Genomic DNA, 54,905 nt, shown 5'->3' with positions numbered 1-54,905 from the left:
CTCTGTTCTATGACAGCATTCTGGGGGGCAGACTGGACAGTCTCCTTGCCTCCGGCAGGGTTAACACCCTCAGCAGCCTATCCAAATTCCAGCTAAAACATGTATCATCTCAAATTCCACAACACGCAGTGAGTGCCAGGACACTGTCATTCATTGGCTGACCCCTGAGTCCCCAACCCTGACCCCTAACCTCTAACCCTTACTCCTTGGTCGCAGCAATTTATACAGGCTGCCAAACTGTACTTCTGAAAGTAGGGCTTAATATAAACCAGGAAATAACGAGAGCCTGTGAGAAGCACATACTCGTAAATATGGGTGATTTTAACATATCCATTGACTGAATTAATCACCTTGGCAAGGCGAACCATGAGGAAGGGTTCATCGAGTGTACGAGACTTTGTTTCCTACAGCAACATCTCAATGCAGCCAACCAGAATACTTGGTATAACGTAACGAGGAAGGGTTAATAAATATTCTTGTAGATAAGGATCCTCTTGGAAAGAGTGATCACAACGTGCTAGAGTTCCAGACTGAAAGAGTGAAGGCAGAGTGGTATACAGGAGTTTAGTGTTGGAAAAAGCAGGATAAAAACAGATACAGGCAGATCCAAAAGAAACCCACACACAGGATCGGACAAGACAGGTCACCACAGCCTCAGAGACACACAGACAAGGAAACACAGAAACCAAACATAATGGATACAGAGACACACAGAGAGGGAGGAATGTCCACTCGGAACCGGCTACCCAGCAACAAAGCACCCCCAAAGAGACCAGGAACACAACCCAACAAGAATGCTCAACACTGTGATAACAAGACCCCAAAAAAATCAGAGATTGGACCCTTACACCCATAATAGTCATGCAGACTCAAACCTTAGTAGGATTGACCACTGCCCCACTGGCCACGGGACACTGTCGGTGCGGAGCCTGCACATTCTCCCCGTGTCTGCGTGGGTTTCCTCCCACACTCAAAAAATGTGCAGGTTAGGGTGGATTGGCCGTGCTAAATTGCCCCTTAAGTCAGGGTGATTAGTAGGGTGAAGATGTGGGGTTATGGGGATATGGGGCTGGATGAGATTGTTGTTGGTGCAGACTCTATGGGCCAAATGGCTCCTGCTCTGTAGGGATTCTATGGGGCAACATACAGTTTCCCTGGGGCAAAATTTACAACAGCAACAAGAACCAAAAAGGCCCCACAGCAACAAAACAGCTACAAATACTCCTAAAAACAGCCCAATAAAATTCCCCAATGTCTGTATTTTACCAGTAGCCTTGAATTACAGCAGGGACCTCCTAAAGAGGAGGAAGCAGCCATACTAGAGATAAATAAATTCATAAATATAGAATCATAGGATCCCCACAGTGCAGGAGGAGGCCATTCAGCCCATTGAGTTTACATTAACCACAATCCCATCTAGGCCCTAGCCCCATAACCCCTTGCATTTACCCCAGCTAGTCCCCCGGACACTAAGAGGCAATTTAGCATGACCAATCCACCTAACCAGCACATCTGTGGACTGTGGAAGGAAACTGGAGCACCCGGAGGAAACCCATGCAGACACGGGGAGAATGTGCAGACTCCACACAGACAGTGACCCGAGGCTGGGAGTCGAACCCGGGCCCCTATCACTTTGTGCAAATAGTAAACTGTGTGGCCATCCAATCAAACAGCCACGTGTCCACAATGGACTTTGAGAGCCCAAACACAAAAACATTGAAAAAGAAAGGGGAATTGGGGCAGTAAGGAAAGTTTTCAGAAGGTTTTCCCAGGGAGACAGACCCGATGAGGTAATAATTTGATTACTGGTGCTGTGAGGCAGCAGTGCTAATCACTGTGCTGCCCACAAACACACAGGAGCCCATACCAACACTCAGCAATAAACTCTTTAGGGTGGAATGGAGTAACATACACTGGACAGAAACCACAACCCAACACATGGTCTCAAAATGGTCAATTACTTTAAACTGAAGTGCACAGAAGCCCAAATGGAAGAACATGCAACCAGGGATAACACATCCCCTCAGCAGACAACACAGTCATGACCCTGAGCACTATCTTCCAGCTGACAGAAACACAAAGACCTTAGAGAGGGACCTTTCCTACGTACCCACAGCAAACCTGCAACCCAGCCAAATGGAGGGAGGTCTCAGGCGTCGACAGAAAATTAAAACTGGTAGACTACTTTGAGGGGAAAGACTCGGAAAGGCTCCATTCACATCAAAATCCACATGGAACCCAACCCTCCTCAGATAGAAATCAGCATGGAGATACAAGGGTTTATTGCAGCAACCAGAGCGAAAACAGCAAGGGTCCCACAGTTGAACAACAAACCAAACCTCACTGAAAGAGAAATTCAGGCTATCAGGGAGAGCAGGGATATAATGATAAACCCAGCAGACAAAGGTAGAAATATTGTCATCATGGACAGACAGCAATATCTACTGGAGGCAGCTCCACAACTGAGCAGAAAGCAGAACAAGCAGAAAGGCCCATCTATCCAGAAACCAGGCAAATCATAGGGAACATCCTAGATTAACTATTAGCAGAAAAATACATCAATAAAAGACAAAAAAAAATCTAGCAGCCAGCACCCATGTCCAGGAGTATTCTACATACTCTCAAAAATACCCAAACATCCAGATACGTGGACAGTACCTGGACCCGTACCCATAGTATCGCACTGTGGCAATGAGTTTTATAATATAGCCAAATATATCTATTGTTTCCTGAACTCAATATCAAGGAAATATCTAAACTACATCAAAGACACCTAGCACTTTGTACAAACAGTAAACGCTCTGACAATCCACAACGGCCTCTTGTCCACAATGGAAGTTGAGAGACTATATACAAACATAGAGATAGATAGGGGCATTGGGGCAGTGAGGAAAACTTCCAGAACGTTCCCCCAGGAAGGCAGGTCCGATGAGGTAATAATTCGATTACTCACCTGGGACTGACTAGGAGTGGTTTTGAATTCGATGACATGTACAGGTCAAGGGAACAGCCATGGGTAAAAGATTTGCATCAGCATGGCAAACATCTACATGGCAGAATGGGAGAACAGTGCATTTAAGAAATGCCCCAATATTTGGCTATATTATAAAACTCACTGCCACAGTCTGATATTATGGATCTGCCTGCGGGTACAGTTCCAGGTACTGTCCATGTATCTGGATGTTTGTGTATTTTTGGGAGGATGTAGAAGACTCTGGGGCATCCTTAACATCACTACAGATACCTGGATGATATCTGAGGAGGGTGGACACATGCTGAGGCAGAAACGAAGGACTTCAACACATTAAACAACCACCACCTGCCAATTAGAATCAAAACCACTGTACATAAAGACCAAATAGGCTTCCTGGACTGTTTAAATCACCACACGATGATGCAAAAACCTGCAAACTGGCCACTAAAGCATTCTTCAAACCCACAGACACACATGCATTCCTACATACACACAGCCACCATCCACAGCAAACACTCAGGGGCTCAGTAAAATCACAACTATCCTACTTCTACTGCCGCAAACTAACAGACTTTGAAAAGGCAACAAAAACCCTTTTCCAAGCACTGGAAGGGAGAGGGTACACCAAAAGATTCCTGAGACACCTCAAATCAAACTTCCTCAGATCAAAAGGAGAGGCAGCAACAGGAGAAGGAAGGGAAACCCACTGTACCACACATCATCACATACACTCCACAAGGTAGAGAAATAAGTAGAACAGTGAAAAACTACTTTGAAAGCTTAAAAGAGAACAACAGAAACTTCGAGAACTACAGCTCATAAACAAAAATCTGAAGGACATGTTAGAAGCAGGATAAAACTGCCCAAGGAGGGAAAATGCAGAAGAATCAAGACCTGAGAACACCTAAAAGTTAAAGTTTATTTATTAGTCACAAGTAAGGCTTACATTAACACTGCAATGAAGTTATTGTGAAATTCACCTAGTCGACACAGTCTGGTGCCTGTTTGGGCTAATCCCCCCTAACCAGCACGTCTTTCGGACTGTGGGAGGAAACCAGAGCACCCGGAGGAAACCCACAGAGAGACGGGGAGAACGTGCAGACTCCACACAGACAGTGACCCTTGACAGTGACGGGTCAGTGATATAGAACATAGAACATAGAACATTACAGCGCAGAACAGGCCCTTCGGCCCACGATGTTGCGCCGACCAGTTAAAAAACAATGACCCTCTAACCTAAACCAATCCCTTTTCATCCATAAACCTATTCACGGATCTCTTAAACGCCCCCAAACTAGGCGCATTTACAACTGCAGCAGGCAGGGCATTCCAATCCCTCACCACCCTCTGGGTAAAGAACCTACCCCTGACATCCATCCTATAACTACCCCCCCTTAATTTAAAGCCATGCCCCCTCGTGCTAGCTTTCTCCATCCGAGGGAAAAGGCTATCACTGTCCACCCTATCTAAACCTCTAATCATCTTATATGTTTCAATAAGATCCCCTCTTAGCCACCTTCTTTCTAGCGAAAACAACCCCAAATCCCTCAGTCTCTCCTCATAGGACCTCCCCTCCATACCAGGCAACATCCTGGTAAACCTCCTCTGCACCCTCTCCAAAGCCTCCACATCCTTCCTATAATGTGGGGACATTATAATGATGGGTCCCTGGTGCTGTGAAGCAGCAGTGCTAACTACTGTGCTAATCTTCTGCCCCTCCTGGTAACACCAGAGGAGATAAAGAACCACCACACTAACACCACAGCAGCACTAAAATCAAAAATCGGATGTGACCAATGCAATATAGTGTATGCCATCCAATGTAAAATAGGTGAGATAACATACGTAGGAGAAATGGGCTATAGACTAAGGGAAAGATTTTCCAAACACCTCAGTGGGATTAGGATGGAAAAGGGAAACAAGGCCATAAACAGACAGAGTGTGTGTTTTGTGAGAGAGAGAGTGTACGTGTGTGTGTGTGTGTGTGTGTGTGCGCGTGCATGAGTACATGTGAGTGAGTGAATGTGTGTGTGTGTGCATGTGTGCACGTGTGAATGTGCATGAGAGTGTGTGTGAGTGTATGTGTCTGAGAGAGTGTCAGTGTGTGTGAGTATGTGGAAGCGTGTATGTGTGAATGTGTGTGTATGAGCGTGTGTGTGAGCATGAGTGTGTGCCTGTGTTGTGAGAGAGTGTGTGTGTGTGTGTGAGAGAGAGAGAATGTATGTGTGTGAGAGTGTGTGAATGTGAGAGAGTGTGTATGTGTTTGTGAGTGAGTGTGTGCATGTACATGAGTGTGTGTGTGTGTGTGTGTGAGAGTATCTGTGAGAGACTGTGTGAGAGTGTGTGAGGCAGAAAGTGTGTGTGTGTAAGAGAGAGTGTGAGAGAGAGTGTGAGAGAGTGTGAGTGAGAGAGTGTGTGTGAGAGAGAGAGAGAGTGTGAGAGAGAGTGTGTGAGTGTGTAGTGTTAGTGTGAGTGCATGCACATGCTGGTGAGCTGATAGATTGGTGGTACAGAGGGTGTGGAGTTTCTGGGAATCACTTACCACAGATATTACTGCACTCGACTGTGGAGAAAATGAGAAGTTGGTATCATTAATAAAGAATAATATTTCTTTGTTTCTCACAAGTCCCTCTCCCTCTCAGAGTAACCCACAGCCTCTCACAGCCAGTGACAGACTTTCCCTGAGAAAAACTGCCTTTGGTAATAGCAGAAACACAGCTGACCTATTGCAAAGACCATAATCCCACAAAAAAAACCCAAAATGCAGCAACTCTGACAGTGCGGCACTCCCTCAGCACTGACCCTCTGACAGTGCGGCGCTCCCTCAGTACTGACCCTCTGACAGTGCGGCACTCCCTCATCACTGACCCTCTGACAGTGCGGCACTCCCTCAGCACTGACCCTCTGACAGTGCGGCACTCCCTCAGCACTGACCCTCTGACAGTGCGGCACTCCCTCAGCACTGACCCTCTGACAGTGCGGCACTCCCTCAGCACTGACCCTCTGACAGTGCGGCACTCCCTCAGCACTGACCCTCTGACAGTGCGGCACTCCCTCAGCACTGACCCTCTGACAGTGCGGCACTCCCTCAGCACTGACCCTCTGACAGTGCGGCACTCCCTCAGCACTGGCCCTCTGACAGTGCGGCGCTCTCTCAGCACTGGCCCTCTGACAGTGCGGCACTCCCTCAGTACTGACCCTCTGACAATGCGGCACTCCCTCAGTACTGACCCTCTGACAGTGCGGCACTCCCTCATCACTGACCCTCTGACAGTGCGGCACTCCCTCAGCACTGACCCTCTGACAGTGCGGCGCTCCCTCATCACTGACCCTCTGACAGTGCGGCACTCCCTCAGTACTGACCCTCTGACAGTGCGGCGCTCCCTCAGTACTGGCCCTCTGACAGTGCGGCGCTCCCTCAGTACTGGCCCTCTGACAGTGCGGCACTCCCTCAGTACTGACCCTCTGACAGTGCGGCGCTCCCTCAGTACTGGCCCTCTGACAGTGCGGCGCTCCCTCAGTACTGACCCTCTGACAGTGCGGCGCTCCCTCAGCACTGACCCTCTGACAGTGCGGCACTCCCTCAGTACTGACCCTCTGACAGTGCGGCGCTCCCTCAGTACTGGCAGTGGGGTTGGAGAGTCGCCCTCCTTTGAGCGGAGAAGTTAAGGGAGAGATGTAACCCACAGCCGGAGCCGACCAACACCCGGATCCAAAGCTGGGCCCACCCCTGGACCTGGATTCACACCCGGACACGGACTCAGATCCGACACAGACCCAAATCCGACACGGACCCTTACCCAGTTCCAGGCTTGGGCCCATACCTGGACTCACACCCAGACCTGGACCCACACCTGGACCCACACCCAGATCCAGACTACACCCAGACCCAGACCCGGACCCACACCCAAATGATTTGGAGGAAAATGTAGCTGGTTTGATTAGTAAGTTTGTGGACGACACAAAGGCTGGTGATTTGTGGATAGCAATGAGAACCATCAGAGGATACAGCAGGATATAGATCAGTTGGAGACTTGGGCGGAGAGATGGCAGATGGAGTTTAATCCGGACAAATGTGAGGGAATACATTTTGGAAGGTCTAATACAAATAGGAAATAAACAGCAAATGGCAGAACCCTTAAGAGTATTGATAGGCAGTGGGATCTGGGTGTACAGGTAAACAGGTCACTGAAAGTGGCAATGCAGGTGGAGAAGGTAATCAAGAAGGCGTACGGCATGCTTGCCTTCATCGGCCAGGGCACTGAGTTTAAAAATTGGCAAGTCATGTTGCAGCTTTATAGAACCTGAGTTAGGCCACACTTGGAATATAGTGTTCAATTCTGGTCGCCACACTACCAGAAGGATGTGGAGGCTTTGGAGAGGGGACAGAAAAGATTTACCAGGATGTTGCCTGGTGTGGAGGGTATTAGCTATGAGGAGAGATTGGAGAAACTTGGTTTGTTCTCACTGGAGTGACGGAGGTTGAGGGGAGTCCTGATAGAAGTCTACAAGATTATGAGAGGCACGGACAGAGTGGATAGTCAGAAGCTTTTTCCCAGGGTGGAAGAGTCAATTACTCGGGGGCACAGGTTTAAGGTGTGAGGGACAAGGTTTAAAGGAGATGTACGAGGCAGATTTTTTACACAGAGGGTGGTGGGTGCCTGGAACTCGCTGCCGGGGGAGGGAGTGGAAGTGGATACGATAGTGAGTTTTAAGGGGCATCTGGACAAATCCATGAATAGGATGGGAATAGAGGGATATGGTCCCCGGAAGGGTAGGGGGGTTTAGTTCAGTCGGGGGCAGCATGGTCAGTGCAGGCTTGGAGGGGCCGAAGGGCCTGTTCCTGTGCTGGAATTTTCTTTGTTCTTTGTTCACACCTGGACCTGGACCCAAACCCAGAACTAGACCCGGACCCGGACCCACACCCGGACCCAGACCCGGACCCGGACCCACACCCGGACCCAGACCCGGACCTGGACCCGGACCCGGACCCACACCCGGACCCAGACCCGGACCCGGACCCACACCCGGACCCAGACCCGGACCCGGACCCGGACCCACACCCGGACCCAGACCCGGACCCAGACCCACACCTGGACCCAGACCCGGACCCGGACCCACACCCGGACCCACACCCGGACCCGGACCCACACCCGGACCCAGACCCACACCCGGACCCAGACCCACACCCGGACCCAGACCCACACCCGGACCCAGACCCACACCCGGACCCAGACCCACACCCGGACCCACACCCGGACCCGGACCCAGACCCACACCCGGACCCACACCCGGACCCGGACCCGGACCCGGACCCGGACCCGGACCCACACCCGGACCCGGACCCACACCCGGACCCACACCCACACCCGGACCCACACCCGGACCCGGACTCACACCCGGACCCGGACCCACACCCGGACCCAGACCCACACCCGGACCCGGACCCGGACCAGGACCCAGACCCGGACCCAGACCCGGACCAGGACCCGGACCCGGACCCGGACCCACACCCGGACCCGGACCCACACCCGGACCCAGACCCACACCCGGACCCGGACCCACACCTGGACCCGGACCCACACCCGGACCCGGACCCACACCCGGACCCAGACCCACACCCGGACCCGGACCAGGACCCACACCCGGACCCACACCCGGACCCGGACCCAGACCCGGACCCGGACCCGGACCCGGACCCGGACCCGGACCCGGACCCGGACCCGGACCAGGACCAGGACCCGGACCCGGACCAGGACCCGGACCCGGACCCGGACCCAGACCCGGACCCGGACCAGGACCCAGACCCACACCCGGACCCGGACCCAGACCCGGACCCGGACCAGGACCCAGACCCACACCCGGACCAGGACCAGGACCCGGACCCGGACCCAGACCCACACCCGGACCAGGACCAGGACCCGGACCCGGACCCGGACTCGGACCCGGACCCACACCTGGACCCGGACCCGGACCAGGACCCAGACCCGGACCCAGACTCACACCCGGACCCGGAACCAGACCCGGACCCGGACCCGGACCCAGACCCGGACCCGGACCCGGACCCAGACCCGGACCCACACCCGGACCCAGACCCGGACCCGGACCCACACCCGGACCCAGACCCGGACTCGGACCCACACCCGGACTCGGACCCGGACCCGGACCCACACCCGGACCAGGACCAGGACCCGGACCCGGACCCAGACCCACACCCGGACCAGGACCAGGACCCGGACCCGGACCCGGACTCGGACCCGGACCCACACCTGGACCCGGACCCGGACCAGGACCCAGACCCGGACCCAGACTCACACCCGGACCCGGAACCAGACCCGGACCCGGACCCGGACCCACACCCGGACCCACACCCGGACCCAGACCCGGACCCGGACCCACACCCGGACCCAGACCCGGACTCGGACCCACACCCGGACTCGGACCCGGACCCGGACCCACACCCGGACCCGGACCCACACCCGGACCCGGACCCACACCCGGACTCGGACCTGGACCCGGACCCACACCCGGACCCAGACCCGGACCCAGACCCACACCCGGACCCAGACCCACACCCGGACCCAGACCCGGACTCGGACCCGGACCCAGACCCGGACCCAGACCCACACCCGGACCCAGACCCACACCCGGACCCGGACCCAGACCCGGACCCAGACTCACACCCGGACCCGGACCCACACCCGGACCCAGACCCACACCCGGACCCAGACCCACACCCGGACCCGGACCAGGACCCAGACCCGGACCCGGACCCGGACCTACACACACACCCGGACCCAGACTCGGACCCGGACTCACACCCGGACCCGGACCCACACCCGGACCCAGACTCACACCCGGACCCACACCCGGACCCGGACCCAGACCCACACCCGGACCCACACCCGGACCCGGACCCACACCCGGACCCGGGCCCACACCCGGACCCACACCCACACCCGGACCCAGACCCGGACCCGGACCCGGACCCACACCCGGACCCAGACCCGGACCCAGACCCACACCTGGACCCAGACCCGGACCCGGACCCACACCCGGACCCACACCCGGACCCGGACCCACACCCGGACCCAGACCCACACCCGGACCCAGACCCACACCCGGACCCACACCCGGACCCAGACCCACACCCGGACCCACACCCGGACCCAGACCCACACCCGGACCCACACCCGGACCCAGACCCACACCCAGACCCACACCCGGACCCAGACCCACACCCGGACCCAGACCCACACCCGGACCCAGACCCGGACTCGGACCCACACCCGGACTCGGACCCGGACCCGGACCCACACCCGGACCCGGACCCACACCCGGACTCGGACCTGGACCCGGACCCACACCCGGACCCAGACCCGGACCCAGACCCACACCCGGACCCAGACCCACACCCGGACCCAGACCCGGACTCGGACCCGGACCCAGACCCGGACCCAGACTCACACCCGGACCCGGACCCACACCCGGACCCAGACCCACACCCGGACCCAGACCCACACCCGGACCCGGACCAGGACCCAGACCCGGACCCGGACCCGGACCCACACACACACCCGGACCCAGACTCGGACCCGGACTCACACCCGGACCCGGACCCACACCCGGACCCAGACCCGGACCCAGACTCACACCCGGACCCACACCCGGACCCGGACCCAGACCCACACCCGGACCCACACCCGGACCCGGACCCGGACCCGGACCCACACCCGGACCCGGACCCACACCCGGACCCACACCCACACCCGGACCCACACCCGGACCCGGACCCACACCCGGACCCAGACCCACACCCGGACCCGGACCAGGACCCAGACCCGGACCCAGACCCGGACCAGGACCCGGACCCGGACCCGGACCCACACCCGGACCCGGACCCACACCCGGACCCGGACCCACACCCGGACCCAGACCCACACCCGGACCCGGACCAGGACCCACACCCGGACCCACACCCGGACCCGGACCCGGACCCGGACCCGGACCCGGACCAAGACCCGGACCCGGACCCGGACCCGGACCCGGACCCGGACCAGGACCCGGACCCACACCCGGACCCGGACCCAGACCCGGACCCGGACCAGGACCCAGACCCACACCCGGACCAGGACCAGGACCCGGACCCGGACCCAGACCCACACCCGGACCAGGACCAGGACCCGGACCCGGACCCACACCTGGACCCGGACCCGGACCAGGACCCAGACCCGGACCCAGACTCACACCCGGACCCGGAACCAGACCCGGACCCGGACCCGGACCCAGACCCGGACCCGGACCCGGACCCAGACCCGGACCCACACCCGGACCCAGACCCGGACCCGGACCCACACCCGGACCCAGACCCGGACTCGGACCCACACCCGGACTCGGACCCGGACCCGGACCCACACCCGGACCCGGACCCACACCCGGACCCGGACCCACACCCAGACTCGGACCTGGACCCGGACCCACACCCGGACCCAGACCCGGACCCAGACCCACACCCGGACCCAGACCCACACCCGGACCCAGACCCGGACTCGGACCCGGACCCAGACCCGGACCCAGACCCACACCCGGACCCAGACCCACACCCGGACCCGGACCCAGACCCGGACCCAGACTCACACCCGGACCCGGACCCACACCCGGACCCAGACCCACACCCGGACCCAGACCCACACCCGGACCCGGACCAGGACCCAGACCCGGACCCGGACCCGGACCCACACACACACCCGGACCCAGACTCGGACCCGGACTCACACCCGGACCCGGACCCACACCCGGACCCAGACCCGGACCCAGACTCACACCCGGACCCACACCCGGACCCGGACCCAGACCCACACCCGGACCCACACCCGGACCCGGACCCAGACCCGGACCCAGACTCACACCCGGACCCACACCCGGACCCGGACCCAGACCCACACCCGGACCCACACCCGGACCCGGACCCGGACCCGGACCCGGACCCACACCCGGACCCGGGCCCACACCCGGACCCACACCCACACCCGGACCCAGACCCGGACCCGGACTCACACCCGGACCCGGACCCACACCCGGACCCAGACCCACACCCGGACCCAGACCCGGACCCAGACCCGGACCAGGACCCGGACCCGGACCCGGACCCACACCCGGACCCAGACCCACACCCGGACCCGGACCAGGACCCACACCCGGACCCGGACCCAGACCCGGACCCGGACCCGGACCCGGACCCGGACCAGGACCCGGACCCGGACCCAGACCCGGACCCGGACCCAGACCCGGACCAGGACCCGGACCTGGACCAGGACCTGGACCCGGACCTGGACCCGGACCCGGACCCGGACCCGGACCCAGACCCAGACCCGGACCAGGACCCGGACCCACACCCGGACCCGGACCCGGACCCGGACCCAGACCCGGACCCGGACCAGGACCCAGACCCACACCCGGACCAGGACCAGGACCCGGACCCGGACCCAGACCCACACCCGGACCAGGACCAGGACCCAGACCTGGACCCACACCTGGACCCGGACCCGGACCCGGACCCGGACTCGGACCCGGACCCACACCTGGACCCGGACCCGGACCAGGACCCAGACCCGGACCCAGACTCACACCCGGACCCAGACCCGGACCCGGACCCGGACCCGGACCCGGACCCGGACTCGGACCCGGACCCGGACCCACACCCGGACCCGGACCCACACTCAGACCCGGACCTGGACCCGGACCCGGACCCGGACCCAGACTCGGACCCGGACCCACACCCAGACCCGGACCCACACCCGGACCCAGACCCGGACCCGGACCCACACCCGGACCCAGACTCGGACCCGGACCCACACCTGGACCCGGACCCAGACTCGGACCCGGACCCACACCCGGACCCACACCCGGACCCGGACCCGGACCCGGACCCACACCCGGACCCACACCCGGACCCAGACCCGGACCTGGACCCACACCCGGACCCAGACCCGGACCCAGACCCACACCCGGACCCAGACCCGGACCCACACCCGGACCCAGACCCGGACCCGGACCCACACCCGGACCCGGACCCACACCCGGACCCGGACCCAGACCCGGACCCAGACCCGGACCCGGACCCAGGCTCGCACCCAGACCCAGACCCGGACCCGGACCCACACCCGGACCCAGGCTCACACCCGGACCCAGACCCACACCCGGACCCAGATTCACACCCAGACCCAGACCCAGTCCCAGATCCGGACCCAGACCCAGACCCGGACCCAGACACACACCCAGACCCAGACCCAGACCCAGACCCAGACTCACACCTGGACCCAGACCCACACCCGGACCCAGACCCACACCCAGACCCAGACTCACACCCGGACCCAGACCCACACCTGGACCCGGACTGGACCCAGACCCGGATCCACACCCGGAGCAGGACCCGAACATAGACTCAGACCCAGACCCACATCAGGACCCAGACTTGGACCCACTCCTGGACCCAGACTCGGACCCACACCCAGACCCGGACATGGAACCACACCTGGACTTAAGACTCACTCAAACCCCCTACAAAACTAGAAATGAGGCACTCAGGATGTTATCCTGCATTCGGGGCAGAACTGGGTGAACAACACTGAGTGTGCTGAATGCCACATGGATGAGCAATGGAAGGTAATTGGTTACATCTGCCATGCGTCTCGCTTGTGTGAAGTGACACATACTGTCCCTCACAGGGATCTACTCGCCACACAGGAACACTACATGAACGAGCGCTGTGACTACCGTCACTGACAACAGCTGAAATTTGGCTTCCTTATGGTGCAGCTTCAGTGACAGCCCTCCCCATATCACAGAGACACCCAGTGAGTGTGTGACCCCATGCACCTTACCGTGGTTGTTAAAGTGAGCAATGTGCCTCTCGATTGTCTTATAAGTCAGGATGACAAAGCTCGTAATGGCTGTGCTCAGGAAGTGGCCTGCAACAACACAAAAGGAGGAGAGTTGTCAAATAAACAGGAGGGGTTCAGCTCATCGGTTAGAGTTTTACAGCACAGAAAGAAGCTCTTCAGCCCATTGCCATCGAATACCTATCCCAAACCCACTGTCCAGTACTTGCTCCGTATTGGATACGATGGTGTTTCAAGTGCTCATCTAAACACTTCTTAATTGTTGTGAGAGTTCCTGCTTCTATCAACCTTTCAGGCAGCGAGCCTGACCTTAAATCTATGCCCTTGATTATTGACTCCTCTACTAAGGGGGAAAGATTCTTCCAATCTACCTTCCCCATTTCCCCCATCATCTTGTACACCTTGTTATGGCTCAGGTTAGAAACTCCAAAGTGGTTTATGGATCCTGCCTGGATCATAGATTTTGCATTTAGCTGGGATTAGCATGATGTATTTCACTTCAGGTACGATTCAAATGACCCTGTAGGGAGCATTTATCAAATAAAGTTTATTTAAGAATATAGTTAACATGTATAGTAAGAAAATTAGCAAGAACTTTTATCAATTACAAACAAAACAACCACTCTAATGTATAACCCTGAACAAAGGTATCTAACATGTTCCAATCAAACAAAAACCCTTACCATAGTCAAAAACTTTTAAACAGATTCAATACAATCAAGTCTACTGCTCACGTGATAATGGAAATGGAGTCCTTTGGTTGGAATCTGTAGTTTTTTGGATTCACTCTATACAGTTTGAAGAGGTGGCCATTACAGAGACGTGGCTGCAAGGTGACAGGGACTGGGAGCTGAATGTCCAGGGGTATCAAGTGTTTAGGAAGGATAGGCGGGAGGAAAAAGGGGGGGGCGTAGCTCTGCTGATTAAGGATAGCATCAGGGTGGTAGCAAGGGATGATATTGGAGCCAAGGAGCAGAAAGTGGAATCGTTGTGGGTAGAGATTAGGAACAGCAAAGGGAGGAAGACGCTGGTGGGTGTCGTCTATAGGCCCCCGAATAATGATCTGGAGGTGGGGCGGGCTGTTAATGCGCAAATAAGTGCGGCGTGCAGGAATGGGACGGCCATAGTTATGGGGGATTTCAATCTGCATATTGATTGGTCGACCCATGTTGGACGCGGTGGGCTCGAGGAGGAGTTCTTGGAATGCTGCCGGGATAGTTTCCTGGAACAGTGTGTGTCGGAGCCGACGAGGGAGCGAGCTATCTTGGATCTGGTGTTATGTAATGAGGCGGGTAGAATTAGGGACCTTGCGGTGAAGGATCCTCTTGGGGAGAGTGATCATTGTATGGTGGAGTTTCTGGTGCAGATGGAGGAGGAGAAAGTGGGTTCCCGGACGCGCGTCCTTTGTTTGAACAGAGGGGAGTACGGTAGGATGAGAGAAGAATTGGCGAATGTGGACTGGGGGAGCGCATTGGAAGGTAGGTCTCCTGAGGAGCAGTGGAGGATCTTTAAGGAGATCTTTCTTGGTGCTCAGCAGAAATTTATTCCGATGGTCAAAAAGGACAGTAGGAGGAGAGGTAATAAGCCGTGGATAACGAGGAGGTGAAGGAAAGTGTTAAATTAAAAGCGGAGGCGTTTAGAGTAGCTAAGAGTAGTGGGCAAGAAGAGGATTGGGAGAGGTTTAAATGTCAACAAAGATTGGCAAAGAAGTTGATAAAGAAGGGTAGGAGAAACTATGAAGCTAGGCTAGCGCTTAATATAAAAAAGGACAGCAAGAGTTTTTATAAATATATAAAAAGGAAGAGGCTGGCTAGGGTGAACGTTGGTCCCTTAGAGGATGAGAAGGGGGACTTAGTGGTAGGGGATGGGGATATGGCGGAGGTCTTGAATAACTTTTTTGTTTATGTCTTCACGGAGGAGGACGTGAATAATTTGCCGGGTGTTAGCGATGGAAAGGTGGTAGGACTGGAGGGTCTTAATGACATTACTGTTACTAGAGAGGCAGTGCTCAGCAGACTGGAGGGACTGATTGTGGACAAGTCCCCAGGACCGGATGGAATGCATCCGAGGGTCCTAAAAGAAATGGCGGAGGTGATAGTGGATGCCTTGGTGGTTATTTTCCAGACGTCGCTGGATTCCGGGGCAGTGCCGGAAGATTGGAAAACGGCTAATGTTACGCCGTTGTTTAAGAAGGGTGCCAGGCAAAAGGCAGGGAATTATAGGCCGGTTAGTTTAACGTCTGTTGTAGGTAAAATGTTAGAATCAGTCATCAAGGAGGAAATAGCGAGGCATCTTGAGGGGAATTGCTTGATAGAGCAGACGCAGCACGATTTCGTTAAAGGGAAGTCGTGTCTGACAAATTTACTGGAATTCTATGAGGATGTGTCTAGGGCGGTGGATAGAGGAGAGCCAGTGGATGTGGTCTTTCTTGATTTTCAGAAGGCGTTTGACAAGGTACCTCACAAGAGGTTATTGCAGAAGGTCAGGGGACATGGAGTTGGGGGTAGGGTGTTAGCGTGGCTAGAGGATTGGTTGTCAAATAGGAGGCAGAGAGTGGGGGTCAATGGGTGCTATTCGGATTGGTGGATGGTGACTAGTGGAGTGCCCCAGGGGTCGGTGCTGGGGCCTCAGCTTTTTACCATTTATATAGATGATCTGGAGGAGGGAACCGAGTGCAGGGTGTCGAAATTTGCTGATGACACCAAGATTGGTGGAATGGCAAATTGTGCGGAGGGTGTGGAGAGTCTGCAGAAGGATTTAGATAGGCTGGGCGAATGGGCCAGGAAATGGCAAATGGAATTTAATGTTGGCAAGTGTGAGGTGGTCCACTTTGGTAGGAATAATGGTAGGAAGGATTATTACTTACGTGGTGAAAAACTGCAGCAGGCGACGGTGCAGAGGGACCTGGGGGTCCTTGTGCATGAGTCGCAAAAACCCAGTCTGCAGGTGCAGCAGGTGGTCAGGAAGGCGAATGGGATGCTGGCCTTCATCGCGAGGGGGATTGAATATAAAAGTAGGGAGGTCTTGCTGCGGCTGTATAGGGCATTGGTGAGGCCGCAGCTGGAGTACTGTGTGCAGTTTTGGTCGCCGCACTTACGCAAGGATATTTTGGCCTTGGAGGGAGTGCAGAGGAGGTTTACTAGGCTGATGCCGGAGTTGAGGGGATTGAGCTATGAGGAGAGGCTGAATAAATTAGGCTTGTACTCGTTAGAGTTTAGAAGAATGAGGGGAGATCTCATTGAGACGTATAAGATGATGAATGGGATGGATAGGATAGAGGTGGAGAGACTCTTCCCGCTCAGAAAGGACAGTAGGACTAGGGGGCACAGCCTCAAGATAAAGGGGGGGCGGTTTAGAACGGAGTTGAGGAGGAACTTCTTCACTCAAAGGGTGGTGAATCTCTGGAATTCTCTGCCCGTTGAAGTGGTGGAGGCTGCCTCGCTAAATATTTTTAAGACGCGGGTTGATGGGTTTTTGATAAGAGAGGGGATTAAGGGTTATGGGGAGAGGGCGGGAAAGTGGAACTGAGCCACGACAGATCAGCCATGATCTTATTGAATGGCGGGGCAGGCTCGAAGGGCTAGATGGCCTACTCCTGCTCCTATTTCTTATGTTCTTATGTTCTTAAGACAAGGCAGCTTCCCAAAGCATCAGAGTCTGGTCCAGCCCCCAACAACGGCAGGCTTCCACCCTTCAGGAAAACATGAGGACATTCACCTTTATTAGCCGAGGCACAGAATATAAGAGCAGGGAGGTTATGATGGAGCTGTATGAAACGCTGGTTAGGCCACAGCTAACTAACAGAATTTTCAAAGCAACAGGGAGAGAGGGAAAACACTTCTTCTTACCTTGTTGTCCCTTCTAAAACTAAAACTGAGAATTAACTCCTGTCACCTGACCAGTCCACAATTATTTTCCTCCCCCCAACAATGACATCACCTAAGGCTGTGGGCATGTCACTGACTGTGAGAGCTGCAGAGATCATGATTAAAAAAAACACTTCTTAAAGGCACAGTAAGATTACCAGTTCAATCAGCTCCCCTGTCAGCCTTCTCTGTTCCAAGGAAAACAACGCCAGCCTAACTAGCCTCTCTCCATCGCTGAAATGCAGCTTCCTGGTGAATCTCCTCTGCACCCTCTCCAATGCAATCACATCCTTCCTCAAGTGTGGTGACCAGAACTGCACACAGTCCTCTAGCCTAACCAGTGTTTTATACAGCTCCATCATAACTCTGCTCTTATATTCTGTGCCTCAGCTAATAAAACAAATGTCCCCATGAACCTTCTTAACCACCGTATCTACCTGTCCTGTCTTCAGGGATCTCTGGACACACACCCCAAGCTCCCTCTGTCCTCTGTCCCAGAATTGTGTATTCCAATGCCTTGTTAGTCCTTCCAGGATCCACCAGCTCACACTTTCCAAGGTTAAATTCCATTGGCCACGGTCCTGCCTATCCAACCACTCCGATCCACATTTTCCTGTAACTAAAGACTTTCTTCCTTGCTGGTTACCACAGCACCCATTAACACGCCCCTCCAAGAGATTTCACTCCTGCAAGAAGCTTTCATCAATGGAGGCAAAACCCTCACTTACAGGCTGACAGGGACAGTGGAGTGGGGAAACATCGATGAATGCCAGTTACCCAGACTTGGAGATGGCATTTGAAGAAGTGCCTCATGAGAGGCTGTGCACTGGAGTTTAACACCATCCTTCACAACAACTTTCTAACGGCATTCAACGTGTCCACAAATAATTCATCTGAAAAAATATTCTGAGGGACATTTGACAGCCACAGACATGAGGGGGAGGCTGATATGATGCAGCAGTGAGACATCAGAACTGAGGTCATTATAGGTTTACTACTGTTGGTGACTCAATACAAACTAAATCTGGTCTCTGAGTAATTCACTCCCAGGAATTCGTCCAAATATAAACCACTCCATTAGATTCCAGTCTGTAACTCACTCCCGGGTATCTGTTATTCTGTATATAAACCACCCCGAACCCCTCGATTAGATTCCAGTCTGTAACTCACTCCCGGGTATCTGTTATTCTATATATAAACCACCCCGAACCCCTCGATTAGATTCCAGTCTGTAACTCACTCCCAGGTATCTGTTATTCTATATATAAACCACCCCGAACCCCTCGATTAGATTCCAGTCTGTAATTCACTCCCGGGTATCTGTTATTCTATATATAAACCACCCCGAACCCCTCGATTAGATTCCAGTCTGTAACTCACTCCCAGGTATCTGTCATTCTGTATATAAACCACCCCGGACCCCTCGATTAGATTCCAGTCTGTGACTCACTCCCGGGTATCTGTTATTCTGTATATAAACCACCCCAAACCCCTCGATTAGATTCCAGTCTGTAACTCACTCCCAGGTATCTGTTATTCTATATATAAACTAGTCTGAACCCCTCGATTAGATTCCAGTCTGTAACTCACTCCCGGGTATCTGTTATTCTATATATAAACCACCCCGAACCCCTCGATTAGATTCCAGTCTGTAACTCACTCCCGGGAATCTGTTACTCTGTATATAAACCACTCCGAACACCTCGATTAGATTCCAGTCTGTAACTCACTCCCGGGAATCTGTTACTCTGTATATAAACCACCCCGAACCCCTCGATTAGATTCCAGTCTGTAACTCATTCCCGGGTATCTGTTATTCTATATATAAACCACCCTGAACCCCTCGATTAGATTCCGGTCTGTAACTCACTCCCGGGTATCTGTTATTCTATATATAAACGATCCCGAACCCCTAGATTAGATTCCCGTCTGTAACTCACTCCCGGGTAACTGCTGCCTTGTGTAGAGTTTAAGAGGTTTACCCTTTAATTTCTGTTTGATGATGTTGGTGATTTCTCTCTTTATTTCGATCGTCACTTTATCCAGGATCGCCTGTGCTAGAAAAAATGTAAAGGCGGTCAAAACATCCAGAAATTTTGTACTTTGGACACAAAGAGTTAGAGGGAGGGAGTGTCACAGTTTGGGGACGGAGGGAGGGAGGGAGTGTCACAGTTTGGGGACGGAGGGAGGGAGGGAGTGTCACAGTTTGGGGACGGAGGGAGGGAGGGAGTGTCACAGTTTGGAGACAGAGGGAGGGAGGGAGTGTCACAGTTTGGGGACGGAGGGAGGGAGGGAGGGAGTGTCACAGTTTGGAGACAGAGGGAGGGAGGGAGTGTCACAGTTTGGAGACAGAGGGAGGGAGGGAGTGTCACAGTTTGGAGACGGAGGGAGGGAGGGAGTGTCACAGTTTGGGGACGGAGGGAGGGAGGGAGTGTCACAGTTTGGAGACGGAGGGAGGGAGGGAGTGTCACAGTTTGGAGACGGAGGGAGGGAGGGAGTGTCACAGTTTGGAGACGGAGGGAGGGAGGGTCACAGTTTGGGGACGGAGGGAGGGAGGGAGGGAGTGTCACAGTTTGGGGACGGAGGGAGGGAGGGAGTGTCACAGTTTGGAGACTGAGGGAAGAAGCCAGGCCTGATCTCTGAGGGGGAGGGGGTTTGTACCCATTAGACTGGATCTGCTAACGTGGACTATCAGATGCTTGATTTTGTTTTCTGCCTCTTGTCGATCGAGCCCCTTGCTGTGATCGGGGATGTAATCGAGCATCAGATCCTCCAGCAGCTCTGCCAGGGCAGTCGAGCATAGCAAGCAGCCTCCAGCCTGGCCAAGCAACAATAGGCAGCTTAGGCCCCACAGCGGCCTGGCCCTCACTGTCATCTCCAGATCACTGGTCTTGGGGGAAAAGCTGAGGGCAGGCTGGGGTGGGCAAGGGGAGGGGGAACTCTCACCACGAAGTCATAGAGGCCTCTGAGCTACTGATGGGAGGGGCAGGGCCTCCACACGCCCCGCCTCAGTGTGCTCACAAAGGGCAGACATCCAAATTCTATGCTTTGGTGAAGGGCCCAGGCCTCAGCTGCTAGTCCTGCCTGTGCCCAGGCCTCAGCTGCTGGGCCAGTTGGTGCTGGGTCTTCTCTCCTGAGACCTAGGACCGCTTTGAGAGAGCAAAGAGCCAAAAATCAAAACAATCAATAATGACGGAGTCAGGACATTGATTGGATTTTTTTTAATTGCAGTTGGAGCCATGAGACGCAGGAACCAAACAGAGCATTGGAATATATGGAATGTTGGGCAAAGTGCGTTTGCCTCATGTAAAGTACTGTTTAAATACAATGCTTAATGGAGTCCCAATGAGTACAAATACTGATACAAGATCACAGGTATACTGTTTACATACACACATAGAGAGAGAGAGTTACAACAACTAGCGACTGATGGAGACTCCGATTTCATTCAAAATGCAATGTCATCGTACAGAAAGAGCTTTACTCTGTATCTAACCCCGTGCTGTACCTGTCCTAGGAGTGTTTGATGGGGACAGTGTAGAGGGAGCTTTACTCTGTATCTAACCCCGTGCTGTACCTGTCCTGGGAGTGTTTGATGGGGGACAGTGTAGAGGGAGCTTTACTCTGTATCTAACCCCGTGCTGTACCTGTCCTGGGAGTGTTTGATGGGGGGACAGTGTAGAGGGAGCTTTACTCTGTATCTAACCCCGTGCTGTACCTGTCCTGGGAGTGTTTGATGGGGGGAGTGTTTGATGGGGACAGTGTAGAGGGAGCTTTACCCTGTATCTAACCCCGTGCTGTACCTGTCCTGGGAGTGTTTGATGGGGGACAGTGTAGAGGGAGCTTTACTCTGTATCTAACCCTGTGCTGTACCTGTCCTGGGAGTGTTTGATGGGGGACAGTGTAGAGGGAGCATTACTCTGTATCTAACCCTGTGCTGTACCTGTCCTGGGAGTGTTTGATGGGGGACAGTGTAGAGGAAGCTTTACTCTGTATCTAACCCTGTGCTGTACCTGTCCTGGGAGTGTTTGATGGGGGACAGTGTAGAGGAAGCTTTACTCTGTATCTAACCCTGTGCTGTACCTGTCCTGGGAGTGTTTGATGGGGACAGTGTAGAGGGAGCTTTACTCTGTATCTAACCTCGTGCTGTTCCTGTCCTGGGAGTGTTTGATGGGGACAGTGTAGAGGGAGCTTTACTCTGTATCTAACCCCGTGCTGTACCTGTCCTGGGAGTGTTTGATGGGGGACAGTGTAGAGGGAGCTTTACTCTGTATCTAACCCTGTGTTTTAGGAGTGTTTGGGCCATGTTACAGGGGCTGGGTTGGGGGTGTTTGGGTGTGTTACAGGGGCTGGATTGGAGGTGTTTGGGTGTGTTACAGGGGCTGGGTTGGAGGTGTTTGGGTGTGTTACAGGGGCTGGGTTGGGGGTGTTTGGGCATGTTACAGGGGCTGGGTTGGGGGTGTGTTCAGTGGTGCGGAGAACTGGGAGGGGAGAACTGGGAGGGGAGAACTGGGAGGGGAGAACTGGGAGGGGAGTATCTCAGGCTGTGGAAGGGATTGAAACGAACAGCTCACACCTCAGGCACCAACCAACACAGCAACGAAAAGACAGTCCTCCACCCAGTCGGGCGATGATTCTGCAGTCGAACAGACGAGTGGTCGGAAGCGCCATTCCCGCTGTCTCCTGAATCCACCCCCCCCAAACAATCAAGGACAGGCTGCCATCCAGTCCGATTTCAGGAGAAGGAATGGTGGATTGACAAGATTTGATCCGTGGATCTGATATTGTCGCTGCTCCTCCTCCTCCAGCTGATCACTTCTCCCCCACCTCCTTCTATTCCACATTCTCTCACTGTCCATCAGTGTCCGCCTGACGGGAGTCTCTCCCACTCCCCGGCAACCTCTCCCTGAAGAAACACGACAAAAGGTTATACAATGTCTGTCACAGTGAGGCTCAATCCCCCTGAACGCCACCAGAATGGAGACATCGTCGGAAACACCACCATAATGACCACTCTGCGCACACTCTCTCTCTCGCGCGCGCACACTCTCTCTCGCGCGCGCACACTCTCTCTCGCGCGCGCACACTCTCTCTCGCGCGCGCACACTCTCTCTCGCGCGCGCACACTCTCTTTTGCCCACTTGCTCGCACTCCCACTCTAATTCTTAGAGCTTCCCTTGGACACTATCGCAATTCTAGCTGAAGCCAGCAGAGGGGGAACAGGGTCTGTCAGGAGATTAACCCTCTCGCCCACCTCTCCCCCATTTACACTCAGACACCGGGCAGCCTGTTCCCCTATCGGAGGGAGGGAGGATTAACCCCCTCACCCACCTCTCCCCCATTTACACTCAGACACCGGGCAGCCTGTTCCCCTATCGGAGGGAGGGAGGGGGGATTAACCCTCTCACCCACCTCTCCCCCATTTACATTCAGACACCGGGCAGCCTGTTCCCCTATCGGAGGGAGGGGGGATTAACCTTCTCGCCCACCTCTCCCCCATTTACACTCAGACACCGGGCAGCCTGTTCCCCTATCGGAGGGAGGGAGGGGGGATTAACCCTCTCACCCACCTCTCCCCATTTACACTCAGACACCGGGCAGTCTGTTCCCCTATCGGAGGGAGGGAGGATTAACCCCCTCACCCACCTCTCCCCCATTTACATTCAGACACCGGGCAGCCTGTTCCCCTATCGGAGGGAGGGGGGATTAACCCTCTCACCCACCTCTCCCCCATTTACACTGAGACACTGGGCAGCCTGTTCCCCTATTGGAGGGAGGGGGGATTAACCCTCTCACCCACCTCTCCCCCATTTACACTCAGACACCGGGCAGCCTGTTCCCCTATCGGAGGGAGGGGGGATTAACCCCCTCACCCACCTCTCCCCCATTTACACTCAGACACCGGGCAGCCTGTTCCCCTATCGGAGGGAGGGGGGATTAACCCTCTCACCCACCTCTCCCCCATTTACACTGAGACACCGGGCAGCCTGTTCCCCTATCAGAGGGAGGGGGGATTAACCCCCTCACCCACCTCTCCCCCATTTACACTCAGACACCGGGCAGCCTGTTCCCCTATCGGAGGGAGGGGGGATTAACCCTCTCACCCACCTCTCCCCCATTTACACTCAGACACCGGGCAGCCTGTTCCCCTATCGGAGGGAGGGAGGATTAACCCTCTCACCCACCTCTCCCCCATTTACATTCAGACACCGGGCAGCCTGTTCCCCTATCGGAGGGAGGGGGGATTAACCCCCTCACCCACCTCTCCCCCATTTACACTCAGACACCGGGCAGCCTGTTCCCCTATCGGAGGGAGGGAGGGGGGATTAACCCCCTCACCCACCTCTCCCCCATATACACTCAGACACCGGGCAGCCTGTTCCCCTATCGGAGGGAGGGAGGATTAACCCTCTCACCCACCTCTCCCCCATTTACACTCAGACACCGGGCAGCCTGTTCCCCTATCGGAGGGAGGGAGGATTAACCCTCACGCCCACCCCTCCCCATATACACTCAGACACCGGGCAGCCTATCTGGCTCTCCCAGGCAGCTGAAGGCACAGCCACCAATGGTGGAGTGATGGGAATTAGGGGATCCTTCAGAGACCGTAATTGAAGGAGAACACAGATCTTGGAGGGTTGTAGAAGGTTACAGCGATAGGGGGGGAGGGAACGAGTGAGGGAGGGATTTGAACAGGAGGATGAGAATCGTAGGGGCTGGAGGAGGTTACAGAGATAGGGAGGGAGGGAGGGATTTGACCAGGAGGATGAGAATTAGGAATGAGGGGACCTCCTTGGTCTCTCTCTCTTTCTCCTTCAATCTCACTCCCCCTCAGTCCCTGGAATCTCTGATGATACTGATGTAAAAAGGGGTGAGATGGGGGGTGATTTGCAGAGACAGGGGCCGTGTTCCTCGACTGGTGAAGATGAAATGATAATCCATTTGATGTTCAGATGATGGAAAGATTTGATCGGGTCGATAGAGAGAAATTACTGCCTCTGGTGGGGGTTGGCTGGGGGTGGGGGGAAGAGTGGAGAACAAAGGGGGAGGGGGCAGAATCTTCCACTGTCAGGCAGGCCATTTGGGGGAAGAACATAAGAAATAGGAGCAGGAGTCGGCCACCTAGCCCTTCGAGCCTGCCCCGCCATTCAATAAGATCATGGCTGATCTGTCGTGGCTCAGTTCCACTTTCCTGCCCTCTCCCCATAACCCTTAATCCCCTCTCTTATCAAAAACCCATCAACCCGCATCTTAAAAATATTTAGCGAGGCAGCCTCCACCACTTCAACGGGCAGAGAATTCCAGAGATTCACCACCCTTTGAGTGAAGAAGTTCCTCCTCAACTCCGTTCTAAACCATCCCCCCTTTATCTTGAGGCTGTGCCCCCTAGTCCTATTGACCTTTCTGAGCGGGAAGAGTCTCTCCACCTCTATCCTATCCATCCCATTCATCATCTTATACGTCTCAATGAGATCTCCCCTCATTCTTCTAAACTCTAATGAGTACAAGCCTAATTTATTCAGCCTCTCCTCATAGCTCAACCCCCTCAACTCCGGCATCAGCCCAGTAAACCTCCTCTGCACTCCCTCCAAGGCCAAAATATCCTTGCGTAAGTGCGGCGACCAAAACTGCACACAGTACTCCAGCTGCGGCCTCACCAATGCCCTATACAGCTGCAGCAAGACCTCCCTACTTTTATATTCAATCCCCCTCGCGATGAAGGCCAGCATCCCATTCGCCTTCCTGACCACCTGCTGCACCTGCAGGCTGGGTTTTTGCGACTCATGCACAAGGACCCCGAGGTCCCTCTGCACTGTCGCCTGCTGCAGTTTTTTGCCACGTAAGTAATAGTCCTTCCTACCATTATTCCTACCAAAGTGGACCGCCTCGCACTTGCCAACATTAAATTCCATTTGCCATTTCCTGGCCCATTCACCCAGCCTATCTAGATCCTTCTGCAGACTCTCCACACCCTCCGCGCAATTTGCCGTTCCACCAATCTTGGTGTCATCAGCAAATTTCGACACCATACACTCGGTTCCCTCCTCCAGATCATCTGTATAAATGGTAAATAGCTGAGGCCCCAGCACCAACCCCTGGGACACTCCACTAGTCACCATCCGCCAATCCGAATAGCACCCATTGACCCCCACTCTCTGCCTCCTATTTGACAAACAATCCTCTATCCACGCTAACACCCTACCCCCAACTCCATGCCCTTCTGCAATAACCTCTTGTGAGGTACCTTGTCAAACGTCTTCTGAAAATCGGGTGTTAGTGATGGAAAGGTGGTAGGACTGGAGGGTCTTAATGACATTACTGTTACTAGAGAGGCGGTGCTCGACAGACTGGAGGGGCTGATTGTGCACAAGTCCCCAGGACCGGATGGAATGCATCCGAGGGTTCTGAAAGAAATGGCGGAGGTGATAGTGGATGCCTTGGTGGTTATTTTCCAGACATTGCTGGATTCCGGGGAAGTGCCGGAAGATTGGAAAACGGCTAATGTTACGCTGTTGTTTAAGAAGGGTGCCAGGCAAAAGGCAGGGAATTATAGGCCGGTTAGTTTAACGTCTGTGGTAGGTAAAATGTTAGAATCCGTCATTAAGGAGGAAATTGCGAGGCATCTTGAAGGGAATTGCTTGATAGAGCAGACGCAGCACGGTTTCATTAAAGGGAAGTCGTGTCTGACAAATTTACTGGAGTTCTATGAGGATGTGTCTAGGGCAGTGGATAGAGGAGAGCCGGTGGATGTGGTCTTTCTGGATTTTCAGAAGGCGTTTGACAAAGTACCTCACAAGAGGTTATTGCAGAAGGTCGAGGGACATGGAGTTGGGGGTAGGGTGTTAGCGTGGATAGAGGATTGGTTGTCAAATAGGAGGCAGAGAGTGGGGGTCAACGGGTGCTATTCGGATTGGTGGATGGTGACTAGTGGAGTGCCCCAGGGGTCGGTGCTGGGGCCTCAGCTTTTTACCATTTATATAGATGATCTGGAGGAGGAAACCGAGTGTATGGTGTCGAAATTTGCTGATGACACCAAGATTGGGGGAACGGCAAATTGTGCGGAGGGTGTGGAGAGTCTGCAGAAGGATCAAGATAGGCTGGGCAAATGGGCCAGGAAATGGCAAATGGAATTTAATGTTGGCAAGTGTGAGGTGGTCCACTTTGGTAGGAATAATGGTAGGGAGGACTATTACTTACATGGCGAAAAACTGCAGCAGGCAACGGTGCAGAGGGACCTCAGGGTCCTTGTGCATGAGTCGCAAAAACCCAGCTTGCAGGTGCAGCATGTGGTCAGGAAGGCGAATGGGATGCTGGCCTTCATAGCGAGGGGGATTGAATATAAAAGTAGGGAGGTCTTGCTGCAGCTGTATAGGGCATTGGTGAGGCCGCAGCTGGAGTACTGTGTGCAGTTTTGGGCGCCGCACCTGCGCAAAGATATTTTGGCCTTGGAGGGAGTGCAGAGGAGGTTTACTAGGCTGATACCGGAGTTGAGGGGGTTGAGCTATGAGGACAGGCTGAATAAACTAGGCTTGTACTCGTTAGAGTTTAGAAGAATGAGGGGAGATCTCATTGAGACGTATAAGATGATGAATGGGATGGATAGGATAGAGGTGGAGAGACTCTTCCCGCTCAAAAAAGACAGTAGGACTAGGGGGCACAGCCTCAGGATAAAGGGGGGGGGTGCGGTTTAGAACGGAGTTGAGGAGGAACTTCTTCACTCAAAGGGTGGTGAATCTCTGGAATTCTCTGCCCGTTGAAGTGGTGGAGGCTACCTCGCTAAATATTTTTAAGACGCGGGTTGATGGGTTTTTGATAAGAGAGGGGATTAAGGGTTATGGGGAGAGGGCGGGAAAGTGGAACTGAGCCACGACAGATCAGCCATGATCTTATTGAATGGCGGGGCAGGCTCGAAGGGCTAGATGGCCTACTCCTGCTCCTATTTCTTATGTTCTTATGTTCTTATCAAGAAAGACCACATCCACCGGCTCTCCTCTATCCACCGCCCGAGACACATCCTCATAGAACTCCAATAAATTTGTCAGACACGACTTCCCTTTAACGAAACCGTGCTACGTCTGCTCTTTCAAGCAATTCCCCTCAAGATGCCTTGCTATTTCCTCCTTGATGATGGATTCTAACATTTTACCTACAACAGATGTTAAACTGACCGGCCTATAATTCCCTGCCTTTTGCCTGGCACCCTTCTTAAACAACGGCGTAACATTAGCCGCTTTCCAATCTTCCGGCACTTCCCCGGAATCCAGTGACGTCTGGAAAATAACCACCAAGGCATCCACTATCACCTCCGCCATTTCTTTCAGAACCCTCGGATGCATTCCATCCGGTCCTGGGGACTTGTCCACAATCAGTCCCTCCAGTCTGTCGAGCACCGCCTCTCTAGTAACAATAATGTCATTGAGACCCTCCAGTCCTACCACCTTTCCATCTCGAACACCCGGCAAATTATTCACGTCCTCCTCTGTGAAGACAGAAACAAAAAAGTTATTCAAGACCTCAGCCATTTCCCCATCCCCTACCACTAAGACCCCCCTCTCATCCTCTAAGGGTCCAACGTTCACCCGAGTCAGCCTCTTCCTTTTTATATATTTATAAAAACTCTTGCTATCCTTTTTTATATTAAGTGCTAGCCCAGCTTCATAGTTTCTCCTACCCTTCTTTATCAACTTCTTTGTCAAACTTTGTTGACATTTAAACGTCTCCCAATCCTCTTCTCACCCACTACTCTCAGCTACTCTAAACGCCTCTGCTTTTAACACTTTACTTCACCTCCTTCGTTATCCACGGCTGATTATCTCTCCTCCTACTGTCCTTTTTAACCATTGGAATAAATTTCTGCTGAGCACCAAGAAAGATCTCCTGAAAGATCCTCCACTGCTCCTCAGCAGACCTACCTTCCAACACGCTCCCCCAGTCAACGGGGAACGTCAGGAAGCATTTCCTCACACAAAGGGGAATGGAATTCAGGAACTCTGTCCCTCTTCGCCCCCACAGGAGGTTCAATAGCAACATTTAAAAAGCATTTGGATAAGTACATGGCTGGGGAAAGATTCGAGGGATATGGGCCAAAAGCAGGCAATTGGGACTAGCTGGGAGGGCAGCATGGGTCAGCATGGTGGGGCCAAAGGGCCTGTTTGTGGGCCGTGTTGCCCTGTGACTCTAAAGGGGGAGTTGAAGCTGGGGTTAAAATAGAAAGTTCAGATCGGAGATAGATTTATGTTGTGGACAAGGAGATTAAGGTTTACAGAACTGAGATGGGTGGATGGACTTTAGATAGAGATCAGCTAGAATCTGATTGAATGGTGAACAGGATTGAGGGGCTGAGTGGCCTCTTCCTGTTTCTGTGTCAGAGACACAGGAGGCTTTTACACCATCTATCAACGACCTGCATCACCACAGATCGATTCCAGGCTGTAACTCACTCCGAGGTACTGTTATTCTATATATAAACCACCCCAAACGCCTCGATTAGATTCCAGTCTGTAACTCGCTCCCGGGTATCTGTTATTCTACATATAAACCACCCCGAACCCCTCGATTAGATTCCAGTCTGTAACTCGCTCCCGGGTATCTGTTATTCTATATATAAACCACCCCAAACGCCTCGATTAGATTTCAGTCTGTAACTTGCTCCCGGGTATCTGTTATTCTATATATAAACCACCCCGAACCCCTCGATTAGATTCCAGTCTGTAACTCACTCCCGGGTATCTGTTATTCTATATATAAACCACCCCAAAACCCTCGATTAGATTCCAGTCTGCAACTCACTCCCGGGTATCTGTTATTCTATATATAAACCACCCCAAACCCCTCGATTAGATTCCAGTCTGTAACTCACTCCCAGGTAACTGTTATTCTGTATATAAACCACCCCGAACCCCTCGATTAGATTCCAGTCTGTAACTCACTCCCAGGTATCTGTTATTCTGTATAGAAACCACCCCGAACCCCTCGATTAGATTCCAGTCTGTAACTCACTCCCGGGTATCTGTTATTCTATATATAAACCACCCCAAACCCCTCGATTAGATTCCAGTCTGTAACTCACTCCCGTGTATCTGTTATTCTATATATAAACCACCCCGAACCCCTCGATTAGATTCCAGTCTGTAACTCACTCCCGGGTATCTGTTATTCTATATATAAACCACCCCGAACCCCTCGATTAGATTCCAGTCTGTAACTCACTCCCGGGTATCTGTTATTCTATATATAAACCACCTCGAACCCCTCAATTAGATTCCAGTCTGTAACTCAATCCCAGGTATCTGTTATTCTATATATAAACCACACCAAACCCCTGGATTAGATTCCAGTCTGTAACTCACTCCGGGGTATCTGTTATTCTATACATAAACCACCCCGAACCCCTGGATTAGATTCCAGTCTGTAACTCACTCCCGGGTATCTGTTATTCTATATATAAACCACCCCGAACCCCTGGATTAGATTCCAGTCTGTAACTCACTCCCGGGTATCTGTTATTCTATATATAAACCACCCCGAACCCCTCGATTGGATTCCAGTCTGTCACTCACTCCCGGGTATCTGCTATTCTATATATAAACCACCCCGAACCCCTGGATTAGATTCCAGTCTGTCACTCACTCCCGGGTATCTGTTATTCCATATATAAACCGCCCCGAACCCCTCGATTAGAGTCGAGTGTGTAACTCACTCCCCGGTATCTGTTATTCTATATATAAACCACCCTGAACCCCTCGATGAGATTCCAGTCTGTAACTCACTCCAGGGTATCTGCTTTTCTATACATAAACCACCCCGAACCCTTCGATTAGATTCCAGTCTGTAACTTACTCCCGTGTATCTGTTATTCTATATATAAACCATCCCGAACCCCTCGATTAGATTCCAGTCTGCAACTCAATCCCAGGTATCTGTTATTCGATAGATAAACCACCCCAAACCTCTTGATTAGATTCCAGTCTGTATTTCACTCCCAGGTATCTGTTATTCTATATATAAACCACCCCGAACCCCTCGATTAGATTCCAGTCTGTAACTCACTCCCGGGTATCTGCTATTCTATATATAAACCACCCCGAACCCCTGGATTAGATTCCAGACTGTCACTCACTCCCGGGTATCTGTTATTCTATATATAAAGCGTCCCGAATCCCTCGATTAGATTCCAGTCAGTAACTCACTCCCAGGTATCTGTTATTGTATGTATAAACCACCCCGAACCTCTCGATTAGATTCCGGTCTGTAACTCACTCCTGTGATTCTGTTATTCTATATATAAACCGCCCTGAACCCCTCGATTAGAGTCCAGTCTGTAACTCACTCCCGGGTATCTGTTATTCTACATATAAACCACTCCGAACCCCTCGATTAGATTCTAGTCTGTAACTCACTCCCGGGTATCTGCTATTCTATATATAAACCACCCCAAACCCCTCGATTAGATTCCAGTCTGTATTTCGCTCCCAGGTATCTGTTATTCTATATATAAACCACCCTGAACCCCTCGATTAGATTCCAGTCTGTAACTCACTCCCGGGTATCTGTTATTCTGTATATAAACCATCCCGAACCCTTCGATTAGATTCCAGTCTGTAACTCACTCCCGGGTATCTGTTATTCTATACATAAGCCACGCCGAACCCTTCGATTAGATTCCAGTCTGTAACTCACTCCCAGGTATCTGTTATTCTATACATAAGCCACGCCGAACCCTTCGATTAGATTCCAGTCTGTAACTCAATCCCAGGTATCTGTTATTGTATGTATAAACCACCCCGAACCTCTCGATTAGATTCCGGTCTGTAACTCACTCCTGTGATTCTGTTAGTCTATATATAAACTGCCCCGAACCACTCGATGAGATTCCAGTGTGTAACTCACTCCCGGGTATCGGTAATTCGATATATAAACCACCCCAAACCTCTTGATTAGATTCCAGTCTGTCACTCACTCCCGGGTATCTGTTATTCTATATATAAACCACCCCAAACCCCTTGATTAGATTCCAGTGTGTAACTCACTCCCGGGTATCTGTTATTCTATATATAAACCATCCCGAACCCCTCGATTAGATTCCAGTCTGTAACTCACTCCCGGGTATCTGTCATTCTATATATAAACCATCCCGAACCCCTCGATTATATTCCAGTTTGTAACTCACTCCCAGACATCTGTTATTCTATATAAACCATCCCGAACCCCTCGATTAGATTCCAGTCTGTAACTCACTCCCGGACATATGTTATTCTATGTATAAACCACCCTGAACCCCTCGATTAGATTCCTGTCTGTTCCTCACTCCCGGATATCTGTTATTCTATATATAAACCACCCCGAACACCTCGATTAGATTCCAGTCTGTAACTCACTCCCGGGTATCTGATATTGTATATATAAACCACCCCGAACCCCTCGTTTAGATTCCAGTCTGTAACTCACTCCCGGGTATCTGTTATTCTATATATAAACCACCCCGAACCCCTCGATTAGATTCCAGTCTGTAACTCACTCCCGGGTATCTGTTATTCTATATATAAACCACCTCGAACCCCTCAATTAGATTCCAGTCTGTAACTCAATCCCAGGTATCTGTTATTCTATATATAAACCACACCAAACCCCTGGATTAGATTCCAGTCTGTAACTCACTCCGGGGTATCTGTTATTCTATACATAAACCACCCCGAACCCCTGGATTAGATTCCAGTCTGTAACTCACTCCCGGGTATCTGTTATTCTATATATAAACCACCCCGAACCCCTGGATTAGATTCCAGTCTGTAACTCACTCCCGGGTATCTGTTATTCTATATATAAACCACCCCGAACCCCTCGATTGGATTCCAGTCTGTCACTCACTCCCGGGTATCTGCTATTCTATATATAAACCACCCCGAACCCCTGGATTAGATTCCAGTCTGTCACTCACTCCCGGGTATCTGTTATTCCATATATAAACCGCCCCGAACCCCTCGATTAGAGTCGAGTGTGTAACTCACTCCCCGGTATCTGTTATTCTATATATAAACCACCCTGAACCCCTCGATGAGATTCCAGTCTGTAACTCACTCCAGGGTATCTGCTTTTCTATACATAAACCACCCCGAACCCTTCGATTAGATTCCAGTCTGTAACTTACTCCCGTGTATCTGTTATTCTATATATAAACCATCCCGAACCCCTCGATTAGATTCCAGTCTGCAACTCAATCCCAGGTATCTGTTATTCGATAGATAAACCACCCCAAACCTCTTGATTAGATTCCAGTCTGTATTTCACTCCCAGGTATCTGTTATTCTATATATAAACCACCCCGAACCCCTCGATTAGATTCCAGTCTGTAACTCACTCCCGGGTATCTGCTATTCTATATATAAACCACCCCGAACCCCTGGATTAGATTCCAGACTGTCACTCACTCCCGGGTATCTGTTATTCTATATATAAAGCGTCCCGAATCCCTCGATTAGATTCCAGTCAGTAACTCACTCCCAGGTATCTGTTATTGTATGTATAAACCACCCTGAACCCCTCGATTAGATTCCAGTCTGTAACTCACTCCCGGGTATCTGTTATTCTATATATAACCCCCCCCGAACCCCTCGATTAGATTCCAGTCTGTAACTCACTCCCGGATATCTGTTATTCTATATCTAAACCATCCTGAACCCCTCGATTAGATTCCAGTCTGTAACTCACTCCCGGGTATCTGTTATTGTACATATAAACCATCCCGAACCCCTCGATTAGATTCCAGTCTGTTCCTCACTCCCGGAATCTGTTATTCTATATATAAACCATCCTGAACCCCTCGATTAGATTCCAGTCTGTAACTCACTCCATGGTATCTGTTATTCTATATATAAACCACCCTGAACCCCTCGATTAGATTCCAGTCTGTAACTCACTCCCGGGTATCTGTTATTTTATATATAAACCACCCTGAACTCCTCGATTAGATTCCAGTCTGTAACTCACTCCCGGCTAACTTTCACTCTATATATCAACCACCCTGAACCCCTCGATTCGATTCCAGTCTGTAACTCACTCCCGGCTAACATTCACTCCATATATCAACCACCCTGAACCCTTCGATTAGATTCCAGTCTGTAACTCACCCCCGGGTATTTGTTATTTTATATATAAACCACCCCGAACCCCTCGATTAGATTCCAGTCTGTAACTCAGTCCGAGGTATCTGTTATTCTATATATAAACCACCCCGAACCCCTCGATTAGAATCCAGTCTGTAACTCACTCCCGGGTATCTGTTATTCTATATATAAACCATCCCGAACCCCTCAATTAGATTCCAGTCTGTAACTCACTCCCGGGTATCTGTTATTCTGTGTATAAACCACCCTGAACCCCTCGATTAGACTCCAGTCTGTTCCTCGCTCCCAGATATCTGTTATTCTATATATAAACCACCCAGAACCCCTCGATTAGATTCCAGTCTGTAACTCACTCCCAGGTATCTATTATTCTATATATAAACCACCCCGAACCCCTCGATTAGATTCCAGTCTGTAACTCGCTCCCGGGTATCTGTTATTCTATATATAAACCATCCTGAACCCCTCGATTAGATTCCAGTCTGTTCCTCACTCCCGGATATCTGTTATTCTATATATAAACCATCCTGAACCCCTTGATTAGATTCCAGTCTGTAACTCACTCCCGGGTATCTGTTATTCTATATATAAACCACCCCGAACCCCTCGATTAGATTCCAGTCTGTTCCTCACTCCCGGATATCTGTTATTCTATATATAAACCACCCTGAACCCCTCGATTAGATTCCAGTCTGTTCCTCACTCCCGGATATCTGTTATTCTATATATAAATCATCCTGAACCCCTCGATTAGATTCCAGTCTGTCACTCACTCCCGGGTACCTGTTATTGTACATATAAACCATCCCAAACCCCTCGATTAGATTCCAGTCTGTTGCTCACTCCCGGATATCTGTTATTCTATATATAAACCATACTGAACCCCTCGATTAGATTCCAGTCTCTTTCTCATTCCCGGGTATCTGTTATTCTATATATAAACCACCCCGAACCCCTCGATTAGATTCCAGTCTGTAACTCACTCCCGGGTACTGTTATTCTATATATAAACCACCCCGAACCCCTCGATTAGATTCCAGTCTGTAATTCCGTCCTAATTTGCCTTCAGATTTCTGCATTCCTGCTGCGGGTGTTTGATTTCTCCAGCATTTTAATCTGGTGTTGGACATTCTCTATCTACCCGTCTCTCTCTCTCTTTCATCGTCTCTCTCTGTCTGTCACTCTCCTTATATCTCTCTTTCACATTTTTTCTCTCTCTCTCTCACGTTCTTTCATTCTCTCTCTCTCCTTACATCTCTGTTTCACGCTCTCTTTCATTGTTCCTTTATATTTCTATTTCACCTCTTTCTCTGTCTCTCTTCTATATCTCTTTCACACTCTCTTTTTCATTGTCTCTGTGTCTTACTTTCACAGTCTGTGTCTCCCACTCTCTGTTTCTCTTTGTCTCCTTTTCACATTCCCTTTCTCTGTCCCCCCCTCTCTCTGTCTCTGTCTGTCCCTCCCTCTCTCTGTCTCTGTCTGTCCCTCCCTCTCTCTGTCTCTGTCTGTCCCCCCCTCTCTCTGTCTCTGTCTGTCCCCCTCCTCTCTGTCTCTGTCTGTCTCCCCCCTCTCCCTATCTGTTTGTCTCCCCCTCTCTCTGTCTGTTTACCCACCCTCCCGTCTACCCCCGCCTCTCTCTCTGTCTCCCCCCGCTCTCTCTCTCAGTCTCCCCCCGCTCTCTCTCTCAGTCTCCCCCCGCTCTCTCTCTCAGTCTCCCCCCGCTCTCTCTCTCAGTCTCCCCCCGCTCTCTCTCTCAGTCTCCCCCCGCTCTCTCTCTCAGTCTCCCCCCGCTCTCTCTCTCTCTGTCTCCCCCCGCTCTCTCTCTCTGTCTCCCCCCGCTCTCTCTCTCTCTGTCTCCCCCCGCTCTCTCTCTCTCTGTCTCCCCCCGCTCTCTCTCTCTCTGTCTCCCCCCGCTCTCTCTCTCTCTGTCTCCCCCCGCTCTCTCTCTCTGTCTCCCCCCGCTCTCTCTCTCTCTGTCTCCCCCCCGCTCTCTCTCCCCCCCTCTCTCTCTCCCCCCTCTCTCTCTCTCTCTGTCTCCCCCCGCTCTCTCTCTCTGTCTCCCCCCCGTCTCCCCCCCCCCCTCTCTGTTTCCCCCCTCCTCGCTCCGCCTTGCTGCCCACTCTCTCCATCGCCCTGGATTGTGGGGATGTGAGGTATTCCGCATTCTCACCTTTGTTTACACTGTGCCGCCTCCCGTGTCCCCTTCCGAGGGAAGTGATCGCTGCCTCTCCGCCTTTGGTCCAGTTGCTGTGCCGGACTTGCCTCCCACGTTGCCGGCGATGCCTGATCCAGGGGCCGAGGAGGGGCTGCGGGAGGCTGCCCCGCGTTGCCGGCCCTTCAGGTACTCCTTGTAGTTCTTGGTGAGCAGGGTGTAGAGGAAGGGGTTGACGCAGCTGTTGCCATAGGTCAGGCAGGTGACCAGGTCATTGATGCGGCTCTGGGTCCTGAAGGAGAGGCGGAAGGCGGGGGCGTACAGGGGGAAGAGCTGCCATACCCAGAATGGCAGGAAGCACGCCCAATAGGTCAGCACGATGGCAAAGACCAGGCCCACCACCTTGAGGCGGGGTGAGCGGCGAACGGGCGCCCGGGTCTGGGCCTGCCAGTAGGCCCGGGCCAGGCCTGCGTACAGGTAACCGATGAGCAGGCCAGGGCCTAAGAAGCTGGTGCCAAAGAGGAGGGTGAGGTAGAGACGGCTGTCCTCCTCACTCCAGCCGGGTGTGCACAGGCGCCTGGCCGGCCCGTCCTCCAGCACCCTCTCCTCCAGCTGGATAGTCACCATCATGGGCAGGGTGAGGGCCAGCGACGCCAGCCAGACCAGGGCTGCCAACAGCCTGCGGGGAGTCCGCGCCCGGCCCCGGGCAGACTGCAGGGGGCGGGTGACGGCCGCGTGGCGCTCACAGCTCATCAGGGCCAGGGTGAAGATACTGGCGTGCATGGTCAGCAGGTCGAGTGCCAGCAGGGCCCGGCAGCCCGCCTCACCAAAGGCCCAGTCCTTCACCAGGCTGTTATAGACAATGAAGGGCACGGTGGATAGGTAGAGGAGATCAGCCAGGGCCAGGTTCACCACGTGGACATACATGGAGGCACTTGGCCGCAGAACTCGACACATCAGCACCAGCGTGTAGATATTGCCCGCTGAGCCTGCCAGGCACATCAGGGATAGGACAGCGCCAATGAAGGCAGGCACCGCCAATCCCTCCCCGGGGGGTTCCAGGGGAAGCGACAGGTTCAGGAGGGAGCCCGAGGTGTTGGCGTCCTCCATGACTGAGCCAGTGCGAAGTAGATCACCTCCCGACGGGAAATGCCACAGCGTTGACTTGGAGCCCCTTCCTGGAGCGCTAACACATCACGCCGAATAAACCCCCCCACCCTGACTCTTTCCCTCTGTCTCTTTCCCTCTCCAAATATTGTCCCAGGTCGGACTCGGTGTGAGCGAGCTCACACTTGGCCAAGGATTTCTGTGCAGTCTTCTGATCCTACAACACTCCACTCTCTCTCTCTCTCGCGCTCGCACTCTGTTTCTCTACTCTGCTCTGTCCCACCACCATCCCAGACATTCCTGACTCCCCACTGATCTAGGCAGAGACCCAGCCGCTGATGTCAATACAGGAGATGGACAGGCACGCGCAGAGAGACAGAGAGAGAGAGAGAGAGAGAGTAAAAACACCTGCTAAACTACAGAGAAACTGGGGGAGAGAGGAACAGGGAGAGGAAGAAAGAAAGGGAGACAAAGACAGAGAGACAGAGAGAGACAGACAGAGAGAGAGAAAAACAGAGAGAGCGACCCTGACTCATCAGTCTGACCCCTGTGGAGTCAGAAAAAGAGAAAGAATGAGATAGAGAGAGAGAGAGAGAGAGAGTTAAAAACTCCTGCTCTATTGCAAAGAGAGAGGGGAAAGTAGGACAGGAACAGAGAGCGAGAACGAGAAATAGAGAGACAGAGAGGGGGAAAGCAAGAGAATAGAGATGGGCTGAAAGGCCTCTTCTTGTGCCGAAAAGCTTTATGATTGTATGATGGTGAGAGAGACAGAGAGAGACAGAGACACAGACAGACAGACAAAGAAAGAGAGAGGCAGAGAGAGACAGACACAGAGAGAGAGAGAGAGCGTGACACAGAGAGACAGAGATAGCAACAGGCAGAGGGGGAGACACAGGAGAGCATGAGACAGAGAGACAGAGAAACAGACACACATAGACAGAGACAATGAGAGAGAGAGAGAGAGACACACACACAGAGAGGGAGAGCAAGCGAGCGAGACAGAGGGGATCAGAGATGCAGGTAGATATTTAGCAAGGAATTGGAGGGCAGTAAGAGGATCGAGTCTTAGCGTCAATTCAATCAATACCTCAGTCATTACCCCACATCAACCTGTCTCCGATGGAAACTTGCAGGTGGTGGTATTCCCCATGTATCTGCTGTCACCCTAGCCCTCTTCCCCCCCCACACCCCTTGTCCTTCTAGGTGGTAGAGGTGGCGGGTTTGGAAGGTGCTGTGGAAGGAGCCTTGGTGAGTCACTGCAGTGCATCTTGTAGATGGTACACACGGCTGCCTCTGTGTGTCGGTGGTGGAGGGAGTGAATGTTGAGGGTGGGGGTTAGTGTGTCAATCGAGCGGGGCTGCTTTGTCCCGGATGGTGTCGAGCTTCTCGAGTGTTGTTGAGAGCCGCTCTCATCCAGGCAAGTGGAGAGTATTCCATCACACTCCTGACTTGTGTCCTTGTAGATGTGGACAGGCTTTGGGGGGAGTCAGGAGGTGAGTTACTCTCCGCAGGATTCCCAGCCTCTGACCTGCTGTGGGAGCCACAGTATTTATATGGCTGGGTCTGGTTCAGTTTTTCGTTGATGATATCATGGAATCATAGAATTCCTGCAGTGCCAAAGAGGCCATTTAGCCCATCGAGTGCGCACCAACTCTCTGATTAAGTATCTTACCCAGGCTCTCTCCCTAACACTTTCCCCACAACACTACACATTCACCTGTGGCTAATCCATCTAACCTTCATACCTTTGGACACTAAGGGACAATTTAGAACGGCCAATCCACCTAAACTGCACATCTTTGGAGTGTGGGAGGAAACCCGAGCAACCGGAAGAAACACACGCAGACATGGGAAACTCCACACAGTCACCCAGGGCCGGAATTGAATCCGGGACCCTGGCGCTGTGAGGCAGCAGCGCTGACCACTGTGCCACCCTAATAGGTTAGGGTTTTTCTCTTGAGAAAATAGAACTGATGGAGGGCTGTAAAATCATGAATCCCCAGGATATTACCATTGAATATCAGGGGGCAATGGTTAGGTCCTCCACTGTTGTAGATAGTCATTGCCTGGCACTTGTGAGGCATGAATCTACTCGAGGATTTGAGCTCCATAATCCAGGCCCACACTCCCCACCCAACCCCTCCCCCCTCCCCCTCCCCCTCCCCCACCCCCTGACCCCGGTGCCAGTACTGAGGGAGTGCTGCACTGTCGGGGGTAGATGTATATACTCTAGGATTTGAGCTCCGTAATCCAGGCTGACACTCCCCCCGGTGCCGGTACTGAGGGAGCGCTGCACTGTCGGAATTGGAATAAGGTGGGGAGAGGGAGATCGCGTGAGCCAAGACATGCTTCCCGCCCACTCTCAGACATGGCAGACGCTCTTGTCTGCACGACAGGATTGAGCTTTCAAAGCATCTGGAATTCTACCTTTGTAGGAGTGAAACTCTGGCCAAACGCCACTAATGAACGTAGCAGGGTCACACAGTGAGGGCTGACTGAGACAGCACAGGCCTCCGATTGCACAGACAACGCAGCAAAGCATCAGCCCAAACCACTGACCACTGGGACTCCCACCCCACTGACCACTGGGACCCCCACCCCTCTGACCACAGAGTTCCCCACACCACTGACCACTGGGACCCCCACCCCTCTGACCACAGAGTTCCCCACACCACTGACCACTGGGACCCCCACCCCTCTGACCACAGAGTTCCCCACACCACTGACCACTGGGACCCCCACCCCTCTGACCACAGAGTTCCCCACACCACTGACCACTGGGACCCCCACACCACTGAGACCCCCACACCACTGACCACAGAGTTCCCCACACCACTGAGACCCCCACACCACTGACCACTGAGACCCCCACACCAACACCCAGCCTCTCTCCTCCGGGATCCCATCGAACCACACACCATTCCACAGGCTGATTACCAAACCACCCCCACAATACAATGTCAATGCTACACCCTCCCGCCTACAGGAAGGGGGGAGTCACGCACCCCAAACTCGCCTGCCCCCACACAGGGCCACCTCGTTGGTCTGTACCACATGCAGATGAAGGAGCAGGAAGAGGCCAATCTGCCCCTCAGTCCTGTTCATTGATCAAAGGCATCCTGTCTGATATGACTGAGGCTGGACTGAGGAATTAAACAGTGTCTTCAAGGAAGAAACAGGGAGGGAGAGAGAGGCAGAGAAAGAGAGAGAGAGAGAGAGAGACAGACCGAGAGAGAGAGGGACTGAGACCAAGAGAGAGGGACCGAGAGAGAGAGGGACCGAGAGAGAGAGGGACCGAGAGAGAGAGGGACCGAGAGAGAGAGGGACCGAGACCAAGAGAGAGGGACCGAGAGAGAGAGGGACCGAGAGAGAGAGGGACCGAGAGAGAGAGGGACCGAGAGAGAGAGGGACCGAGAGAGAGAGAGAGGGACCGAGAGAGAGAGAGAGGGACCGAGAGAGAGGGACCGAGAGGGAGAGCGACCGAGAGGGAGAGCGACCGAGATCAAGAGAGAGGGAGAGAGAAAGAAAGAGACTGAGAGGAGAGAGAAACAGAGAGACAAAGAGACAGAGACAGAGAGAGAGAGACAGACGGACACAGAGAGAGACAGACAGATAGAGACAGAGAGTGAGAGACAGGGAGAAAGAGAGACCGAGAAAGAGGGAGAGAGAGGGAGAGAAAGAGAGAGACAGAGAGACAAAGAAACCGAGGGACAGAGAGAGAGAGAGACAGGCAGAGACAGAGAGAGTCACAGAGAGAGAGGGAGAGACAGAGAGACTGAGAAAGAGGGAGAGACAAACCGAGAGAGAGGGAGAGAGAGACAAAGAGAGGGAGAGAGAGAGGGAGAGAGAGAGGGAGAGAGAGAGAGGGGGAGAGAGAGGGGGAGAGAGAGGGGGAGAGAGAGGGGGAGAGAGAGAGGGAGAGGGAGAGGGAGAGGGAGGGGGAGAGAGAGGGGGAGAGAGAGAGGGAGAGGGAGAGAGAGAGGGAGAGGGAGAGAGACAAAGAGAGGGAGAGAGACAAAGAGAGGGAGAGAGACAGAGAAAGAGACTTTCCAAAATCGCATTTGGAAAGATTCAGATTCAGTTTAATCCGGGATAGTCAGTACAGTTTGGTCTGTACTGCCTCACAAATTTGACTGAATTCTTTGAGGAGGTAACTAAGTGTGTGGATGAAGGTAGAGCAGTTGATGTTGTATACATGGATTTTAGAAAGGTGTTTGATAAGGTTCCCCATGGTAGGCTCATGAAGAAGATAAGGAGGTGCGAAATAGAAGGAAATTTGGCCGATTGGGTAAGTAACTGGCTGTATCATAGAAGAGGGTAGCGGAGGGAAAATGTTCAGACTGGAGGCTGGTTACCAGCGGTGTACCACAGGGATCAGTGCTGGGTCCTCTGCTATTTGTGATTCTTATCAATGACTCGGAAGAAAGGGCTGAAGGGTGGGTTAGTAAATTTGCTGATGACACCAAGTTTGGTGGAGTAGTGGATGAGGTGGAGGGCTCTTGCAGGCTGCAAAGAGACATTGATAGGATGCTGAGCTGGGCCGAAAAGTGGCAGATGGAGTTTAACCCTGAGAAGTGCGAGGTGATTCATTTTGGTAGGACAAACTTGAATGCGGATTACAGGGTCAACGGCAGGGTTCTGAGGAATGTGGAGGAACAGAGAGATCTTGGGGTTCATATCCACAGATCTCTGAAGTTTGCCACTCAAGTGGATAGAGCCGTGAAGAAGGCTGTGTGTTAGTGTGTTAGTGTTTATTAACAGGGGGTTAGAGTTTAAGAGCCGTGGGGTTATGCTGCAACTATACCGGGCCTCGGTGAGACCACATTTGGAATATTGTGTTCAGTTCTGGTCACCTCACTATAAGAAGGATGTGGAAGCATTGGAGAGAGTGTGGAGGAGATTTACCAGGATGCTGCCTGGTTTGGAGGGTAGGTCTTATGAGGAAAGGTTGAGGGAGCTGGGGCTTTTCTCTTTGGAGCAGAGGAGGATGAGAGGCGACTTAATAGAGGTTTATAAGATGATGAGAGGGATTGATAGAGTGGATGTGCAGAGACTATTTCCTCGGGTGGATGTAGCTGTTACTAGGGGGCATAACTATAAGGTTCATGGTGGGAGATATAGGAGGGATGTCCGAGGTAGATTCTTTACTCAGAGAGTGGTTGGGGTGTGGAATGGACTGCCTGCTGTGATAGTGGAGTCGGACACTTTAGGAACTTTCAAGCGGTTATTGGATAGGCACATGGAGCACACCAGAATGATAGGGAGTGGGATAGCTTGATTTTGGGATTGGACATAGCTTGACACAACATTGAGAGCCGAAGGGCCTGTACTGTGCTGTAATGTTCTATGTTCTAAAGACAGACAGAGAGGGAGAAAGAGACAAAGAGAGAGACAAAGAGAGAGAGAGAGACAAAGAGACAGAGGAAGAGGGACAGAGAGACAGAGAGGGACAGAGCAGGACAGAGAGAGAGAGAGAAAAAGACAGACAAAGAGACAGAGAGGTGGTGAGGTTTAAGGAGGGAATTCCAGAGCTTAGGGCCCCCAAGGCAGCTGAAAGCATGGTACCAATGGCGGAGCAATGGGAATCTGAGTGTGGCGGGGTGGGGATGGAAATCGAGTGGCCAGAATCGGAAAAATACATAGGACTCGGAGGGTTGTAGAAGGTTACAGAGATAGGGGTGAGGGAGGGATTTGAACAGGAGGGCGAGAATTGTAGGGGCTGGAGGAGGTTACACATAGAGGGAAGGAGGAGGTGAGGGAGGGATTTGGTTGGGAAGCCGAGTTTATTCAAGGAATACTTTCTGGATTTGTTCAGTAAGTGAGCCGCTGTGACATTTAATGAAAAGACAACACTGCAATAGCCAGGTATTCAGAGGGGGCACTTCCAAAAACAACTGACTCCAATCTACGGTAATCATTACAGAAACTGCTGCCAAATTATATTGGGACAAAGAACTTCATTCTGTTCTGAGATTCAGAGAAACTGAATCAGGTTCTCTCTCCCTCGCCAGTAACACTCTCACTTCAGGAACTCTAAGCACTCCCAGGACAGGTACAGCATGGGGTTAGATACAAAGTAAAACTCCCTCTACACTGTCCCCATCAAACACTCCCAGGACAGGTACAGCACGGGGTTAGATACAGAGTAAAGCTCCCTCTACACTGTCTCCCATCAAACACTCCCAGGACAGGTACAGCACGGGGTTAGATACAGAGTAAAGCTCCCTCTACACTGTCCCCCATCAAACACTCCCAGGACAGGTACAGCACAGGGTTAGATACAGAGTAAAGCTCCCTCTACACTGTCCCCCATCAAACACTCCCAGGACAGGTACAGCACGGGGTTAGATACAGAGTAAAGCTCCCTCTACACTGTCCCCATCAAACACTCCCAGGACAGGTACAGCACGGGGTTAGATACAAAGTAAAGCTCCCTCTACACTGTCCCCCATCAAACACTCCCAGGACCATAATGCTGTTTGTTTTAAAATAGCTAATGAAAGTTGTAGTCCAGAAGTTAAACTTCTAAATTGGAGCTAGGCCAATTTTGATGGTATTAGACAGGAACTTTCAAAACTTGATTGGAGGAGGCTGTTTCCATGGGAGGCTTTCAAAAGCGAGATAGCGAAATCTCTTTGTTCTGTAACTGTCTCCAACAGCCTACCATTAACTGAGTAAGTCCTGTTTCAATTTACCAAAATGCATCATCTCGCATCCGTCTAAATTAAACTCCATTCCTTTTCGAGTCAGGTGGCAGGAGGAGGGAACATTGGATGACTATGGCAGAACCTTTAAGAGTATTGACAGGCAGAGAGATCTGGTCGTACAGGTAAACAGGTCACTGAAAGTGGCAATGCAGGTGGGGAAGATAGTCAAGAAGGCATACGTCATGCTTGCCTTCATCGGCCGGGGCACTGAGTTTAAAAATTGGCAAGTCATGTTGTAGCTTTATAGAACCTTAGTTAGGCCACACTTGGAATATAGTGTTCAATTCTGGTTGCCACACTACCAGAAGGATGTGGAGGCTTTGGAGAGGGTACAGAAAAGATTTACCAGGATGTTGCCTGGTATGGAGGGCATTGGTTATGAGGAGAGGTTGGAGAAACTTGGTTTGTTCTCACTGGAGCAACGGAGGTTGAGGGGAGACCTGATAGAAGTCTACAAGATTATGAGTCATGGACAGAGTGGATAGTCAGAAGCTTTTTCCCAGGGTGGAAGAGTCAATTACTCGGGGACACAGGTTTAAGGTGCGAGGGGCAAGGTTTAAAGGAGATGTATGAGGCAGATTTTTTACACAGAGGGTGGTGGGTGCCTGGAATTCACTGCTGGGGGAGGGAGTGGAAGCGGATATGATAGTGAGTTTTAAGGGGCATCTTGACAAATACATGACTAGGATGGGAATAGAGGGATATGGTCCCCGGAAGGGTCGGGGATTTTAGTTCAGTTGAACAGCATGCTTGGTGCAGGCTTGGAGGGGCTGAAGGGCCTGTTCCTGTGCTGGAATTTTCTTTGTTCTCTGACTAGAGATTTTGAGATCCTGATCAATAAAAAGAAGGAAACATATGTCAGGTATCAGCAGCTGGGGTCAAGTGATACCCCTGAGGAACACAGAGGGTGAGGGAAGACATTTAAAAGGGAAATCAGGAGGACACAAAGGGGACATAGCTTTTAGCAGAGAAGGTAAAGGAGAATTCAGAGAAATTCTGCAAGTATATTCAAGGCAGAAGAGTAACTAGGGAGAGAATAGAGCCCCTTTAAAGATCAACGAGGTTGTCTATGTGTGGAGCCACAGGAGATGGGTGAGATCCTAAACAAACATTTCTCGTTGGTATTTACCATGGAGAAAGACGTGTAAACACAGTAAGAAGTCTCACAACAGCAGGTTATAGTCCAACCAGTTTATTTAAGAGTAATCCCACAAGCTCTCAGAAACGGTGTTCCTTCGTCAGGTGTGTGGAAGGTTCTGATCAGAGAAAGGCGTATAAACACACACAGTTTACATGAAAGACATGTAAGCCGGGGAACTCGGGGAAGTAAACAGTGATGTCTTCAAAAGCATCCATGTTACAGAACAGGAGTTGTAGGAGGTCATAAAATGTATAAAGGTAGATAAATCCCTGGAAGCTGATCAAGTGTACCCCAGGACATTGTGGGAAGCTTGGGAAGAAATTGCTGGGTCCCTGGTGAAGACATTTGTATCATCGACAGCCGCAGATAAGGTGCCAGAAGTCTGGAGGGAGGCAAATATTATGCCGTCATTTAAGGAAGGTGTCAGGGAAAAGCCTGGGAATTACAGACCAGTGAGCCTAATGTCAGGGATAGGTAAGTGTTGGAGAGGATTCTGAGAGACAGGATCTACAGGCATTCGGAAAGGTAAGGATTGATTAGGGATAGTCAGCACGGCTTTGGGAAATTGTGTCACAAATTTGATTATTTTGAAGGGGTGAGATAGAAAATAGATGAGGGCAGAGCAGTTGTCTACTGCACTGAGGAGAGGCTGAATAAACTAGGCTTGTACTCGTTAGAGTTTAGAAGAATGAGGGGAGATCTCATTGAGACAAAAAGATGATGAATGGGATGGATAGGATAGAGGTGGAGAGACTCTTCCCGCTCAGAAAGGACAGTAGGACTAGGGGGCACAGCCTCAAGATAAAGGGGGGTGCGGTTTAGAACGGAGTTGAGGAGGAACTTCTTCACTCAAAGGGTGGAGAATCTCTGGAATTCTCTGCCTGTTGAAGTGGTGGAGGCTGCCTCGCTAAATATATTTAAGACACGGGTTGATAGGTTTTTGATAGGCAAGGGGATTAAGGGTTATGGGGAGAGGGCGGGAAGGTGGAACTGAGACACGACAGATCAGCCATGATCTTATTGAATGGCGGGGCAGGCTCGAAGGGCTAGATGGCCTACTCCTGCTCCTATTTCTTATGTTCTTATGTCTACGTGGACTTTAGCGAGGCTTTTGACAAGGTACCATGTAGTAGACTGGTCAGTAAGGTTAGATCACATGGGACCCAGGGAGAATTAGCCAATTGGATACAAAGTTGGCTTGCTGATAGGTGGAGGGTGCTGGGAGGGGGTTGTTTTTCAGACTGGAGACCTGTGACCAGCAGTGTGCCACAGGGATCGGTGCTGGGTGTTATTTATCATTTATATAAACGATTTGGATGAGAATATTGGAGACTTGGTTAGTAAGTTTGTGGAGGCAACAAAATTGGTGGGATAGTGGACAGTGAAGAGGTTATCTAAGGCTACAACGAGATCTTGATCAACTGGGCCAGTGGGCCGAGGAATGGAAGATGGATTTTAATGTTTTTAAGTTTATTGATTAGCATCACATGTAGGCTTACATTAACACTGCAATGAAGTTACTGTGAAAATCCCCTAGTCGCCACACCCTGGCGCTTGCTCAGGTACACTGAGGGAGAATTTAGCATGGCCAATGCACTGAACAAGCACGTCATTCAGACTGTGGCAGGAAATTGGAGCACCCGGAGGAAACCCACGCAGACACGGGGAGAAGGTGCAAACTCCACACAGACAGTGACCCTAGCCAGAAATCAAACCCGGGTCTCTGGTGCTGTGAGCTAGCAGTAGTAACCACTGACACCGCACCATTTATTCAGATAAATGCAAGGTGTTGCATTTTGGTTAGACAAAGCAGGGCAGGACTTGCACAGTTAATGTAGGGCCCTGAGGAGTGTTGTCGAACAGAGACCTCGGGGTGCAGGTAGATAGTTCCTTGAAAGTGGTGTCAAAGGTAGACAGGATGGTGAAGAAGGCGTTTGGCACACTTGCCTTCATTGATCAGAACGCTCATTACAGGAGTTGGGACATTATCTTATAACTGTACAAGACATTGGTAAGGCCACTTATTGGGTAATACGTACAATTCTGGTCACCCTGCTATAGGAAGGATGTCATTAAATTGGAAAGGGTGCGAAAAAGATTTACAAGGATGTTACCGGATCGCAAAGGTTTGAACTATAAGGAGAGCTGGATAAACTGGGACTCCTTTCTCTGGAGTGTAGGAGGATGAGGGGTGACCTTACAGAGGTCTATAAAATCATGTGGTGAACAGCCCAGGTAGGAGAGTACAAAACTAGAGGGCAGAGGTTTAAGGTGAGAGGGGAAAGATTTAAAAGGGAGCCAAGGGGTAACCTTTTCTCACACAGGGTGGTGTGTGTATGGAATGAGCTGTCAGAGGGGGTGGTAGAGGCAGATATAATTACAACATTTAAGAGACATTTGGACATGGAGGGGAAAGGGTTTGAGCGATGTGGGCCAAACACAGGTGATTGGAACTAGTCCGTTTAGAAAACATGGTCAGCATGGACTAGTTGGGCCAAAGGGCCTGTTTCTGAGCTGTATATCTCTATGACACTATACAGAGTAAAGCTCCCTCTACACTGTCCCCCCCATCAAACACTCCCAGGACAGGGACAGCACGGGGTTAGATACAGAGTAAAGCTCCCTCTACACTGTCCCCCCGTCAAACACTCCCAGGACAGGGACAGTACAGGGTTAGATACAGAGTAAAGCTCCCTCTACACTGAAGTCCACATAGGGGAGGTTGGAGAAACTTGGTTTGTTCTCACTGGAGCGACAGAGGTTGAGGGGAGTCCTGATAGAAGTCTACAAGATTATGAGAGGCATGGACAGAGTGGATAGTCAGAAGCTTTTTCCCAGGGTGGAAGAGTCAATTACTCGGGGGCACAGGTTTAAGGTGTGAGGGACAAGGTTTAAAGGAGATGTACGAGGCAGATATTTTACACAGAGGGTGGTGGGTGCCTGGAACTCGCTGCCGGGGGAGGGAGTGGAAGCAGATACGATAGTGAGTTTCAAGGGGCATCTGGACAAATCCAAGAATAGGACGGGAATAGAGGGATATGGTCCCCGGAAGGGTCAGGGGGTTTAGTTCAGTCGGGGGCAGCATGGTTGGTGCAGGCTTGGAGGGGCTGAAGGGCCTGTTCCTGTGCTGGAATTTTCTTTGTTCTTACACTGTCCCCATCAAACACGATGTGGGTATGCCGGCGTTGGACTGGCGTAAACACAGTAAAAAGTCTGACAACACCAGGTTTTAGTCCAACCTATTTATTTGATAATATTCTCACAAGCTTTCGAGGGGACAGCCTCTTCGTCAGGTGAATGGAGAGTTCTGGCCTCAGACAGAGCATATAAAGCACAGACAGTTTAGAGATTACTGATTAAAATGCGAATCCTTACACCTAACCTGCTGTTCAAGACCTGAAGTGGCTGACAATGTGAGTGGTAGGAGCACTGATCACAGTTTAAAGAGATGTGTATTGTCTCCAGACAGTACAGTAAGTGAGGTTTTGCAAACCCAGGCAAGTCACGGGGGTTACAGATAGTGCGACATGAACCCAAGATCCCTGTTGAGACCGTCCTCATGTGTGCGGAACTTGGCTATCAGTCTCTGCTCAGCGACTCTGAGCAGAGACTGATAGCCAAGTTCCGCACACATGAGGACGGTCTCAACAGGGATCTTGGGTTCATGTCGCACTATCTGTAACCCCCGTGACTTGCCTGGGTTTGCAAAACCTCACTTACTGTACTGTCTGGAGACAATACACATCTCTTTAAACTGTGATCAGTGCTCCTACCACTCACATTGTCAGCCACTTCAGGTCTTGAACAGCAGGTTAGGTGTAAGGATTCGCATTTTAATCAGTAATCTCTAAACTGTCTGTGCTTTATATGCTCTGTCTGAGGCCAGAACTCTCCATTCACCTGACGAAGAGGCTGTCCCCTCGAAAGCTTGTGAGAATATTATCAAATAAATAGGTTGGACTAAAACCTGGTGTTGTCAGACTTTTTACCATCAAACACTCCCAGGACAGGTTAGGTGAGGATTAAGAGCTCACTCGCTGTTCTTTTTGTAACCGAGCAGGCTGACATGTGTCTATGAGAGAGACAAAGAGAGAAACTCAAAACAGAGTGCAAGAAGGAGATACACAGGGAGAGGCTGTTGACCATCTACTAGGCCTGAATGCTAATATTACAGACAAATAATAACCTTCACATCTGCCTGCCAGCCCTGTCGATGTGTACAGAGCACCTCCTGTTCCCTCCCTCCTACTAGCTCACCAGCTTTGAGGTTATGTAGATAAACAGGTTTCATGTACAGGACAGCAGGAACACTTTCATCTCCGCACATAAACTCCCTGCCAAAGAAACTGTTCAGGGGGAGCTGAGGGAGCCACTTCTCACTGCAGCAAATATACTTCCCAGCTTTCCAATACGGCAGGATTGCTGCACTGTCGGAGGTAGATGTATATACTCGAGAACACGGTAGTTTGACGGGGACAGTGTCGAGGGAGCTTTACTCTGTATCTAACCCCGTGCTGTACCTGTCCTGGGAGTGTTTGATGGGGGACAGTGTAGAGGGAGCTTTACTCTGTATCTAACCCCATGCTGTACCTGTCCTGGGAGTGTTTGATGGGGGACAGTGTAGAGGGAGCTTTACTCTGTATCTAAACCCCCTGCTGGATCTGTCCTGGGAGTGTTTGATGGGGGACAGTGTGGAGGGAGCTGTATTCTGTACCTAACAATTTGGGAGTGATGTGTCAGTGATTGGGTTTTGTTGCTGTGCTGGGCTGATTATCGGTGGGAGCTCGTGCCAGTAAGTTGTGTTTGCGTTCCCAGCGCGCTTGCTGTCCTGAGCACTCTAACGAGTCGACACTAACAGTTTGCACATTCCAGCCTGTTGTATCTCTGCCCCTTGCTTTCCTTTCACATTGGAGTGTGACATTTTCACCTCGTGTGGGAGCTCTGCCATCGATGGGTTCCAGCCCTGCCAATCAGGCAAGGTGTGAGTGAGGGAGGGAGCACTGTGGCCAGCAAAGTACAGGGGCTGTGTGAAATTCCACTCCAGGGGCTGGGGAACACATACCGGGAGCTGTGTTTTTTTGCACAGCTTCTGTTCTCTGGCACGTTCAGATTCCTGGCTGGATTGGAGCAGGATTGGATTGTGTGAAATAGGCCAGCTCAGAGCCAGGACTAACAGTCACAGCGGGTGGCCCAGAGAGGGACAAACAGCCCTGTGTCTGAGAGAGAATTATTATAATCACAGGGCCCGAGAGACAGAGAGAGGGGGGTGGGGGGAGGAGAGAAAGACACAGGGAGAGGGAGGGAGACAGAGGGAGACAGAGACAAAGACAGAGAGAGACAGACAGACAGAGAGAGATAGAGACAGAGACAGAGAGAGAGCAAAAGAGAAAGCCAGAGCGAACAAGATACGACAGAGAGAGTGGACGTTGGGAAAGAAACAGAAAAAGAGACAGAGATTGTGGAGAGAGAGACAGACAGAGAGAAAAAGATGGAAAGAGACAAACAAAGGTAGAGAGGGAGCAAGTGAGAGATTAAATTGGGCAAAGTGATCCAGGATTAGGGCCAGGAATAACAGTCACAGCAGGTGTCCCAAAGTGGGAAAAACAGCTCTGACTCTGACAGAGAATTATTGTAGTTACTGCTGAGGAGGGCCCAGGAGAGAGAGAGAGACAGAGAGAGAGAGATTATGTCTCAATCTTGTGTCTGTTTCTATTTTGCTTTCTTTCAGTCTCTCTCTCTCGCTCTGTCCCTCTCTTTCCCACTCTGAGTCTCGCTCTGTCTCCCTCTGTCTCTGTCTCCCTCTCTATCTTTTTCACTCTTTTCCACTCTCTTTCCCTTTCTCTCTCACTCTCTGTCTCCCTGTGTCTTTCTCTCTTTCCCCCCCCTCCCTCTGTCTCCCTCTGTCTGTCTCTGTCTCCCTCTCCCTGTGTGTGTCTCTCTCTCTCTTTCTCTCCTCCCCCCCCCACCCTCCTCTCTCTGTCTCTCGGGCCCTGTGATTATAATAATTCTCTCTCAGACACAGGGCTGTTTGTCCCTCTCTGGGCCGCCCGCTGTGACTGTTAGTCCTGGCTCTGAGCTGGCCTATTTCACACAATCCAATCCTGCTCCAATCCAGCCAGGAATCTGAACGTGCCAGAGAACAGAAGCTGTGCAAAAAAACACAGCTCCCGGTATGTGTTCCCCAGCCCCTGGAGTGGAATTTCACACAGCCCCTGTACTTTGCTGGCCACAGTGCTCCCTCCCTCACTCACACCTTGCCTGATTGGCAGGGCTGGAACCCGTCGATGGCAGAGCTCCCACACGAGGTGAAAATGTCACACTCCAATGTGAAAGGAAAGCAAAGGGCAGAGATACAACAGGCTGGAATGTGCAAACTGTTAGTGTCGACTCGTTAGAGTGCTCAGGACAGCAAGCGCGCTGGGAACGCAAACACAACTTACTGGCACGAGCTCCCACCGATAATCAGCCCGGCACAGCGACAAAACCCAATCACTGACACATCATTCCTTCACCCCGCTCCACCTCCCCCCGCCCCCCCCCCCCCGCCCCGGTGCCAGTACTGAGGGAGTGCTGCACTGTCGGGGGTAGATGTATATACTCTAGGATTTGAGCTCCATAATCCAGACCAACATCTCCCAAGGTCAACTTCTGCCTGGTGTCTGAGTGTAAATGGGGGAGAGGTGGGTGAGAGGGTTAATCCCCCCTCCCTCTGATAGACACCGGGCAGCCTGTTCCCCTATCGGAGGGAGGGGGGATTAACCCTCTCACCCACCTCTCCCCCATTTACACTCAGACACCGGGCAGCCTGTTCCCCTATCGGAGGGAGGGAGGGGGGATTAACACTCTCACCCACCTCTCCCCCATTTACACTCAGACACCGGGCAGCCTGTTCCCTTGAGTGTAAATGGGGGAGAGGTGGGTGAGAGGATTGATAGACCCTGATCCCTCCTGATGATTAGGGTCGTCTCCCAGCAAATCCCCCCACCCCGCCCACCGGCTCCATGGTTACAACAACCATAGGAACAGCAGCAACAACTCGGCAATGCCATCTTCATTGTGTACTCAATAATATTCCAATTAATTCTATATCATGGAACCCAAAGGCAGCTCTGTGGAATGTGACTTCTCCAGAACTTTCCCCGTGTTAATTGGAGTCCATCAGAGCGATACGTCTCCATTGGCTGTGATGAGACACTCACCATTAACCCTTAAAGGCACCTTTATCCTGACTGAGGAAACTGCAAGTGGAGAGAGAAAGAAAGGGACAGGGACACTCAGAGGGAAAGAGATGGAAAGGTTCAGGGAGGGAATTCCAGTTTTGGGCCCCCCAGGCAGCTGAAGGCACTGCCGTCAATAGCGGAGTGATGGGAATTGGGGGATGCTCGAGAGGCCAGAATCGGCGGAGAACAAAGATCTCGGAGGGTTGTAGGAGGTTACAGGGATAGGGAGCGAGGGAGCGATTTGAACAGGAGGGTGAGGATTTGAAAACTGAGGTGTTTTTGGACTGGGATCCAGGCTGTGTCAGCAAGCACTGGGATGGGGAGAATGAGGGAACAGGAACAGCTGCTGGTTTGAGCAACAGTAATACCCTCCCACATCTGGATTTACCAGAACATCCATCCCAGGGGTTTGGCGGAGGGGCTGGAAGGGGGATGTTAATGTAGGTCTTTAGTTTACATGGAGAGAGGCTGGGGGCAGGGGTCATTCTCCTTCGAGCGGAGAAGGTTAAGGGGGAGATTGAATTGAGTCGTTCCAAATCGGGGAAGGGGGTTTGTGATAAGGAGAAACTGTTACCAGCGACAGGAGGGTTGGGGACCAGAGGGGGACACAGATTGAAGGCGATCGGGAAAAGAACCAGAGGGGGTGAGGAGGGGGGGAGATGAGGGAATGTTTATTGTGAACACAGCGAGTTGTTGTGATCTGGAAGGCGCTGCCTGAAAGGACGGTGGAAGCTGATTCAACAGGAACTTTCCAAAGGGGCAACTGGAGAAATACTCGATAGGGAAAGATTTGCAGAGAGAAGGAAGGGGGGAGGAGAGGGGGGATTGAGGGGATCACAGGGCCAGCAGAGGAAACGAGGGGCTGAATGGGTTGTTATGGTTATACAGAGTACTGGCGCTGGGTTTTTCCAGAGCTGTCCTGCTTTGGCGCGAAGGAAGTTAATAACATTTCCCTGGTTGCTGCTGCCTGTACACCAGTGGTCTCGGAGCAGTAGGTGCAGAGCTGCGCCCCATCCATCCCCACCCCAGCGATGGTGAGTTTCACGGCCGCTGTGTCGGGGGAGGGAGGGGTGGCTCATGTCTCCCGTGGTGCCTCGCGATCTCTCCGGGCTGTCTGAGGAATGTGACCCGGTGGGGGAGGGATGGAGGGAACGTGGAGGTGCGGGAGCGGAGGGAGCTAGGTGTACAGGTATTTCAGGCTGCTGGACACTGCGGTGGATAAAGCAGATCGTGCGGGCCTTATCTGGACCGACAGGAAGGATAAGAGTGTGGAGGGTGTGCTGAACTCATCAGAAACACTGGTTCAATATTAGCCGGAATCACAGGGCGGGAGGTTCCAGCCACACTCACCCCAAGTCCGGAAAATTCGGCCCGAGGTCAACGGACATTTACATGCTCTGCCCCTCCCCTCCCATGGGAAGGGAAAATCAAGCAGCACAGAAAAAGGCCATTCAGCCCATTGTGTCTGCACCAACCATCAAACACCTATCCTAATCCCACTGTCCAGCACTTGCTCCGTATTGGATGCGGCAGTGTTTCAAGTGCTCATCCAAACACCTCTTAATTGTTGTGAGAGTTCCAGCCTCTGCCACCCTTTCACACCATCCTCTGAGTGAAAAAGCTTTACCTCAAATCCCCTCTAAATCTCCCACCCCCTTACCTTAAAACTATCTCCCCTCTCAACCCGGTTACTGACCCCTTTACTAAGGGGAAAGGTTTCTTCCTACCTACCCTGGGCACGAGTTCATTGAATCATAGAATCCTACAGTGCAGATGGAGGCCATTCAGCCCATCGAGTCTGCACCAGTCAAATACCTCCGAGGTCCTATCCCCCTAACCCCAGGCAGTTACCCCAGCTAGCCTCCCCCGACACCAAGGGACAATTCAGCACAGCCAATCCCCCTAACCTGCACATCTTTGGACTGTGGGAGGAAACCAGAGCACCCGGAGGAAACCCGCGCAGATACAGGGAGAAGACAGTGACCCAAGCTGAGAATTGAATGTGGGTCCCTGGTGCTGTGAGGCAGCAATGCTAATCACTGTGCCACCATACTGCCACATTCTGGGTGCTGAACATATGGAAGGATGTATAGGTGTCGGAAGGAGAGACTGTGCGAAAGATTGAGGAGATTGATACACGGGGTGATGAACATCACTTCACGTGGAGAGATTGGAGAAATTTTGGGACCGTCCTCCTTGGGGAAGGGAAGGTGAGAAGGGGATATGGATCGAAGTGTTCAGAGTGGTGAGGGGGATGTGGAGAGGGAGAGACTGTAGCCATTGGCAGACAAATTGGGAGCCAGGGAGTGGTTAGGGTGCGGTAGGTGCTGCTTGGGAGTGTGGGTGAAACTCTCTCACACAGCGAGTGGTTAGGGTGCAGTAGGTGCTGCTTGGGAATGTGGGTGAAACTCTCTCACACAGCGAGTGGTTAGGGTGCGGTAGGTGCTGCTTGGGAGTGTGGGTGAAACTCTCACACAGCGAGTGGTTAGGGTGCGGTAGGTGCTGCTTGGGAGTGTGGGTGAAACTCTCACACAGCGAGTGGTTAGGGTGCGGTAGGTGCTGCTTGGGAGTGTAGGTGAAACTCTCTCACACAGCGAGTGGTTAGGGTGCGGTAGGTGCTGCTTGGGAGTGTAGGTGAAACTCTCTCACACAGCGAGTGGTTAGGGTGCGGTAGGTGCTGCTTGGGTGTGGGGACTGATCGCTCGCCATGTTC

At 52.3% G+C, this 54,905-nt stretch overlaps 1 protein-coding gene across 1 annotated transcript; it reads right to left on the bottom strand.

The window, feature by feature from the left end:
• Positions 1–22,210: 22,210 nt before the first annotated feature.
• LOC145339568 (urotensin-2 receptor-like) lies at positions 22,211–37,214 on the bottom strand. The gene is made up of 2 exons (XM_080184061.1): positions 36,036–37,214; positions 22,211–22,647 (listed from the first exon to the last, which is right to left on the bottom strand). Exon 1 carries the CDS (start codon positions 37,125–37,127, stop codon positions 36,042–36,044), a length of 1,086 nt encoding a protein of 361 aa, XP_080040187.1. The 5' UTR covers positions 37,128–37,214; the 3' UTR covers positions 22,211–22,647; positions 36,036–36,041.
• Positions 37,215–54,905: the final 17,691 nt, after the last annotated feature.

This window comes from Carcharhinus amblyrhynchos, unplaced genomic scaffold (assembly GCF_965287045.1).
Source record: "Carcharhinus amblyrhynchos unplaced genomic scaffold, sCarAmb.v2.hapA scaffold_542, whole genome shotgun sequence".
Lineage (NCBI taxonomy): Eukaryota > Metazoa > Chordata > Chondrichthyes > Carcharhiniformes > Carcharhinidae > Carcharhinus > Carcharhinus amblyrhynchos.
The sequence above is the reverse complement of the archived record's forward strand: the minus strand, read 5'-3'. Positions and strand labels throughout refer to the sequence as shown.

Excerpts from the sequence above, each read along its gene's own strand:
- LOC145339568 (XM_080184061.1), bottom strand. The coding sequence starts at position 37,127 with ATGGAGGACGCCAACACCTCGGGCTCCCTCCTGAACCTGTCGCTTCCC.